The 72,089-nt window shown below is 31.2% G+C and overlaps 6 protein-coding genes and 1 pseudogene across 6 annotated transcripts; 5 read left to right on the top strand and 2 right to left on the bottom strand.

The window, feature by feature from the left end:
- Positions 1 to 16,136: 16,136 nt before the first annotated feature.
- NAC036 (NAC domain containing protein 36) lies at positions 16,137 to 18,554 on the bottom strand. The gene is made up of 3 exons (XM_088510150.1): positions 18,149 to 18,554; positions 17,778 to 18,046; positions 16,137 to 17,035 (listed from the first exon to the last, which is right to left on the bottom strand). Exons 1-3 carry the CDS (start codon positions 18,330 to 18,332, stop codon positions 16,547 to 16,549), a joined length of 942 nt encoding a protein of 313 aa, XP_088366276.1. The 5' UTR covers positions 18,333 to 18,554; the 3' UTR covers positions 16,137 to 16,546.
- A 14,885-nt stretch (positions 18,555 to 33,439) lies between these two features.
- Positions 33,440 to 35,425, bottom strand: LOC107629583 (expansin-like A2). The gene is made up of 4 exons (XM_016332398.3): positions 35,000 to 35,425; positions 34,620 to 34,908; positions 33,975 to 34,107; positions 33,440 to 33,886 (listed from the first exon to the last, which is right to left on the bottom strand). Exons 1-4 carry the CDS (start codon positions 35,118 to 35,120, stop codon positions 33,638 to 33,640), a joined length of 792 nt encoding a protein of 263 aa, XP_016187884.1. The 5' UTR covers positions 35,121 to 35,425; the 3' UTR covers positions 33,440 to 33,637.
- A 4,984-nt stretch (positions 35,426 to 40,409) lies between these two features.
- On the top strand, positions 40,410 to 41,236 carry LOC148569842 (uncharacterized). The gene is made up of 2 exons (XM_088506669.1): positions 40,410 to 40,655; positions 40,751 to 41,236. The coding sequence occupies exons 1-2, from the start codon at positions 40,410 to 40,412 to the stop codon at positions 41,234 to 41,236; spliced, it is 732 nt and encodes a 243-aa protein (XP_088362795.1).
- Positions 41,237 to 49,734: 8,498 nt separating this feature from the next.
- Positions 49,735 to 51,087, top strand: LOC148569841 (uncharacterized). The gene has a single exon (XM_088507990.1). It carries the CDS (start codon positions 49,735 to 49,737, stop codon positions 51,085 to 51,087), a length of 1,353 nt encoding a protein of 450 aa, XP_088364116.1.
- A 9,338-nt stretch (positions 51,088 to 60,425) lies between these two features.
- On the top strand, positions 60,426 to 61,236 carry LOC107632479 (auxin-responsive protein SAUR68-like). Its single transcript, XM_016336155.2, has one exon. It carries the CDS (start codon positions 60,694 to 60,696, stop codon positions 61,180 to 61,182), a length of 489 nt encoding a protein of 162 aa, XP_016191641.1. The 5' UTR covers positions 60,426 to 60,693; the 3' UTR covers positions 61,183 to 61,236.
- A 3,037-nt stretch (positions 61,237 to 64,273) lies between these two features.
- On the top strand, positions 64,274 to 64,741 carry LOC107634171 (auxin-responsive protein SAUR64 pseudogene; annotated as a pseudogene).
- Positions 64,742 to 65,777: 1,036 nt separating this feature from the next.
- Positions 65,778 to 66,281, top strand: LOC148569840 (uncharacterized). Its single transcript, XM_088506667.1, has one exon. The coding sequence runs from the start codon at positions 65,778 to 65,780 to the stop codon at positions 66,279 to 66,281; it is 504 nt and encodes a 167-aa protein (XP_088362793.1).
- The last annotated feature ends 5,808 nt before the right edge of the window (positions 66,282 to 72,089 follow it).

Below are 72,089 nucleotides of genomic sequence, written 5' to 3'. Positions count from 1 at the left end.
AAGAGTTTATTGTATCATCAAATTTAGCAAAAGAAGGAAGAAAGACATTAGAAGAAAAGGACTACTCTAAACTTGCAGCACTCATGAATCGGAATTTTGATCTGCGAAGGTAATTCAATTTATCTGTGTCATCTAAGATAGACGAATTTATCTGTGACTGATAACAAAATTCTATACTTAAATTTGTATTTGCCCAGTTGCATAAATCCTTTATGGATTGATTGAATCAAAGTTTGAAGATATAATTACTCTAATGAATGGTGAAAGCAGCAAAAATGTTGGACAGTTTATACAGTTGTTTTGGGATCAAGCATGACTTCATAGGATATGTTGCTGTTGTGGTTGTTGGAATTGCTATATTTTTTGCATTTATCTTTGCCCCACTCCACTATATATGATTCAATTTTAATATAACCTCTAAAACTTATGTCCTGTCTTTTGTTGATACTTGAGAAAATATGTATTGCTTGTTCTAGCCTGAACATAGAAAAAATTCATGCCTTTAATATATTTGCTTTTGAGTTTTTGTCCGTCAAATTGATTCTCTTGTTTGAGAAACTATATAAAAATCAATTTTTATAAATAATTTTAGTTATTACTCTATCGATGGTTCTTGTTACCATATGCTATATGCAAATTCTTTCATTATGTTGATATGATTATATATGGTTGCATATATTTGTTTTTATATGCAATAAATTACTCTTGCAATTGTGTGATGATTAATCCTTTTTTTTTCTTTTTTCAATCAAAACTTTGGTTCGGTACCAGTTACTAGACATTATTCTTTCAAAATCCTTCTCAGCTAGAAAATCGATCGTTATCAATGTTGATGAGTTTGGAAAACTCTAATTTAATTTTGATGATGAACAAACATTATTAAAATAATTAATTACAAAATTATTAATTTAATTTTCATTTAACATATGTTAATTAATAATTTTATGATGCAGGTTTCTAATTGGGCCGAAAATAAAATTCTGATACAAGCCCAATTAAATAAAAAAAAATTCAGCTTTGGTTTGATGCTAGAATATATGATGAGTATGGCTGAATTGTTTCTTGTGCTAATCGGGCCAGATTGAGTTATTATTACTACAAGCCCAAATAAATGCTTTCCTATTTGCTCAATGCATGATCCAAAAATTCATCAGGAAAGCAAATGTTATTATTGGGCCAGAATTAATTATTGTTGCAACTAAGCCCAAATTTACATTTGATGAAAGTTCCTCATGCATGATCCGGAACCAATGGAAAAAGGAAAGCAAAATTGCTTCCAACGGATCCAAGCATTTCACCATGTGATAGATTCCAAAATTCATTACATTGTCATTTATTGCATGGGAACTATGAGAGAGAAAACAAGACACTTGATTTGATTGTAGCACTTATGGCTACACGTTACTCAGCAAGGAAAGAATCATTTCATTTAATCTCATTCTCTTTCCTAATTCAATACTTTTCAAATTTCTCTCTTCTCTCTCTATTTGCTTCTCTTCTTCGGTTATTACATAGGAAACAATGGATGCCATGGAAGCTACATGGAGCTACCGAAGTGAAGGAAGAGCAAGTCTAAAGACCATCACAATGATGGCAAGAAAACATAACAAAACAAAAGTGTGTTGTGGCTGAGATTTTCACCAAATATGGTTAGATTTGGTGAGGTAGTCTCGAGCTCTTCATGCTCAAAAAGGAAGAAGAAGATTCGGCCAGCAAGGAGGAGACTCTTGGAAGCGTGACTTGTCTTTGATTCTGCTCAACCACCACAGGAAGTAGCTAGAGTGGCGAAGTGATGGTAGAGGCAGAGATTGAAGCAGATGAAGTCATCATCATCATGAAGCATCAAGGGCCAGAAATCCATCTTGGAGAGCAAGCCAAGGATGGAGAGCTCGGATTGATGAAGAATGGTGACCAAGAAAGGACTAGAGGTAATTGCATGTTGGGTTTTGCATGGTTATCTCTTCTCTCTCTATGTGGCCGAACCGTTTCTGTTTCTTGAAGAAGAAGAAGTTGGCTTGGGTTTTGGCTTCAAGTGTGGAGGCTTCTCTCTTCTATAAAAAGGGAGAACAGCCACTGTTTGGAGCAAGGAGTTAGAAGTAAGCAGTGAGAGTGCAAGGCACAGGATTCTCAGAGCTACCTAAGCTTACAGATTTTCTTCTCCTTCAATGTATTATGTTTTGTATTTTTCTGTTTAATTTTGTCATGTCTTGAGTCTCATGGAAAATTCAAACAGTGAGGTTTGTATGAAAAAGCTATAGAGCGGAAAAAGGCAGAGAGTGCAAAATTAAAAGAAAAAGCCATAGATATCCTTAGAGTTCCTTTGTACGTCTATGTTGTGTTTCATGATTCTGTGGGAATCCCCTTGTAAGTTGGGTTAGCACTTTACAGTTTGTAATCAAGAAGATTATAGTGAAATTCCATCATGGTTGTGATGGAGACTGGATGTAGACTGCACTGCACTTAGCAGCTGAACCAGGATATATCTGGGTGTAACTTTCTCTCTTCTCTACCCCAATTCTGTTTCTATTGCACAGGAGGTCAAACTGAAAAATATCTCGTGTCAAGTGATGAGACAAAAAGAAAAGTCTCGTGCCAAGTGACGAGATAAAAATAAAAGTCTCGTGGCTAAAAACGAGACAAAAATAAAAAAGTCTCCTGAGATTATCTCAAAGATCAGCAAGTGTTACTAAGCAAAAAGGGGGCTAAGATTCAACCCCCTCTTCTCTTAGCCACTGAAACCATCAATTGGTATCAGAGCTTGGTCTCAAAGAGATCAAGCTTTGCAGCTTGGAGCAAAGATCCTCATGGCAGAAAACAGTGGCTCAAATGTGGTGTCCTATAATCTGACCGAAGGACAATCAAGCAACAGACCTCCTCTGTTCAATGGGAAAAATTATACCTATTGGAAGGAGATGATGAAGATATTCGTACAAGCAGTGGATTACAGACTTTGGAAGATCATCCTGGAAGGGCCTCAATATCCAACTGTTACAAGTGCCGAAGGAGTTGTTTCTCTTAAACCTGAAGCAAGTTGGACGGATGAAGATAGAAAAAAGGTGGAGCTCAACGCCAAGGCCATCAATCTGCTCAACTGTGCTATCAGCTTTGAGGAGTACCGACGGGTATCACGTTGCACAACAGCAAAAAAATCTGGGATAAACTCCTAGTCACTCATGAAGGAACAACCATTGTGAAAAAGACCAGGATTGATATGTTAAACAGAGAATACGAAATGTTTGCAATGAAGGAAGGAGAATCCATTGATGATATGTTTGAACGCTTCAACACCATTATTGTTGGCTTGGATGCTATGGAAATCAAGTATCCTGAATCTGTGCTAGTGAGAAGAGTGTTGAGATGTCTCACAAAAGAGTGGGAAACAAAAGCTTTAATTATCTCTTAGAGTAGTGGTCTTGACTCTATGACCTATGATGATTTGAGAGGAAATTTACTTGCTTTTAAAAACACCTACTTGAAAAAATATTCAAAAAAGAAAGGAATAGCTTTTTCTTCTGTCACTAACCCTCTGGATGATGAATCCAGTGATAACTCATCTGAAAATGAATTTGTGTTGTTTGCAAAAAAATTCAGGAAAATGATGAAGCTCAAAGGCAAAGGTAGCAGCTCAAGAAAAATGAAGAAAGACCTTAGCAAAGTAACTTGTTACAACTGCAAGGAAATGGGGCATTTCAAATCTGATTGTCCCAAGTTAAAGAAGGAAGAGAAGCCAAAAAGAGGAAAGAAGAAGGGACTGATGGCTTCATGGGAAGATTTGGAAAATGACTCGGATGATGATGATGAGGAATCCGAGACCAAGTCACAACCTTGTCTCATGGCAGATCACATAGATCAGGTAGTCTTTCATAACCCTAACACTGAAGATCTTCATCTTATGATAGACCACCTTTCTGAAAAAATAAGATGTTTTCTGCTGGAAAATCAAGAACTTGAACAACAAATCACCATTCTTAAAGCTGAAAATAGTTTTCTTAAAGAGAAAGTGAGAGAGGCCGAAACTGCTTGTGATCTTGTTGAGGAAAATAAGCAGTTAAGAGCCCAAAGTAAGAGCTGTGAAAGTAATCATTCCGTTCTTGCATATGTAGATTGTTTTAAGCAAAATGAAGAGTTGCTTAAAGAGGAAGAAGACTTAGCCAAGTTCATCCAAAGTTCTGAAAATCTGAATCAAATCTTGGCTAGTCAAAAACCTCTTTATGACAAGGCTGGGTTGGGGTTTTATAAATCTGAAAAATCTCATTTTGAAAATATTGCTTCATCTTCAAATGATACAAGGTATCAAGACCCCACCTACTTTAACAAAACAGCAACTCCAAGATTTTGTAGGCTATGCAATCGAAATGGACACTTTCCTATTCAATATTTCTTTGGTGAAAGAATGATTGGTGATAAAGTTTGTAAAGTTGTTTTTTATTACAATGGCTTAGGACATAAGAGATGGTTTAACGTGAAAGGATCCAAGAAAATTTGGATACCTAAGGTCACTTAAGCTTGTTTTGTAGGTGTGCCTAGCATCCAAATGGAAAGAAAATATGTGGTATATGGACAGCGGATGCTCTAGGCATATGACCGGAAAGACAACCTTCTTCATAAAGCTTGATGAATATGATGGAGGACTTGTCACTTTTGGTGATGATGCGAAAGGAAAAATAGTGGTTGTTGGGAAAGTTGGTAAAAACTTTTCTTCTTGTATAAATGATGTTCTTCTTGTGAATGGCTTGAAACATAATTTACTTAGTGTTAGTCAACTGTGTGATTTAGGCTTTGAGGTTATTTTTAGGAAGTTTGTTCGTTTAGTTGTTTGTGAGAAAACAGGGGATATTTTATTTGAAGCTAAAAGATGCAATAATGTGTATGGATTGACTCTTGAGGACCTAAAAGAACAAAATGTAACATGATTTATATCTCTTTAATCTGAAAAGTGGCTATGGCATAGAAAGTTGGGTCATGCAAGCATGTACCAAATTTCTAAGCTAGTTAAGAAAAATCTAGTTAGAGGAATTTCAAACATCAAATTTGATAAGGATCTTACTTGTGATGCTTGCCAATTGGGCAAACAAGTAAAATCCTCTTTTAAACCTAAAGATGGAATCTCAACCAAAAGGCCATTAGAGATGTTACATATTGATCTTTTTGGACCAACAAGAACTCAAAGTTTAGGAGGTAAACACTATGGTCTTGTAGTGGTAGATGATTACTCTAGATTTGGCTGGGTACTTTTCCTTACTCATAAAAATGATGCTTTCCATGCCTTCTCCACTCTTTGCAAGAAAATTCAAAATGAAAAGGATTTAAAAATTGCCCATTTAAGAAGTGATCACGGAAGAGAATTTGAAAACCAAGATTTTGAAAAATTCTGTGATGACTTAGGAATTTCTCATAACTTTTCATGCCCTAGAACCCCCCAACAAAATGGGGTGGTTGAGAGAATGAATAGAAGCCTTCAAGAGATGACTAGGGCTATGCTTTGTGAGAATAAGATTCCTAAATTTTTATGGGCTGAAGTTGTAAATACAGCTTGTTACATTTTAAATAGGACACTCATTAGAAAAGGGTTGAAGAAAACACCTTATGAGTTATGGAAAGAAACCCCTCCAAATCTTAAGTACTTTCATATTTTTGGATGCAAATGCTTTGTACTTAACAATAAGGAAAACCTCGGAAAGTTTGAGCCAAAATCCTATGAAGAAATGTTTGTTGGATATTCCACCACAAGCAAGGCCTATAGAGTTTATCTCAAAGAGCATAGAACTATAGAGGAATCCATACATATTACTTTTTATGGTTCTAACTTAATTTCCAGTACTGTGATAGATAATGATTCAGATGGTGAAGAAGCTGGAACAAGTAAAGAAAATCCCAAATCTATTCAACATGAGGAATCTGTCAGCCCAGTTTTGTCTCGTCAGATTGGAGGAGACATTTCCATTTTGTCTCCTGAGCAGGCACGAGAAACTGAAACAGTGAGACAACCAGAAGTTCATCAAAGCTCAACACCTGTCCGAAAGCCTAGAGAATGGAAGTCTATGAGGGGTTATCCTCATGACTTCATCATTGGTGACCCCTCTCAAGGTGTAACAACAAGATCCTCCACCAAAAGGCAAACCGAACCTAGCAACTTTGCTCTCTTGTCACAAATGGAGCCCAACAATGTCAAACAAGCTCTTGAAGATCCATCTTGGGTCAAGGCCATGCAAGAGGAGCTTGCTCAATTTCACAAGAATGAGGTTTGGACACTAGTACCTCATCCGGATGGTAAGAAGGTAATGGGTACTAAGTGTGTTTTTAAAAATAAACTTGGTGAGGATGGACAAGTTGTTCGTAACAAGGCTAGATTAGTGGCCCAAGGTTACGATCAAGAAGAGGGTATAGATTTTGATGAGTCTTTTGCTCCGGTAGCTAGAATGGAAGCAATTAGGCTGCTTCCTGCCTATGCTGCCCATAAGGGATTCAAAATGTTTCAAATGGATGTTAAATGTGCTTTCCTTAATGGCTTTATTGATAGAGAAGTGTATGTGGCTCAACCCCCGGGTTTTGAGGATAAAGAGTTTCCAAATCATGTTTTCAAACTAACTAAGGCTCTTTATGGTTTAAGACAAGCTCCAAGGGCTTGGTATGAAAGGCTTAGCGCCTTCTTGTTGGAAAATCAATTTCAAAAGGGTACCACCGACACTACTTTATTTATTAAAGCATCTAATGATGATATACTCCTTGTTCAAGTTTATGTTGATGACATTGTATTTGGATCGGCCAATGTATCCTTGTGTGAAGAGTTTGGAAAACTTATGACTAGTGAGTTTGAAATGAGTTTAATGGGAGAGCTAACCTTCTTTCTTGGCCTCCAAATCAAACAAACTCCTAGTGGTACTTTTATTCACCAAGGAAAGTATGCAAAAGAACTTATCAAAAAGTTTGGCCTAGAAAATTCTAAACCAATGGGTACACCAATGCATCCTAATACAAAACTTGAAAAGGATGATGATGGCAAAGATGTGGATGAAACAAGGTATAGAGGAATGATAGGTTCACTCATGTACCTTACCTCCTCTAGACCGGATATTGTTCAAAGTGTGGGTGTATGCTCAAGGTTTTAATCTCACCCAAAAGAATCCCATCTTACGGCTGTTAAACGCATCATTAGATACATTAAGGGAACTTGTGATTATGGCTTGTGGTATCCTAAATCTGATGAATTTTGTGCAGTAGGGTTTTGTGATGCAAATTATGCGGGAGATAGAGTGGATAGACGGAGCACATCGGGCATGTGTTGCTTCCTTGGAAGCTCACTCAACATGTGGTCAAGCAAGAAGCAAGCCACAATGGCTTTATCCACAGCTGAAGCTGAATACATTTCCGCATCTGTATGTTGCTCTCAATTAATTTAGTTAAAAACACAATTGGAATATTACAAATTAAAAATCAATAGTATTCCCTTATTTTGTGATAACATGAGTGCTACAAACATTTCAAAAAATTCTGTTCTACAGTCAAGAACCAAGCACATTGAGATAAAATATCATTTTATTAGAGAGCACGTGCAAAAGGGTACTTTTGATATTCAATTTTTAAAATCTGAAGACCAAATTGCTGATATTTTTACAAAACCCCTCTGTGAAGACAGATTCTGTACCTTGAGAAAATATTTGGGAATGTTTGATTTAAGTTCTATTGATAACTTGTGAATATTTGATTCTGTTCAGTTTTGTCTCGTAGGTTTGGACGAGATAAAAATGAAGACATGATGGATGAGCTATAATTAAGGGGGAGGCAATGCAGAATTCAATTTTTATGGGCCCCACCTAATAGTTTTTGACCCTACCATGACAGTTTAGTTAGTTCCTCATTTTTTTTGAAAAATAAAATCACAATTCCTTAGTTGTCTTATCAAATCTTGTTGGAAGAAGCATGTTGTCAAATCAAATCTTTCCTTCCAACTAATCTCTTGATTCAAGAAAACTCCTTTTCAGTTTTTGAAACCCCCTTGGTTAATAACCGCGCCATTAAAGGTTAATAACTCCCTCCATTATCTCTCTCCACTCCACATTTATTGCACCACTAACCTCCCTCCTCTCTCACTCCGTTTCGGCCTTCCTCACCCTTTCATATTCAACTTCTCTTCTCTCCTAACTATGAAAAAGAAAACTGCTCCTAGGAAAAGTGAAAGGCTCTTATTCTCTCAAAAACAGTCCACTCCACAATCACACACTCACATTCACATTCACTCTACATCATCTTCGTCACCCTCACCTCCCTCAAAACATACAGACACAATGAGAAGAAAGGTCATTGCCACAAAAACCTCCTCAGAAGGAAGAAAGGAACGGCTCCCGTGGAAGAAGAAGAAGAGTCTCATACATCACCTATTCCTTCTCCCCCACCATCACCACCGAAGAGATCAACTCCTCATGCATCCGGAAAGAGCTCTCAAAAGGCCAAGGGTTTCGTGCTTCATGAGACCAGAGAACCCACGAACCTTGGTTCAATGGATTTCAAGAACAAGTTTCACAAACCTCACTCACATTTTGATCCTTCAAGGTTCTCTACATGCACTTTCTATGAATTTCACAAAGAAGTTTTGGAAAAACGGTATCTGTGCCCCTCTTACTTAGTGAATCTCGAGTCTCTGGCCTCTAAAGGAATCAATCTCCAGCCCCTGTTTGATAGTCTCAAATGGTCACCATTGCTCCTTATTCATAAAATGGTGTACCCAGGGTTGGTGAGATAGTTTTATGCGAATCTGAGGTTTATTGATGGTAGCCTTCATTCTTACGTGAAACGGGTTCATATCACCCTGAATTCTAAAACCATTTCTTCTGCCCTTGGATACATTGATGAAGGGCCAAAGGCTTACATGAGTGATAAATGAGATTCACATGTAGGGGTTACATACAAGCAGGTTCTTCATCAAATTTGTGAAAATTTGTCTGGCCTGGATGGAACTGTTCCTACTCACAAGGCTTTGGGTCTAACTAACTCCCTGCTGCACCGCATCACAACTCACATTCTCACTCCTCAAAGTGGTTCTCACAACAGGATAACCGTATCTGACTGTCTCATAATATTTGCTCTTGTTACTTCATCTTCCATTTCATTTAGTTATATTATGATTAGACACATGTGGGAGTCTGTGAAGAGTACAAAAAAAACTAATCTACCTTATGGAATATTTTTCACGTGCATTTTTGAGTACTTTAAGGTAGATTTAACCAATGAGGATGTAGAGAACAAGGTCTCTATGATCAAAGGAGGCGGGGCTGTTAAAAAGGGAAAGAAATCAATGGCTTCTGATGACGACTTTAAGAGCCGCCCAGAATCCTCAAAGACGACCGGTTCCCTCAGAGAAATCCTCACAGAATTCTCCAACATGTCCGAACTCATGGTTCAATTTCACAAGTCTGCTCGCAAACTTGCATATGAAAATGAGTCGGCTTGGAAGAAATGCCAAGAAAGGGTCGGTCTAATGCTTGAAAGCCTTGATGATGAAGTTGGTAGTGATGCAGGAGCTGAGGGATCTGACTTTAATCTTTTTGATGATTAACTTTCTGGTTACTATTTGATATTGGCACACTTTGGCTCAATTTATTATTTTGTTATGTTAGGTTGCAAACTGATAGTCGTATAACTGTGTGACACTTTGTTAAACACTTTTGGATTATGTTCTGGGTTATATTTTGCATATTATGTTTCCATGTTCAATATTTCTTGCAGGTGCCCCTTGATGCCAAAAGGGGGAGGAAAACAATCACAAAAATTGAAACTAGAACAGGGGATGAAATTCTTTGAGAAAAGAATTCATGATCACCTCTGTTAATGATTGATTGATAATGCATCTTTTTTTTGGTGCGTGATGATTGATAATGCATTCAGTTTATGCATTTGGTTTATGTTGGTTGATAATGCATTTGGTATACTATTTTTGATAAATGATAATGCATTTGATTCATATTGATTACTGCCATTGTTTGATGTTTATCTTGGTAAAATGTGTTTATTGTGATAAAATGATTTATGTTGGATTTATTTTTGGCAGTTTCTTTAGTTTTTTAATGATGAAAATTGCTGTGTTTGAAAAGATTAAATCATGATTGAAAAATATTTTTCCTACAAAGACTGTTCTGATTTATTGAAAAATATTTTTGAACAGCAAGTCTTCTGCCAAAAATAGATTTTGGTTGATTATGGTGTTGCTTGAGCAGAAAATCGATGTATGATATCAAATGAGTTTTGAATATCATCCAAATCTGCTCATAAATCAAGCATTCAACATTTCAAAATAAATATGTTGAATAACATTACTGTTTAAAGCTTGATTAAAATATCACAGGCTAGTACTTCCCTTGATAACATTAGCATATATTAAGGGGGAGCCATGTGATAACTTGAAAGGGGGAGAAATTCAAATTCAAAGGGAGTACTCTTTACTCAATCTTTAAATTTCTTTCCATTTCAATTTTAATAATGTTTGTCATCAAGGGGGAGATTGATGAGTTTGGAAAACTCTAATTTAATTTTGATGATGAACAAACATTATTAAAATAATTAATTACAAAATTATTAATTTGATTTTCATTTAACATATGTTAATTAATAATTTTGTGATGCAGGTTTCTAATTGGGCCGAAAATAAAATTCTGATACAAGCCCAATTAAATAAAAAAATTCAGCTTTGGTTTGATGCTAGAATATATGATGAGTATGGCTGAATTGTTTCTTGTGCTAATCGGGCCAGATTGAGTTATTATTACTACAAGTCCAAATAAATGTTTTCCTATTTGCTCAATGCATGATCCAAAAATTCATCAGGAAAGCAAATGTTATTATTGGGCCAGAATTAATTGTTGTTGCAACTAAGCCCAAATTTACATTTGATGAAAGTTCCTCATGCATGATCCGGAACCAATGGAAAAAGGAAAGCAAAATTGCTTCCAACGGATCCAAGCATTTCACCATGTGATAGATTCCAAAATTCATTACATTGTCATTTATTGCATGGGAACTATGAGAGAGAAAACAAGACACTTGATTTGATTGTAGCACTTATGGCTACACGCTACTCAGCAAGGAAAGAATCATTTCATTTAATCTCATTCTCTTTCCTAATTCAATACTTTTCAAATTTCTCTCTTCTCTCTCTATTTGCTTCTCTTCTTCGGTTATTACATAGGAAATAATGGATGCCATGGAAGCTACATGGAGCTACCGAAGTGAAGGAAGAGCAAGTCTAAAGACCATCACAATGATGGCAAGAAAACATAACAAAAGTGTGCTGTGGCTGAGATTTTTACCAAATATGGTTAGATTTGGTGAGGTAGTCTCGAGCTCTTCATGCTCAAAAAGGAAGAAGAAGATTCGGCCAGCAAGGAGGAGACTCTTGGAAGCGTGACTTGTCTTTGATTCTGCTCAACCACCACAGGAAGTAGCTAGAGTGGCGAAGTGATGGTAGAGGCAGAGATTGAAGCAGATGAAGTCATCATCATCATGAAGCATCAAGGGCCAGAAATTCATCTTGGAGAGCAAGCCAAGGATGGAGAGCTCGGATTGATGAAGAATGGTGACCAAGAAAGGACTAGAGGTAATTGCATGTTGGGTTTTGCATGGTTATCTCTTCTCTCTCAATGTGGCCGAATCGGTTCTGTTTCTTGAAGAAGAAGAAGTTGGCTTGGGTTTTGGCTTCAAGTGTGGAGGCTTCTCTCTTCTATAAAAAGGAAGAACAGCCACTATTTGGAGCAAGGAGTTAAAAGTAAGCAGTGAGAGTGCAAGGCACAGGATTCTCAGAGCTACCTAAGCTTACAGATTTTCTTCTCCTTCAATGTATTCTGTTTTGTATTTTTCTGTTTAATTTTGTCATGTCTTGAGTCTCATGGAAAAAGGCAAACAGTGAGGTTTGTATGAAAAAGCCATAGAGCGGAAAAAGGCAGAGAGTGCAAAATTAAAAGAAAAAGCCATAGATGTCCTTAGAGTTCCTTTGTACGTCTATGTTGTGTTTCATGATTCTGTGGGAATCTCCTTGTAAGTTGGGTTAGCACTTTACAGTTTGTAATCAAGAAGATTATAGTGAAATTTCATCATGGTTGTGATGGAGACTGGATGTAACTTTCTCTCTTCTCTACCCCAATTCTGTTTCTATTGCACAGGAGGTCAAACTGAAAAATATCTCGTGTCAAGTGACGAGACAAAAAGAAAAGTCTCGTGCCAAGTGACGAGATAAAAATAAAAATTTCGTGGCTAGGGACGAGACAAAAATAAAAAAGTCTCCTGAGGTTATCTCAAAGATCAGCAAGTGTTACTAAGCAAAAAGGGGGCTAAGATTCAATCCTCTTCTCTTAGCCACTGAAACCATCAAATGTTATTGTCGATCCCTATCTTTAGGGGTGGCAAAGCGGGCCGCCCAACCCCAACCCACCCCACTTAGACCCCACTATAAATGGGGCAGGCCAGCCGGCCCAGCCAACTAAGGTGAGTTCAAAATGCTAGCCCACCCTGTTTTATGGCGGGCCGGCCGGCTAATCCACTTGACTCTTTTTTTTTTTAAATAAAATTTATTAAAAGTAATCAAAAAATAATAGTTAAAAAATTAAATACAAATACAAAATAGTTAAATTATAATATAATTTTTTCACTATCTTTTTTTATTATTTTTAACTTCAATAAAATTGTTCAAAATAATATTTGTCAATAGAATCATCTTTATTTTAAAAAATAAGTCACAAAATTTGAGTATATATACAAAATTGTAAAATAAAATAAATAAAGTTAATAACTAAAAGAAGAATAAAAATAAAAAATAAAAAAAAATGTTTAAAATTATATAATTATTAATTTTGTAGTAGTAATCACTCTTTTATTTAATAAAAAAGAAAAATAAAAATCTTTGCCCCGGCGGGCCGGCCCGCCCCGCCCCGTCAAAACCCACAAATTTGGCGTTATGGGTTTGACAGATTTTTTTTTTAATTTGGCGGATTCCAAATTCCAACCCAACCCGCCATTTTTAGCGGATTTAGCAGGTCGGCCCGACGGATTCAACCTATTTTATACCTATGATGGTTTAGAGAGTGAGAGGCTGTAACACAAGAACTGATTTTCAAATTATCTGTATTGCATTGAAACTATGTTTTCTATGATTTTCGTTTTTAGATTTCAAATTTCAATAACACAAATTACATAACCTTGTGGTTTTTTATGGTGTACCATGATATGATAAAGACACAAATTATATTCCATGAATTTACACAAATGTAAAATGTTATATGATCATAATGAATACTTGAACGATGGAAATTGAATTTTATATATACTTATTACTACTTTTTATTTCATTTTATCTATTCTTTTTTTTGTATGTTCTTAAAATAAGGTATTTTAAATGTAAAAAAAAAGAGAGAATATATTTTTGATACAATTTATATATAAATAAGCAAAAAAATGATAATGATAAAATAAAAAAGAATTATAGAAATATCTTTCATATCGTAGAATCATTGAATAGGGATTATAAGAATATCTTTCATTGAATATTTATAGTTTTACCAAATTTTTAATTAGATTTCTATACTTTTTTTTTCTTTTTAATTGGGTCTCTAAGAGTATATAAGTAATTTTATAATTCACTAATATTTTTTTGACGTTTAATATTGATAGGGACTAAATTGAAAAAAATATGTATATAAGAACCCAATTAAAATAATATATATAAAAATTTAATTAAAAATTTGGTAAAACTATAAGATTTGCAGAATAATAAAACCTTAATTAAATATATACCAACAATTTCAACTGCTGGCATAACAGACTGTTGTCTACAACTCCATGATACATTATAGTAGGAGAATTTAGGGTTTGTAGGCGATACTTTAGTTTTATCTTAAATGATTTGATGTAATTAATTTTAATTTGTCTCAATATTTTTTATAAAATTTTAAGGAATAAAAACATCACGCAACAAAGATAAAACATAAATAAAAAACATCATATTTAACTTGAAGTTTGGATTAGCCAAGTCCAATACTATTTTGAACTCACAAAAACACTCTCATCAATATTAATAATCAGTTTTCCAACCTAAATTCTTCTATAATTTTTATAGATATGATAATCTCTTTTCACATACATTTACTACACACATACGTCGTCCTATATATATTATAACAACCACGGCTGTTATTCACACAATAATCCATAAAAGGTGGTTGTTATTAACACAATAATCCATAAAATTGTAGAGGATAATATATGTCATAGAAGATAGTTATATATTTAAGAAGAAGGATAAAAAGTCATTAGAATTTATTATTTTTTATTATTAGTTAATATTAATATTTAAAATATAGAATAAAATATATTGTTAGATTATTAAATTAATAATATTAAACTAAAAAAATTAAATTGATAGTTAAGTGATAACCAAAAATAATAAATTCTGAAATTCTAGCATTTCTCATAATTATCGTTATCGACAGAGTATATATATGTTTGTGATTAACCTCAATATTCCGATGCTTGTTCGATTTCTATAATGTTATTAGGTATTGTTTATTAGTTTGAGAGAAAATGAGAGAAAAAAATAAAAATAAATAAATAATAATTTTTTGTTTGAATATTTTAGAAAATAAAAAAGAAAGAATTATTTGGTTATTTTTTGTGTGTTTTACCAATTTTTTTTATTACAAGTAAAAAAAATATTATCTTTTATGTATTTTTCTATTCATAGTTATATTGTTATTAATAATTATTAATAATATATACTTAGTTTTAATATATTATTATAATAGAGATTCATATTTAAATACTATATGTATTAAATAAATAATTTAAATTAAATATATAAAATTATAATATTTTATAGTATTTATAAAATATAATAATTAATAAATAAATAAAAATATACTTTATTTTATAATAAAGATAAATTTATTATTCCATATATAATGTATATTTGAATTTACATATAATGTAAATAAGAGTATTAACATAATTTTGTTCTATTATAATTTTTTTTTCATTTTTTTTTCTATTCAGACAAAAAAAATTCTCTTTATTTTGTTTTTATCTATTTAATTTTTTCTTCGTCCAAGTAACACATAAAAAAATCACTTCTCTTTTTTAGTCAATATTTGGTAAATATTTTAAACTTTAAATAAAAATTTTAAATTTTAAATTTTAAATTTTAATAGTATAAAAATAAAATTTTAGCTAATATTAATAAAAAATATTGACTCACTAATATTTTTCATCCTTTATTAGGTCCAATTTAAAAGTTTATACTTAAGTGTATATATAAGAGCTTTTAAATAAGTTTTTACTAATTATCTTTTTGTTAAAATAATATAAAATATTTTTGAAATAATTATTGTTGTATTTGTGATAAAATTAATTAAGGATAAAGTATATTTTTTGTCCCTAAAGTTTGGCAAAAGTTTTAAAAATACTCATAAGTTTTATTTTGTTTCAATTTTGTCCCAAAAGTTTTCGATTTGCATCAAATATACTCTCGACAGCTAAATTTTCAAAAAATTTAAGACCAATCTAACAATAATACATGAAAATTATGCTTGATTTGCTTGTGTTGAGGGTTGTTCTTATGAAATTGTTGTTGAATTGATCTTAAATTTTTTTGAAAAATTAACCATCAGGGGTATATTTGATGCAAATCGAAAATTTTTGAGATAAAATTGAAACAAAATAAAACTTAGAAGTATTTTTAAAACTTTTGTCAAACTTCAAGAACAAAAAGTATACTTTACTCTTAATTATATTATATTTTTTCTAACGAAATACTAATAAAAATTTAAGTGAAAATTTTTATATATATAAAAGTCCTGTTTTCTCTTATACATCTCAACTCATCAAACCCACATTAGGCTAGACATATAATATAAAAGTTTAACTATAAAATTTTAAAAGACCTAATTAAAAATTTGTTAAAATTATAATAATTAATAGAATAATTATTAAACCTTAATTATATGTAAACAATTTCATTTTGAACGAGTCTAAGACCCAAAAGTTTCACACGATAATCTTTGAAAGCTTTATCTCATTTAAGTAAAAGAAGTAAAGAAATTCAACATGAACTGCGACAGATACATACAAAGATTTCATTTGAAGGAGTCAAGAGTGAAGAGTTTCAGAACAACCTTTGCGAAGCTTGAATTCAAGTAAAAGAACTAAAGAAATTTCATAGTAACTTACATAATAAATAAATCACAAAATTATTGTGCTGAGACAATAACAATAAACTTTACAACCCGAATTTCCCTCCCTATACAGTGATGAAACTGGCCAAATAAATAAGCCAATAAATCCCACTAAAAATAGGGTATAGGATCGACTATAAGTTACAGTTTGGCACAATTTTTGTTAAACTTGAATAAACACCTGCCCTAAATTAAATAACTGAGGTAGATAACTTATGTTATTAATTAATTAATTCACTGCATATACATATTCCAAAATAAATAAAATAGGTAATAAATAATAACTAATTAAGTTGCAGTTGAAGTGAATGGTTTGGAACTTTGGATTGATAATATTACTAGAAGTTTAATATGTTGGAGTAGGTATAGTTTTGGAGCCATGGACTATTCAATTGAGCCCAAAATGTGTCTTGGGTCCAATCAGTGATCATCATAGGCATTTGAAGCTCTGGGATTTTGTCCTTCCCAAATGGCAATTGAAGACTACTTGTGTTAGTGTTAGTGTTTGTGTTACCACAACAACTACTTTTATTGTTCTTTGTTGTGTCCTTGTTTTCTTGCTTTGTTGTTGTCAATGTAACATGTACCATTTTTTCCTCTTCAACTTCAGCTTCAACCTCTTTCTTAGTAACAACATGTTGTGTTGGTAACAATTGCAGATTCTGATTCTGATTCTGTTGTTGTTCTTCATAGGACATGGTGTCTGTGGAGGAAGGTGTAGATTCAGGGGAACCTACCATTTGCTTCATCTCTTCCTCTATTGCTGCTCTTTGCTCCAACACTTTCAACGAAGTCGCCTTCCTATATATCTTGCATAGTACTATGTCCTACAATAATGTATGTACTGTCAGTGTAAAATATATTTTATACACGTATTTAATTATGTGTTATTATACAATTCAAACAATTTAATTAATATAATAGTACTTTAACAACTACTAGTGATAATCCTACTAGTATTATTACTTTCTAATTTAATGGCATAAAAGTTAAAAATGGAAGTTGAGGTTTATATATGAGGGACCCGGAACCATAAACTAGAATATAAATATAGAAAGTACCATGACTTACTCCTATCACTATCCATCTTTTGCCATGGAAGTTTCCTTCCCTATATAGGACAGTTTTATTTATTTTAACATAGGATAACTCATAGGTGAACCAATTAATGCTACTAAAAACATCATAGGAAGCTTCCTCTGTAATTTAACAGAGCATGGTCTAGCACAAGACATTTAGAAGTAAAAACTGAAAAGTAACTAAATGTTATTAATTAAAGTTAAATATGTGCTAACTCCATGTATAATTTGAAAAATTAATTAATTAATGGACAAAGAAAGCTTAATTCATAGCTAATACATGTGGATAAAGTAGTGATTTACAATCATATAGATTGTGTTTGATTTTAAAAATTAGAACGAGGCAAGATATTAAAAATATGGTATAAAAAATAAATACATAAAAATAAATAATTTTATATTTTATTTATTGATAAATTGAATATAAAATAAAATAATAAAATATATAATTATAAAAAATTGTTTTAAAAGTAAAAGAAAAGTAAGATACCTTAGGCAAGGGGCTATTGTCAGGTAAACGGTACTCATTCATGACCCAATCGGTCTTGGATCCACGTGGAGCTCTTCCCTCGTAGAAAACCAGTGTCTTCCTCAATCCAATGATGCGCTTCGGATCAGACAAGGTAACGATCTTACGGTCCGAACCGGTTGCTTTCCAAAACCCTTTCTCGGTGGTCCGGTTTGGCCTTCCCCCGGTTCCATGCTTTCTGTCCCGAGGCACAAAGAAATACCATTCCCTCTCTCCTACCTTCGCCAACCCTTTAAACAAAAATATTTAATTTTAATACACTGACAGTACGATACAGTGACAGTGATAATAACAAAAACAAAGAACACCGAGTTTAATTAATCTATTAGTACCTGGCAAGTCCCAGGGATCATGGTGATAGATGTTGAGGAAGCCTATGACATCGAAACGGAGCTTCTTTCCAACGACCATGTTCTTGAGATAGAAATCAAGGAGCTCTTCTTCAGTAGGGTGAAACCTGAATCCTGGAAGTGTAACTTCACCGTCTATTACTGATGAAGAACCCATATCAATCATCAATTATGTCGCTTGCTTAATTATGGTTCTCTTTTTGTGTTGTTATGTTTAAATGAATATGATATTGAGAGGGGTGTGTATATTTATAAGGAGGTGGAGTTGGTTGTGTTAATGGAGCTCATAACTATTTAATTTGTGGCTTTATTTATTTAATAATTGTGATTAATGATGGTGATTTGGGTTATGACTTGGTCATGAGGTAGACTATACATAGAAGAGGACAGAAAAGAAAAGACTTGAATGTTGATACATACTATTTGATGGGGAAAAAAAAGAGATTACCCATTTTTTTTGGAAATTTCCAATTCAATTTGTTAATGAGTAATTCATCACAAATTTAAATTTTATTTAAGGTGATAATACATAGAAACAAAAAAATTAATAGAATATATTTTATTTAGTATTTATTAATAAATAATAAATTAAACAAATTTTAACTATTTTTTATTATTAAATATTTTTGTATTTAAAAGTTTGTCATCCATAATTTATTATATACAATAAAATTTAATTTTATAATATTTATTTAAGTTAACAAATAAACTAATGAGTAAATTAAGTAGATATTATTTATTATTGTTGTGAGTGCAAACTATGAAAGTAGTGAGATTTATTTGGTGGGGAGCATAGAGTTAGTGGACCCACGCGGCTTGAAGCAAAAAGTCTGGTGACTAAACTGAGGTGTAGGATTGAGAAAGAAAAAAATTGTGCGGTGTTAGAGAGAGACATGTTAATGTTAATGTTAATGTTAATGCTATTGCTAGTGTTGGTAAGTTTATTTTATGCCTTGACCTCATTTTCTCTCAGTTTTGGACTTTTACCCGGAAATTCCTCTTTCACTCTTGCCATTCTTTCTCTACACTTTCCCTCCCTTTTCACATTATTATGCTACTTAGTCATTACTTTGCTAAATTCTTCTATTATTTTTGTGGTACATCCGTACTATTTTTATAAAAAATATCAATGAATTAAAATAGCAAATGTATATTTTTTTTAAAAATTTTATATAATAAAAAAGAGAATCACTTATATAAAGATGTCTAAAACGTCTTTTTTTAAATATGTTTTTCAGTAATTAAAAATTAACATATATAATCGATTAAATCATGTTATTTTTGTCAAAATTAAGCTAGACAAATTGATTTAATCGAAAAAATAGTGAATCAAATTTTGAACTGGTCTAAATTAATATTATTCTTTTTATAAAAAATGACTACAATACCTTTATTAGAAAATGATTAAAATACTCTTATTATATATATATTAATTTTAAAAATTCTAAATCCTAATCCTACGATAGAAAAATAAAGGACTAAAATTTAGAATTCTCAAAATTAATATATATAATAGAAGTATTTTAGTCATTTTCTATAAAAAAAAATATTAATTTAGATCAATTTAAGATTTGATTCACCATTTTTTGGTCAAATCAATTTGTCTAGTCTAATTTTGACAAAAAATAACACGATTTAATCGATTTTATATGTTAAATTTTAATTATTAAAAAATCTTTATAAAAAGACGTTTTCAGCATCTTTATTTGAATGGCTCCCAATAAAAAATACTTCAAACAAAAATTGTGCACTAAATTTCTTTCAATTTTTTTTACATATGTAATAAATAGAGATAATGGATAATAAATACGAGCAAAGTTGCCAATTTTTTAATTGTCCTACATTGTCTATTTACATTATTCTACGTTCTACTTCTTCCTATGAAAAAAACTTTAATTTATCATGTAGTCGCATTATCTATTTTTATTACGGATGTTAAACTCTCTAGTTAATTTAAATTGGTCTCTACTTAGTTTAGGCATAAGATTCAAGCGTGTTACTTATTATAAGAATTAGTTTAATTTTCATTTATAACCTATCGTTTTTAGGTAAATAATTAGAGCTAGTGACTAATAACCTTTGATTTAGGTGCCAAGAGGAGGAACCTAAAAAGTAGAACTCCAATTTAGAGTATTTAGCAGGTTCATGTTTGGAAAGGAAATATTTCTGTGCTATTGTGTGTTTTGGTTTTCTCGGTTGAGTCTAGATATCAAATAAACTAATTAACTAGTCAGATAAAAATTCAAATGAAACTATCATGTTTTGCAAAGTATAAAATAAAAAAAATAAAAAATAAACCTACTAAATTCTAATGTAATATTAAGGCATATTTTGTATTTGTTGTAATGGAGTCGAACCGGTCGACTGAATCAAGTTAATAAAAAATCGACTATCTGATTAGTTCGATTCGGATAAAAAATTGATTGACAATAAATTAATTTAAATTTTAGCAGTTAATCAATTTAAAATTATAAAATATACAAAAATTATATATTTTATATAATAATATATTATTTTATTATATTCGGTTGAATACCAATTAAAGTTTTAAATTTCTAAATTTATTGGTTCAATGACCAGGTGGATTTTTGAAATGTTGGTGTAAGTCTTGGGATTCCATGCTCTAACTATTCGGTTCTAATGCATTTACGGGATATTCATAAGTTCTAGATAGTCATAAGTGCTCAATTAAACCTTTCAGTCTTTAATTTGAGTATTTTTTTTAAGATTAATTTAAACACAGACACATTACGTATATATATAATGAAAAGGAATAACTATTAAGGTACATGGTTCCATATTTGCATATGCTTGAGTGAGTAACAGAAGTGTTTGTAAATATTTTTTTTAAAAAAAAAAAAAGAAAGAAAGAAGAAGAATCTATGTAATGTCTACTAAAAATGTGTGTATATGATGATTTTTTTTTTTCTGTGTTTTTGATCAAGTGTGCCAATTTAATTTGAACCTATTAATAAAATAATTTTTTTACTACGAATTCAACTTTTGTCTTTCTTTAAGGGGAAAAAGAAAAAGTTGAACTCGTTTTGGTTTGTTGGTTACTCAATCTCATGTACATTCCTTTTCCTTCAACATTATTATCAAAATAGAAATGATAAGGTGGTCAATCTTATAACCATGTTCCATTTTCATCTTTCTAATCATATCGTGATAGTAAATATTATGACTTTTGATAATAATTAATCAACTTGACTATATACTAATAAAAGGGCAAACTGTAGCAAAATAAGATTCCTCTTGTAGTTAATTAGCCAGGTTAGCAATAATAGACATTAATTGTCTAAATTCTAAGTTAAGAGAATTGATCGTCAAGTATATATTCTATAATACATAGAAAAAATATGTAAGAAAATTCGTTGTATATAATATTAATGACATCAATTGAGAGAATACATTTCCGTAAATTAGTGTTAGTGAAAAAGAAAGTTGAATTTGTTGGAAAATAATGTGGAATTTAATTTCCATTCCGTTGGTCGGGAAATTGATTTCCAAGTTGTGGCCCCCTAGCATGGGTTAGAACAAAGATCTTGAGGTCTCCTTTCCTGTTATAGAATGAAGAAGAATAATAACTAACTTTCTTTTATTTTTGACAAAACAAATACATATATTTTTAGAGTTAATAATAACAAACTTTTTTATTATTATCCTTAAAATTATACTCGACTTTTATAGTAGTCCTTAAAATTAATAATTATTTATATTTATGTCTGAAGTTGCACTTTAAAATTTATAGTCATCCTTCAAGTAATTTCTATCAATTGGGGTGTGCATAGGTTGGGTGAAATCGGGTTTGATGTGACTCAGACCCGATCCAAAATATATACCGAGCCTATTTATTAGACCCGAACCCGACTTTAAATCCGATGAAACATATATACTTTTGGACCACGATTATACCGGGTAAAAATCGGGTGAAAACCGGGCAGTTAATATTACATTACCTTGATACTTTCTTATAAACTAGCATGTGAAAATATCCAAATTTCTAAGACTCCAACCATTATTTGACATGGTAAAATTCACTTAGAAAAATATAACAAGAATCAACTCTTCTTTGAAATTAAAACATAACCATAATCAATACTAATATTGTCTAATAACACCAAATATTTAAATCAATACAAATAACACAATATTATGCATTAGTCTAAAATCTTATGCATTTTAAACATAAAACATTAACTTATAGTCTTATAATAATTAACTAATAACATAAAATATTAAGATTTACAATACTTAAATTCCACATAAGAATAGTCATCATCCATCATTAATAACACAAAATATTAATTGTGTATGATGACCGGGTCATCGGGCCGAGTTCGGATGACCCAAGCTATGGCCCGGACCCGACCCGAAATAATGATCGGGTCTATTTTTGAGATCCTTACCCGGCTCTAGACCAAGTGAAATTACACCAAATTATCCCCTAAAATGTTCGAGACCGGGTCAGATCTTTGGGCCGGACCGGACATGCACACCCATACTATTAACTAGGCGCCATTGAAAAACTGATACGAATTCTCTTTTGAGACGCTGGTGATGAGTTTGGAAAACTCTAAATTAATATTTGTGATGACTAAACATTATTAAAATTAATTAATTGCAAAATTATTAATCTGAATTTTTCATTCAACATATATTGATTAAATAATTTTGCTGCAGGTCTTATTGGACCGAAATAAAAAGAAAATGATGCTAGCCCAATTTACACTCAGCCTTGGTTTTTATAAAATGAATAATGTTACTTGGGCCCAAATGATTTTGATTGCTCTAAGCCCAAGAGTGTTACATGCTTTCCATTTGCTTTAGACATACTCCAAATTTTATCAGGAAAGCAAATGTTATTAATGGGCCAAGATCAAATATTGTTGCAATCAAGCCCATATCTTATAAGAGTTCCTCATGCATGATCCGAAACCAAAGAAGGAAGAAAGCAAAATTGCTTTCAACGGATCCAAAGATTCAAACATTAGATGGATTCCAAAATTCATTTAATTGCAATGTGTTGCATGGGAACTATGAGAGAGAACATGAGTGACTTTGATTTGATGGACATTATTGAAGCTACACGTTACTCAGTAAAGGGAAGTAAACATTTACTTTGCTTTATCAAACCACTTTAGTTAATGTCCATATTCTCTTTCTTCTCTCTCACAACTCTTTCTCTCTTCGGTCATTACTCAGAAAATATTGGCAGCCATGGAAGCAAAAGTAAGCTACCGAGATGAAGAGAAAGCAAGCCTAAAGACCATCACAATGATGGCAAGAAAACATACTAAAATAAAAATGAGCTGTGGCTAAGATATTCACCAAATGTGGTTAGATTTGGTGAGGTTATCTTGAGTCTTTCATGCTCAAAAATGGAAGAAGAAGATTCGGCCAGCTGGAGGAGATTCTTGAAGCATGGCTTGTCTTCGATTCTGCTCAACCACCACAGGAAGTAGCTAGAGTGGCGAAGTGATGGTTGAAGGCAGAGATTGAAGCAGATGAAGTCATCATCATCATGAAGCATCAAGGGCCAGAATTTCATCTTGGAGAGCAAGCCAAGGATGGAGAGCTCGGATTGATGAAGGGTGATGATCAAGAAAGGACTAGAGGTAATTGCATGTTGGTTAATGCATGGTTATCTCTTCTCTCTCTATGTGGCCGAACCGGTTTTGTTGAAGGAAGAAGAAGTTGGTTCAGTTTTGGCTTCAATAAGTGGAGGCTCCCCTCTTCTATATTAAGGGTGGACAGCCACTGTTTGAAGCAAGGAGAAAAATTGAGAGTGCAAGGCACAGAGTTCTCAGAGCTACCTGAGCTAACAGTTTTCTCTTCTCCTTCAATGTATTCAGTTTTGTATTTTTCTGTTTAATTTTGTCATGTCTTGAGTCTCATGGTAAAAAGGAAAACAGTGAGGTTTGTAATGAAAAAGCCATAGAGCGGAAAAAGGCAGAGAGTGCAAAATTAAAAGAAAAAGCCATAGATGTCTTAGAGTTCCTTTGTTCATCTATGTTGTGTTTCATGATTCTGTGGGAATCCCCTTGTAAGTTGGGTTAGCACTTTACAAGTTGTAATCTGTTTGATTATAGTGAAATTCCATCATTGTTGTGATGGAGACTGGATGTAGGCTGCACTGCACTTAGCAGCCGAACCAGGATATATCTTGGTGTAATTTTCTTCCTCTCCTACTCCATTTCTGTTTTCTACTGCACAGGAGCAAAAACCAAAAATGTCTCGTGCCAAGTGACGAGACAAAATGAAAATGTCTCGTGGCTAGGGACGAGCTAAAAACAGAAAAGTCTCCTCTGAATCCAGCAAGTATTAGCAAGCAAAAAAGGGGGCTAAGATTCAACCCCCCTTCTCTTAGCCACTGAAACCATCAGCTGGCAAGATAACAGATAGTTGATATGAAAAAGAAAAAATTTATGACAATTTGATTCCTGAATCAATTTTAAAAACTTTAATCCTTAAATTTAAATATCACTATCTGCATTCATTCTCTTCTTTTTTCTAATTTCGTAGCTATTTTGCAGACGTTCTTCTATCCATCTTTAAAGTTAAATGATTATAGTTGTGTCTTTTATATTATGAAAATGAATGATAACTTTATTGATATTTAAATTTTTTTTTTTGTTTCCAAAATATGTAAGTAAGAATAATGTGAAACACTATCACTTTTTAATTTTTTTAAAGATAGAAGCATGTATATAAACAAGATATGTATATGTACATCTCTTTTATTTTTTGTAAGATACAATTGGATAAATTGTCTATCCAACTTTAAAAAGAAAATAAATATAATAATTAGTAACATACATACAAACACCAAGGCCCACCTAATTTTAGAATTCTAACTTTAATTTAGACTCTAGACTTCTAAATTTTTAAGTAGTTTTGATCTTTTATTTTTTATTGTCAATTAAAGGACTTATTCTATGATTACTTGTTATTACATCTTCTTCCTTCAATTTTATCTACTCACAATGCAAAAACAGCTCACACCATCTCTTATTTATAGTCTATGTCCAAATTCAACAAAAATTGGAAGTGAATGAGTCAAGTTTATATTCAGAAACACAACAAATAAAAACTACTATTTATATTGTAGTTTAGACAACCGAAAAACGACCACTCTAAATTAATAAAATTATAATTCAACTTCGTAACATTTGACTTTGAAAATGATGAAGAGAAAATGTCTGCAGAACAATTATAAAATTAGAAAAAAAAAGAAAAAAATAATTATAAAATTAGAGAAGAAAAGAAAAAAACTGCAAATAATAATCTTTAAATATAGAGATAAGAGTTTTTAAAATTAATTCAGGAATTAAATTACAATAAAAAAGTTTTCTCTTTTATATATATCCATCAGTTATCCTTACCTTATCAATATATCAAAAGAGAGTCCACATTAATTTTTTAATGGCACTACCTAATTGACAGAAATTACTTAAAAAATGACTATAAATTCTAAAATACAACTTTTAAAAATGAATTATATGAATAATTATTAATTTCAAAAATTAGTACGAAACTCGAATATAAATTCAAGAATTACTTTAAAGCTTACCTCTATATCTTTGCCAACAAATTAAATAGGAAACATATATATAGAATGAGTTTCAAACTTTCAGTTATCATAAATTCATCATAACAAAATTGCTAGTCATGAATGTAGAAATACAAAAAATACTTAACGTCCGAATTTGTTTATAAGAAAAACTCAAATTGATAGGTCTCACAATGGACTTGAGGCATATTATTAATTAAGCAATGCTGTATAATTAATAATAATTTATATTTATATTTATAAAAATTTTGTTATATAAATATATAATTTATATTTATATTTATTATAATTTTATACATATAAATTAATATAATTTACATTAATAAATTTTTTTAAAATTTAAATATATAAATTAATAAAATTTATTTATTAAAAATAATTTAATATTTATACTGATTAAATAATAATTAAAAATTACTACTCTAAAAAATTTTTCTTATTAATCCCCGATACATGTGCATAAAACATGTATGGCTTAAATTAGTCAAAATATCAAATCACATTAATCAACACCATATTATTTCAACTTATAACAACAAAAATACCCTAAATTGAAAGACAAGAGTGATAGATAATTTTAATGCAAACACGGTATATCTACAAAGTATTTGACATGATACAAATATAATAAAAAAAAAGTTTAGGAGCAGTAATTTTTGTGTTTTGTGGTTAATACTTAATCATAAAAAAAAATGAGTGATTTTTTATTATTGGATATAATATCACACCATTAAAAATACTATTGATGACCAATTAATAGTTACAAAATATAAAAGTTGCTGACCCTCTAACACTCCTACACAATAATCTGCAGTGTCGTCAACATATGCGCAGGTAAAGAAAGCAGCATATGGCAACCAAGAAAGCCGAGAGACAAAAGGAAGTAAGACGGAAATAAGGTGGCCACCACAGTCCACGGAGGGAGAAGGAGAGAACAAAGGAGAAAGGAAGCGGCCGAAGACATAAAATTAAATCAAATTAAATGTCGAAAGTATTTTTAATTTTTTTTAAAAAAATTAAAAATAAAAAGTATATTCTTTCCTTTTATAAATAGAAAATAAAATTTTTGATTATCAAGTGTTAGTCATTTAAAATTTTTAAAAAATCTACTAATATTAAAAAATTAATTTTAATATATTATTAGCATAAAATAGTTTTATACATATATTTAATTATATAATATTAAATTAGTAAAAAGAATTAATTTTATATTAATTATATAAATAATGAAAAAATATAATTAAATAATATATAAAATATTTTATATTATAAGTGTATTAAAATTAAATATACTAATAATAATGATAATAATAATAAATATAAATAAATAAATGAATGAATAAGCAAAGAAAGAGTTGAACTCAGAATTTAATGGTCATGTGTGCTACCTTCATCCGGCTCTCTTTAATATCACGAGCAATACAATAAATAAAATAAAATTTGGAAGAGACGCATGCATCAAAGCATTTGGTTTATATAATCATGGTAGACATGGAATAGAATTATTGTCTCTCCTTTAAACCAAGCAAGAGACAGATGGGTTCAATCATAATATACTGACTGTTGCGATTAGCTAGTGGATATCAATTTTTTTTTTCCTTCACAGTATGTTCAAACACGTCAACAATTAATTCGTAATGAATTAAAAATTCATTAAAAAATTTATTAGTAATCATAAAATAAATAACTTTATTAAATTTGAGTTTTATATATAAATAATAATGAACTTTGAATTTAACTAGGAAATCAATTTTTTCTGATAATATCAGCTAATTATTTAAATTATAAATTTTAAATATAAAATTTTAAATTCTAAAATCTAACTTTAAATTTTTTTTAAAATAAAGGTTAAAAAATAATTTTATAAAAAAAATTGGTTAATATTAACTACTTAAAAATTAATCTTTTATATTTTTTGTAAATAATTTTATTTTTGAAACCGTCATTGTTCGTATTTTTGTTTATTTTAAGAAAAAATTATATTATATTTTTGTATTGTAAAATAAAAATACTATTCATGCATTTAAATTAGTCACTAAAATTAATCATTATATATTTATATATAATAAATATACATTATTTAATTTATTTTTAATATATATTTTATATTTTAATATATATTTTATATTAATAATTTATTTAATGACTAATTTTAACGTACATTTAATATAATTATTACGAAAATATAGGTAATCTTTAGAAAATTAATCTCCGAATGAGGTTAGTAATTATATTAATAAGAGAGAAAATTTATTCTATAAGCATTAAATTACAAAAATGGACATCATCATTTTAAGCAACCAAGGAGGGAGTAAAGAGGACAATTTTCGTCTTCTACTACTTTAAATTTTAATTATTCTTTCTTGGAAAAATAACGGGATATTGCTAATTATTTTGTGTTGGTTAAGTCAATTTGTTTATATTGCCCAAAGTCTACAAACTAGACCTAAAAGATATGATTATCGTGAATTCAAAAGCAACGACGCGTTTGGAACATTATTATTTTTATTTTCTTGTAACAAAAAATCTTTTTCCTTTCAAAGTCACTTTCTGCTGGCAAGATGACCCAAAAATGGAAAATAAAAAAAGGACAATTTCGTTAATGGACATGATGCAGGGTTTGACTTGGAAGTCTTGTGCAAAGACCTCATTGCAATCAAGTATATTAGTTGATTAAATTTATGGTGAGCCATAATAATAATAATAAAAAATGCATTCCAATTTCTTCTAGTATACCTTGAATCCAATATATAGTAAAGTAATAGCTATAGCTATTATCATTTACCAGATCAAAGTCTAACAAAATTGTCCTCCTCTATATATATATAATAGATTCATATAATTACATAAAGACACATCAAAAGCAACTTCCTATGTTCCTTCTTCGAATTTTCTTCATTCTTTGGATATCCAAGCTATTTTGCCAAAAAACAAGTTTTAATTAAATTTGTCACATATATAATAATGCAAAGCAAAGGGAAGCACATACATGATAAAGTTAAAGTATTAATAAAACAATATACTAAAAGATTTTGCCTTATGAAAGGAATCACAAACTGAAAGCCAATATTTAATTAATTTGTACTACTATAGCTAGATCCTTGCATGTAAGTACGAAAAGAAATAATATAAAATATAAGTACTATATGTATATAATATTATCTCACACTTAATGGCGAAAGAAATTTCGTGGGAATCAATTCCAAAATCCACCTCTTGAATTTTTATTTTCGAGTTCCTAACAATGTTGCTTCTCTAAATTGAACGTGTATATATATAGATTTGTTTTACTTAGGTCATAGTGCTCTTCAGATAGTGGTGTATTCATACATCATTGTTATTACATAGTTGTAAGTAGTGTGCAATATCATGACATATAAGTACTTTAGTAACTAAGACTGTTTCTATATAATATTCTTTATAGTTGCTCATTATAGTAGTCTTAAATTTTATGTGATATATATATAGTATAGACTTAACAGTTAACGCCCAAAATATTTCTCATCACCAGAATAATATGGTGACACTCTTAAAGCCAAACCCCACAAAATTTCCTTTATATCATTATCATTAAATTAGAGGTATCACCAAATTAAATTAAACAAAGCTAGCTCCGACATCAATCTGATTCTCCATTATTTTATTTACGCGGAGGGAGAGATCAATACCAAAATCACAAACTCATTCAGGTCCATTTGGATAGGTTTATAAGTAACTTTTTTTAACTTTTAACTTATGAAAATGTATAATTTTAATGTTTGGTACAATTTTTAAAGCAAAATTACAACTTTTTAAAAAGCTATTTTGGTGCTTAAGGAGAAGTTAAAAAAATGACTTCTCTCATAATAAAAAACTTTTTATCACTTTTTTCTTAAAATAAGTACTTTTAAAACTAAAAAATCAAATACAAAATCACTTATTTATAAGCTACTTTTAATATAAGCATTTATTATTTAAGCTATTTCTTTAAAAGTAACTTAATTAAGTTGTTTATCCAAACTTGACCTAAGTCACTCTTAATTTACAAAAATTAATACCAAAAATATTGTGAAGTAAATATTTAAATTAGTTTTTAAAAAATTTTAGATCGGACATTTTAGTTTTCTACAAATTTTTATTGTCTAGAATTCTTCGAAAATTATATTCTCGTTGGACAAATTAATTCTTTAATTATTTTTAATCTAATTTTTTAAAATGCGTATTAGATAAATAAATTTTTAATAAATTTTATTATAAAATAATTAAATCTTATAAAATATCACTCTAAGATAAATTATTCCCATTTAAATTAACGAAGTGATGGAATTAATTAATAAGAATTTCTAAAAATAAAAAATTTATTGAAGACTATATAGTATGCAATAATCTAAAATTTTTTGAAACCTAAGTTGAATGTTAACTCAATATTGTGTAACCTAAAGTTCACACAGAAGTTAATATGGTAAGTATATGTAACAACTAACAACATCCTTTATAGTTTATATGATGTGAACTTTAGTTTGTTTATTTAAATCCGAAAATTTTTCTTGCTTTTTTTTCATGTCGCTGTCGATATGACAACACTCAGCTTAATTTGTTGGCACAACAAAAGTCGCACTTGACTGACTTCCATTATCCAACAACAATAATACATTCGAGTTAAGAATGAGTCAAATTGTCTTTCTGTTTTTCCTTTATTATATAATTTTTTTTAATAATATGAGATCAGTTATAAATATCTATAACAATGTGTTGTTATCTATCATAAATATATGCCCATTTTTATCTTTTATTTTAAACAGTATTTGAGTGGTGTTGATATCGGTAAATGAAGATCTGTAATGAATCTACATATAAGATAAGCACGTGATGAGTGTGACCTTTTAGCTTATCATTTGGTCTTTTAATTAAGAAGTCGAAAAATCGAATTTCATTTTAAGCACTCGCAGCTAAGTATTTCACTATAAAAAATGTTGGTTAAAATGATGCTTATGTTATGACGATTTTATGTAACTCTCATATTTTTTGTTAATTCCGATGGAAGTGAGAGTCTGTCATATTATTCAGTTGATTGATGGCAGTTTTTAGAGAATGAGGTGGTTTAAAATTGTCATTATCTTTAGTCTTCCTTTTTTTAAAAAAAATAAAAATCTAAAACTTAGAGGTGATGTTGTTGTGCACACTGCACAGAGAAGATGAGGACGAGAGTAACGTGTGAACGTGACGAATCTAACCGTAGTTTTCCACTGTCGTTCATCTTTTCGCCACCGCTCAGCTCCAAGTTGCCGCAAGCAACATTATCATTGTTGTTGCCATTGGCGGAGGTTATAGATTTGCTTCTCTGGCTTCGATATCGCCACCGTTCATCTCCATTGCTGTTCATCTCCGCCGCCATTCATTTGCTCGCCACCGCTCAGTTCCAAGCTACCGTAAGCAATGTGTTATCGTTGTTGCTACCTTTGGCTGAGGTTCTAGGTCTGCTTCTCTGGCTTTGATTTCAAGTTTTATTGTCACTGTTCATCTCCTCGTTGCTGTTCATCTGCTCGTCGCCATTCATCTCCTCACCACCGTAAGCAACGTTATTGATGTTGCCTTCGGTGGAGCTTCTGCGATCAAATTTTTTTCTTCGATTTGAGGATTTGCTTTCTCTTCACAACCTTTCATCTCCTCGCTGCCGCAAGCAACGCCGTTGTTGCTCTCTCTGGCAGAGCTTCTAAGATCTGGTTCTTTGGCTTCAATTTGTGGATTCAATCTGGTTCTCTAGCTGCTGCGAAGCTATTGTTGCTGCCTTTGACTAAGCTTGTATGATTTGGTTTTGCCATCTATATCAATTCAATAATCAACATGGTAAAAACCGCGGTTTTAAACGCCATTTTAACCAATAAAAATGCCACTATCAGGGTAAAAATAGCGATTCAAAATGTCATTTTAACTAACTAAAAATGTCGTTTTAATCCGATAAAAACGGCGGTTTCAAACGCCATTTTAACCAACCAAAAATGCCACTCTGCCAAGGTAAAAATGGCGGTTCATAAACGCCGTTTTAACCAACAAAAAAATGCCATTTTATTTGAAAATAACGGTGGTTTGAACCTTCGTTTTAACCCAACTCAAAAACTACTGTTTTAACCAGATAATTGTGGCGGTTTTTCAAAAATCGCCGTAATAACCAAATGACGCTTTAAATTATGGCGGTTTTTCTTGAGTGTCATTCAAAATAATAATAACGGTTCAAACCGCCGTAATAATCCTAAAAAATCGCCGTAATTACCATTTTTTTTTTGTAGTGTTTGTCCATAAAATCTGCAACAAATGAATATCATTGTGTTCAAAGGTGAATCTCTTCAAGAAAAAAATAAAAATAAATGCACCTAATAAACAAAAGATATAAATAACCAATTATTATTATTATTATTATTATTATTATTATTATTATTATTATTATTATTATTATTATTATTATTATTATTAATAACAATAAAATATATACTATAAGTTGACATGCAGCGCCATACAATATACTGGAAATGATCACAGCTTTTCATGCACATTCATTATTTGGAATTTCTATTGTCCTATGTAATTATATAAGAGAAATAATAAGTGAACAAACTATTTTTTTTATTATGTTAAACTAAATATACCATTTTTAAAATGCGAATATTCTTGTTTTATTTTTTGGTTATCTACAGATTTTTTAATTCGATAGGTTAGGGATTAATTTGACATAAATTGAGTTTTATTTAAGAATTTACTGTTAGACACTAATAAGAATTCTTACATACACAAAACAAAATTTAAATTGCTGATATTTATTTTAGCGAATAAGTGAACTAATTACCGCACTAATCCAAATTGGGTGAACATTCTTGTTTTAGACCATTAACAACATAAAATTACCACACAAATGGCTAAATCTTCTGTTGCTGTTCACAATGGGTGAGAGAGTATAAGCCATTTTTTATATTTTGGTCCGAAAGGGCTTCTTAGTTTTAGTTTGTGGTCGTAAAATGGCTTCTGAACTAATATCAGTATTACAGAAAGTGGCCCAATCTTGTTGTTTTTCTTGATCATGAAAGCCCATATAATATATGGGCTGGGCTACTATGTATAGTACTTTGCTATTGTTAAACGTTGTGGCCGGAAAAGAGAAAGCCTGTCCATATAGGCATATACTAATTAACTCAGACCCAAAAATATTCTAATTAAGAAGTTTATTAGATTCTTTAATAGTGAAAGATCCCGAAAAAAAAATCTTTATTTAGTGTAATAATTAATTTGTAGAAACAGTTTCTCTTGGAGGAATAAATTTGAGAGTTTAATTTTAATAAATTGATGAGATAAAAAGCTTTATATATTGAAACATAGTTATACATTTAGATAAATTTAAAAAGTAGTATCAATTTTTTTCCTCAGTTTTGCTTATATTTAAACTAATAACTGCGATATTTTTACTAAAAAGTATTGGTCCCCTGATAACTCAAATTCTTTTATTGTAAGTTGGTAATTATTAAATTGATGTACGAAATACCATTTTGGTAAACGCACTAAGTGGTGTGAATGTCTTGTTAACTGTCAAATAATCCTTAAGGCTTAAGTTAAAATTTTAAATTTTAATATATTAGTTACTCAATGGCATAGAGATTGATGTTAGCACGTATATTTTTCTCAAGGTAATATTTTTCACATAAACAAGTATCTAAAAAATAGAGAGGATGAAGTTTTCCAAGGTAATCTACTTTTATTGTTAATTTAATTTCTCAAGGTAGAGGGTATATAATTATATATAGTCCTATATAATATACCACAATAATAATAACAATGAATGAAATTGAAACTTAGTGTAGTATATAACTAACTATATACTGACTAGTATTCTATAACTATGAATAGATGAGAAATATATATATTTGTTGATGTCATGGCCAAGAACCATCATCGCAAGTGGCACAACCTTCTTGAGCAATGTCAGTGATTTGAACACCAGAATCATAGATGACACCATTTTTCCAATCAGCCGGAAGAACCTCCTTCTGTGCCCAAATCCACTTCCCATCAAAACCTGCCGTTACAACCAACCTTAACTGCAATGCCCCTTCTGGAACCCTGCTTGTGTCCCACACCGCCCCATGATTTCTGCTTAAGAAACTCCAGTTTGACGACCCAACCTACGTTACAGACACATAAATAGTTATATCTCTAACCGAAGTAACATTGTGTGAGTTGATGTTTTAATGAACATGTAATGTAACGTACCTTAGCTACATCAACGGCTACAATGTCAGTTTGACCACCTTGATACAAAAATTTAATAGCCAAGTAATTTGGCTTCCTGCTTGATTCTTCAACGCGAACAGCCAGGTTCTTGTTTTTGTACTCACAAGGTACCCTGCTCCATTAAATTCATCCATAAATAAAACAAGTAAGTATTTTAATTAAGTCAAACTTAATTGAAATATTTCTAAATCTATACGATGCTTGAACGTCCATAGCAAATCTTATACTATACACAATACACCGCATTATATAATATTATGTAATACAACATAGAGACATAGACCGTTGCTGTTAAGTGTTACTAGAATAAAATAATTTTTGAAACTATGGTCCACCATGGATGTTCGCTTTTTGCGGTGGGCCGGTGCCAGCAGCCCCGGTAGGTGAGCACTGGGGACATTCACAATTTCACATACCAAAACAAAACGAAAAAAGTATAAAATATTATCTTATCCAAACTTATGCATAATAATTAAAAATTATTAAATAATTTAAAATTTTAATTTTAATATATCTAATTATATATCGTCACATCAACTGTCTTAATAGTTATAAAAAAATCAAATATAATTATACAATCCGTGAAGAATAACAACAATTAAATAATTAAAATTATTTTGATACCTTTTGTATTCAATGTCAAGAATGCCAAGGTTGAGAAGATGCTGAGCTTTTCCTTTGAGAGCCAAAGATTGAAAGGCTCTGGTGCTAAGAACAAAATCAGTTTTGTTATCTTTGTTAAGATCAGTAAGAACCACTCTGGTTCCTGATTTTGTGCAGAGCTTTGGGTCCTTGCATCTAATCTGGAAGCACGCACCACAAGCAGCACCATCTCTGAAGATGGAAGGAACAGCAGCTGCAAGGTTTCCAGCACTTAACGAGAGTGCCAATTCACTATAACCACACGCCCCAGCTGCAATAATAATAATATATTCAAAGGATTAATAACACAAATGGAAATGGAAATGGAATGAATGAAAGTGATAGATGGCTAGAAATCTCACATGACAGAGCGGAGGCTTTGGAGAAAAAAGAAGCCTTGGATTGGTGGACGCAACGATCACAAGCGGTGGCAGATGAAGAAAGAAGAAGCAACAACAGAGAGAAGCGAACAAAGAAAGCCATGTCGATTTCTTAATGTGTTCATTGATGATAACATACACTCTGTTTTATAGGGAATGAATGAATGAATAAGCCACGTCAGCATCAACATTCAACAACAACGCGGCTACACAAACCATCAAAGACAAATAGTTACACTTACTTTATGACTTTTTTTTTTTATTTCACTCGGTTCTTATCTCCCTAATTCACTATAAAAAGAAATGAAATACAAAACTTTGAATGTGTTTATTAATAAATATGACTAAAATGGTAACTGTGTCTGACTTAGTGGGGTGTACTATGTGCCAATCCTAAACAGCTGTGTTATCCAGTTTCTTTAACTGCTTAGAGCCATTAGAGTGGAGTAGAGTACCGCGTAATGTAGTAGCAGTAATAACGTTTTGACTTTTGACTTTCTAATATGTTTAGCTACATTCCTTGGTGGTTTCTTAATTCTTATCTACACCTATGTTACTCACCATTTACTAATTTATTTAAGGGGGTACTTTTAATAAAGATGTTTTTATGTAAAAATGATACTATAAACTATTAGAACGATTGATATGTTTAATTAATTTATCAAACAATCAAGGTTCTAAAAAACTAAATTGGTAGAATTAGATATTTTAAAAAGTGAATTTTTTTGTATTTTATTATTTTAAATAAGTTACCTGTTAAAATAATTGTTGAGCGAAAATCAAAATTTATAAATACTAACAAGTGCACCAAATCGTTTGAGTAATACTATAGTGAGTGGATATTATTTTTACGATGATTAATAAACTGCGCAAGTAATGTTTAATGGATTATTCTAATTAAATTAAAAATTTGATTGGAAAAAATTAAGCATGAAAACAGAGAACTAAAAGAGAGTGTGCTTCATGAGTAATTGAGATAAAAATAATATGAAAAAAGATATTAAGATTTTAGAGATATTCAATTTCAGGATAAACACTTCTTGTCATCTACTTTGATCATATAGAAATGTATTGATGGCAAACCGCAAATAATCAAACTTCAATCTCTTGGTGATTCAATTTCTCTTAATCTAATAAACCGTCAATTTTTTGATCAATTAACTATAACAAGAGATTAAGCACAATTTTTGGTTTAAAGCCACACAATTCTTAAGGACTAATTCTAATTTATTTTATGTCACTTAGCAAAACTAGTTTTAGAAACCTTAAGAACTATGAGAAGAGGTCTCAAGCTAATTTCAGTGATTAATTTTTCTAAGGTAATAGAAGAATTCATGTCAGATTAAAATTATTTTTCAATACATTTTAATCATTGAGATGAAGAACAAAACTTACTTCTTGAATTAAACATCAATGCATTAATCAATAGTAGAAAAACAAAAATATTAATCCATCAAAATAAACAGAGCTCATAATCTTAACAGCGAAAAATTAGTTGTTCATGATACGAAAAACCAAAAACAATAAAGTGTAAAGTGCTCAAAGAATAGCTCAGCTGTCTTCAAATAAATTCCTCCGACTCTTTATGTTCTAACCTAAACCTAAATTTTAAATTCAAAACAAATCTTTCCTAATCAATCTAAACTAAAAGTGATTTTCTCCTTTATTGAAATTCAAAGCTTGACAATTACTTGGAGTGTCTGATATTCATTGAAATCATGAGCCTTGCAATTGGTCTTGGGCTTGAAGAGTTGGCGTGACTGATGATTTGCATCATCTACCTCTTTCTCTTGTCTAAAAGGATTATAGAATTGGTGAATTCTCATTCAATTGATGCAATTACTTGAACTAAATGATGAATTTTATGGGACATTACTTTGAAAAGAGTCTTGTTTGAATTTCAGGTGAAAATAGCAACAAAAGAGGAAGAAAGCAAGAAAAGGGAGATGAGCGTGTGTACTGGGCGTGCCACTTGATGCAAACGCCATCATTTTTACTGGGCATGGCACGCCAGCTATCAGTTCCAGGAAGCAAAGCGGGAGAACTTCAATGGGCGTGGCACGCCAGAGTAGGGCGTGGCACGCCAGTTGTCATTTCCAGAAAGAGCCCAATGAGGAGTTTCTATGGGCATGGCACGCCATTGATGGGCGTGGCACGCTAGTTACATTTACCAGAGGAGTCTCCATGAAGAATTACAATGGGCATGGCACGCCAAGGTCAGGCGTGGCACGCCAACCACAATTTCCAGAAAGGAGGCCTTGATGAATTACAATGGGCGTGGCACGTCAGTTATCTTTTCCAAAAGAGGAACTCCAAGTTTTACTATGGACGTGGCACGCCAAGAATTCTATCCAGAGAGGGATCCTTGAAGGCTTGTAAAGGGCGTGGCACGCCAGCCTCATCCTCCACAATGGACGTGGCACGCCAGGTCGAAGGCGTGGCACGCCAGTGCAACTGAGCAGAGGAAAATGGAGGAAGCACCATTATAGGCGTGCCACTTGAGTCCTGGGCGTCGCACGCCAAGCTTAAGTGCTCACACCAACTTCAATGGGCGTGCCACTCGATACTAGAGGCGTGGCACGCCAAGCTTGTGAGCCCACAACATCATTATGGACGTACCACTTGGGTCTAAGCGTGGCACGCTAATTCATTTGATTAGAGAGGGGAAGTGAAGCTCCAACAAGGGCGTGGCACGCCAGTACAAGCCTCCAGAGAAGAAGAGACAATGCTTCCTCGAAGGCGTGCCACTTGGGACTTTAGGCATGGCACGCTAAAGTAAAATATCAATGGGCGTGCCACTTGATGTTTGGGGCGTGGCACGCCAACCTTGCTCGCATCATAGGCGTGCCACTTGAATCATGGGCGTGGCACGCCAGTTCAACCTTCCAGAGGGGAGCATTCATGCCTTATAAAGGGTATGGCACGCCAGACCTAGACGGGCACGCCAGTTCAACCTTCCAGAAAAGAGATTGAAGGCTTTAGCGAAGGTGTGGCACGCCAGCACAAGTGAGCAGAGGACAAGGAGGAAGAGCATAACAAGGGCGTGACACGCCACTGCTGGGCGTGGCACGCCAGTTCTGGGCGTGCCACGCTAGTTCAATTCACCAGAGAAGAAGAAGGAAGATAACAAAGGGGGTGGGCCACTTCGAAGCTAGGCGTGGCACGCCAGGCCAGTTTCACAAAAGGAGCGTGCCACTTGGGAGTTTGGCGTGGCACGCCAAGCCAAGCCATTGAGCTGGGCGTGGCACGCCACGCACACGCCGCTCACATGCCAGGCACATGTCTCATTTTAATGATTTTTCTCTTTAGTTTTTCAATTGTATTTTCTTTTCTTTTTGTAATTTTCATTTCTAGTAATAGGAGTAGTATAAATATCCTTTGAGAGTACTGAAAGAGGGGTTGATTAGTTGGTTGGAGAGTAGGTTGTTAGCTGGGAACTTTTACTTTACACTTCACTTCATCTTCTTCCATCTCTTGTACTTTTCTATAAACTGTGAGTAGCTAAACTCCCTCTTATTGGGGGAGGGAGCTCTATTGTACTTGATGGATTAATTGATAGTGAATTTCTTCTTCTCTTCATCTTCTCTTTGATTTGCTAGAAGGAATTTCGGTCTTCATCTTAGTGTTCAATCATCTTGAAAAAGAGATTGAATGCAATTTGGGTTTCATGAGAGCCTTGGAAAAGGAAACATGAAACCATACTTGAAATCCCTTCTCACATTGAGTAGATCTGGATTTTGGGATTGGATATGGTGACATGAAATCTACCCAATTATTCGGATCTATGAGCAATTAGACCAAGGAATTGGCTGATTATCAAGATTTGAGAGATTGAATCACCAAGGAATTGGGGTTCAATCAATCATAATTGCCAAAAGGTCAATGAGTTGCATGATTGAAGATGAGATGATCTGAATTTAATCCAAAGAGAGCAATATCTTCCAATTTCAATGAATCTTCCCTATTCTTATCTTCCATATTCTTTATAGCTTTCTTTAATTTCTATTATCAACTCATTTCCCTTTACAATTCAGTCATTTATGTTTTTGCAATTTACTTTTATGCTCTTTACATTTCTGTACTTTATTGCTTTCCTTTATCTTCTAGTCATTTACAATTTGGTCATTTAGAATTCTGCACACAACAATTACTCTTGATTAGCTTGATTAAGTCATGCAGTAACTAAATTTGTTCAATCAATCAATCTCTGTGGGATTCGACCTCACTCATTGTGAGTTATTACTTGACGACAATTCGGCATACTTGCCAAAGGCTGGTTCATTATAGTGATATAGTGAATTTCCACAGATCACCAGTGACACTTGAAAACTGATGTTGCACGCTAATGTCTCTTTCTTTTTGGAGGCTTATTGGACTTTGGCCCAACGTGACACTTGATGGAATGGTGTGGCACGCCAATGTCTTGTTGGTATCGAAGGCATGTAACGCCAAGGCATAGGCTTTGGTGGTGGCATTATACGCCATAGTTTCCTTGATCCCTGGAGGTGCTCTCAGTCTTGGCATGGTCGAAGGTGTAGCACGCCATAGTGGCATTGTACGCCACCCTTCTTGCCTTGCTTCTAGCCCTTGGGAATTGGCCCAGCGTGCTACACCCAAGAGTGGCATTGCATGTCTTCTCTCCTTCCTTAATTGAAGGCATAGCACTCCAGTGTGGCATTGTACACCACTTTCCTCTACTTAATGCTAGCTTCTTAAAGATTGACCCAACGTGGAACGTGGGGGATTGAACGTTGCACGCCACACTAAAGTGGATGTTTTCATGGCTTCATTTTGTTTGTCTTTTTTTTTCTTTGTTCTTGCTAAAATTCTTTTAACAATCTCTTACAAAATACAAAGTACTCAAAGTAGCAAGAATACTGTTACTTGATAAGAAGACTCCCACTCACCTTAACTTACTATGCAGCTTATGTAGATAAGTATAACTCTCATACCTGCACAATTGGTGTGACTAAATTATGCATATTAGTTAGTTAGAATAGTCTAATTAGTAACTCCTCACTAGTATATAAGAGACTGTATCCCCATTTGTATAGTTTTGAGATCTTTCACTGTAGTTGAGTAATTTTCAATTCCATTTCTTCTCCCAAATCTCTTTCTCTGTTTTGTGCTCAGTGCTTCACCGACCACACTTCAACATGGTGCGGTGAGCGTGGAGCTTGCTGAGGGCACCTGAGATTGGGATCGAAGGAGGAACTCAACGTTTCATGCTTGAACATCACAAACGCAAGTTCTGAAAACGCAAAGCGTGCAGTGAATGGATCCAGTTTGCGACACTGCAGGAACGAATCCGCAAGCACGATAGCCATTGGAGAACCTTGATCCGTATGAAATTTCTGCATTTTTTAGTCAGCTTTCTGCTATTCACGCTCACATGAGTCGGAATGGTGGAGGATTCAATCAGGATCCTTCGAATCACTTCTTCTTGCATCCGTCTGAAAATCCAAGTCTCGCTATTACAAATGTCATTTTTAATGGAAAGAATTATGGAGATTGGAGTAGATCTATGGTTAGGGCTCTGAAATCTAAGAATAAGATCAAATTCATTGATGGTAGTTTACCTAGACCTGAGATACACGATCCTACCTATGAAGCTTGGGAGCGTTGCAATACCTATGCAGTTGCATAGTTAAACCTTAGCCTGAATTCTGATATTGCTCAAAGTGTAAGTTGGAAAAATGTGGCATTAGACCTCTGGGATGAATTGAAGCATAGGTACTATCAGGGGATAAATTTCGAGTAGCCGAATTACAGGAAGAGTTGTATGCTCTCAAACAGGGAGATATGAATGTGACTGCATATTTCACTGAATTGAAGAAAATGTGGGAGGAATTAGACAGTTTCAGAACAATTTCCTCATGTAGTTATGGAAGAGATTGCAGTTGTGGATTAGGTGTTGTAAGAAATTTTAGAACGGAAGATCAAGTAACACGATTTCTTAGAGGACTGAATGAACAATATGCTGGAGTAAGGTCTCAGGTCATGCTTATGGATCCGCTTCCAAGTTTGAATACTGTTTTCTCACTTCTCACACAACAAGAAAGGCAATTCCAGAGCTTTGATTTTACCTCAGATAATAAACTCATTGCAGCAGCTCGATCCGCCACTCTCTTGAATACTGCAGAAGATTCACACAGCAGAGGAAGAGGAAGGGGCAGAGGAGGCAGGAATCAAGGCTTTGGAAGAGGCCAAGGAGGATGAGGCAAGATGCAGTGCTCTCATTGTGGTAAGTCTGGACACACCATTGACACATGCTATAAAAAGCATGGATATCCATCACATATGCAGCAGAGGCACAACACTGCGATCATGAACATTAGTGCATCAGATTCTGAGGGAAGAAATGAAAATCTCAGATTTTCTTACAATGGAGAGAACAGTGGGTCACAGATTTTTGATTTCACACTAGAACAAAAATCATCTTTGCTAGCACTTCTCAACAAAGAAGATCAGAAATCAAATCATAGTGCTGAACCACACACTCTAGAGCCCTTACCAACACCTCATCCAGGTAGTATGGTACATGTCATGCATTTTAGATCAAGCATACTTGCATTAAACGTTTCAGATAAAAAATATGCACCTTGGGTGGTGGACACAGGGGCTACAGACCATGTGTTATACTCACTCAATGATTTTCAGTCATATCATGAAATAGCTCAAATTCTTGTCAAATTGCCTAATGGTGCACTAGCCATTAGCAAAATTGCTGGAACTATTTTCTTTTCAAAGAACTTATACCTTGTTGGTGCATTGTATATACCTTCCTTCAATTTCAAGCTAATTTCTGTTTCCAAGGCCACATCTCATTTGCATTGTCACATGAACTTTGATGACAAATTGTGTAAGATTCAGGATATCAGCTCGGAGAAGGTGATTGGCACAGCTAGGGCATGTGAAGGACTTTATGCACTGAATGCTGAGACAGTGAGACCTGAATTTACACAGGCAGCAAGCTTCATGAGTTTTTCCAAACCTGAAATAAAGGGAATAAATCTCTGGCACTTTCGGTTAGGTCACTTGTCTTTAGATAGATTGAATGTTATGAAATCTGATTTTCCTTTCATTGACTGTAGTAATAAAATTGCACCTTGTGACACATGCCATTTTGTGAAACAAAGAAAACTGAGTTTTTCAAACATCACTACTATTTTAGAAAATGTATTTGATATTCTTCACATTGATATATGAGGCCCTCTTTCAATTCCATCCATTAACGGGCATAAGTATTTTTTTAACCATTGTTGATGATAAATCACGATTTACATGGACTCATTTAATGAAAACAAAAGCAGAAGCAAGCAAACTAGTTCAGAATTTTATTCAATTTGCAAAGGTGCAGTTTGGCAGCCAAGTAAGAGTCATTAGAACAGACAATGGACCAGAATTTTTAATGCCTCAGTTTTATACAGAAAATGGAATTCTTCACCAAACATCATGTGTTGAAACTCCTCAACAAAATGGCATTGTTGAGCGGAAACATCAACACTTGTTGGCTGTCACTCGTAGCTTGATTTTTCAGTCTGATATACCCAAATGTTTTTGAAACTTTGCTCTTTTGCATGCAGTTTACATCATCAATCGAATTCCAAGCACCTTCTTGCAAAACAAGTCTCCATTTCAGCTTCTTTACCAAACATTCCCTGATCTTTCAGATTTAAAAATATTTGGATGTCTAGCATATGCTTGCACTATAACAACTGGAAGACATAAGCTAAACCCAAGGGCTCGCAAATCTGTATTTCTGGGATTTAAGGAGGGTGTTAAAGGATTCGTATTGATGGATTTAAAAACAAGACAGATTTTCATTTCCAGAAATGTATATTTTTATGAAGATCACTTTTCCTTTCACACACAAGCAACCTCAAGCACCTTTTCACAAAATTCTGCATCAGTGGGTTACAACCCACATTATGACCCTTTCTCTTATGACGTATTTCCACATACTGTACCTCATACACAGTTAACACCTTCACACACTGCACAAAATAAAAATTTAAATTCACAAATTAATTCTTCGCATACTAATGAAAGTGCTGAGGCAGCCTCTACTTTCCTTCATCATGGTCCTGAACCTGTTGTGCAAAGGAGGTCCACAAGAATCAGGAGTCGCCCTTCATATCTTCAAGATTATCAGTGCCTAAATGTCACTTCCAACCTTGGCCATTCCACACAGTCTCAGTGTAAGTATCCCCTATCAAATTTTCTGTCATATGATAAACTTTCATCATCACATAGAGCATTTTCAATTGCATTGTCCACAAACACTGAACCCAATCACTATGAAGAGGCAATCTCTCAACTTTGTTGGAAAAAGGCTATCCAATCTTAACTTGATTCTCTAAATGAAAGCAAAACCTGGAAGCTCACTACTTTACCAGTTGGTAAGAAGGCCATAGGGTGCAGGTGGGTTTTTAAGGTCAAATACAACCCTGATGGTAGTATTGAGAGACATAAAGCACGCCTAGTGGCAAAGGGATATACCCAAGTCCCTGGCATTGACTATCGAGACACCTTCAGTCCGGTTCTCAAGCTAACAAGCCTTTGCATTGTTCTCGCTTTGGCAGCAGCTAATAACTGGTTTTTGAAACAAATAGATGTGAACACCGCATTTCTTTATGGAGACTTAGATGAAGAAGTCTACATGACACCTCCACCAGGGCTCTGTGTTGATAAGGGTCAAGTTTGCAAACTGAAAAAGTCATTGTACAGCCTGAAGCAAGCTAGCAGGCAGTGGAACAATAAACTCAAGTCTGTCCTAATTGAGTTTGGATACAGACAATGCCGATCCAACTACAGCCTATTCACCAAGCATTCTGATCATGGTTTCACAGCAATATTAGTCTATGTGGATGATTTAGTGTTGGCTGGGAATGATATGGTTGAAATTGACAACATCAAAAGAGTGTTGGATGATCGATTTCGCATAAAGGACATTGGGGACCTAAAATTTTTTCTTGGATTTGAGGTGGCCCGATCAAACAAGGGAATTGCATTATATCTAAGGAAATATGTAGTTGATATGCTCAAAGATTTTGGGATTATTGATTGTAAACCAGTCTCCACCCCCATGGATTATAGTGCCAAGTTGGGACAGGATAGTGGCACATTACTTGCAGATGTTACAGGATATCGAAAATTGGTTGGGAAGCTGCTATACTTGACAAATACTCGTCCAGACATTAGTTTTGCAATCAGTAGACTTAGTCAGTTTCTTGACAAACCCACCAACGCTCATCTTCATGCAGCTCATAGGATTTTAAGATACCTAAAGTCTGCTCCTACATAGGGGCTCTTCTTCTCTACCTCCTCTGACCTGTGCATCACTGGCTTCTCAGATTCGGACTGGGCTGCTTGTCCGGATACCAGGCGTTCTACTTCAGTCTACTGTTTCTATCTTGGATCATCTTTGATTTCTTGGAAGAGCAAAAAGCAATGTACTGTTTCATGTAGTTCATCAGAAGCCGAGTATCGTGCATTGGCTGCAGCAACCAAGGAAGCTATTTGGCTGGGGTATCTCCTGAAGGATCTGGGCATGCCACTGACAAAGCCGATTAATATTTTCTGTGATAGTCAATCGGCTATTCATATCGCTTCGAATCCTGTGTTCTATGAAAGGACCAAGCATATAGAAGTCGATTGCCATGTGGTTAGAGACAAGTTCAAGGAGGGATACATCCATTTGCTGCCAATTTCTACCACTGATCAAGTTGTTGACCTCCTCACTAAGCCTCTGCCTCCAGCAACATTCTCCACCCTTCATCGCAAGTTAGGATTGTTAGACATCTACACTCCCAACTTGAGGGAGGGTGTTACTTGATAAGAAGACTCCCACTCACCTTAACTTACTATGCAGCTTATGTAGATAAGTATAACTCTCATACCTGCACAATTGGTGTGACTAAATTATGCATATTAGTTAGTTAGAATAGTCTAATTAGTAACTCCTCACTAGTATATAAGAGACTGTATCCCCATTTGTATAGTTTTGAGATCTTTCACTGTAGTTGAGTAATTTTCAATTCCATTTCTTCCCCCAAATCTCTTTCTCTGTTTTGTGCTCAGTGCTTCACCGACCACACTTCAACAAATACAAAAAATTTAAAAAAAGATCACTGACTTTGTGAAGAAAATAACAAGAAAAACTCTTAAAAGATGTTCATGCATCAATAATATATTGGTTCCACTGATTAACCAATTTTTTAATTAGTTTATTGTTAATTGTAGGCTGAACTAAATCGGTCTAATCAATTCTCAGTTAACCCGATTGAACTTGTTGATTTAGTAATTTAGTCTAATTTTTTAAAATCATACTAAATGTTCATAACATCCAGACGTCTTTATAAAAATAATTATATTTATTTAAAATTAAAATAATATTAAAAAGATAATAATTTAAAATTATTTTATTTAATTTAACATGTATTATTTTATATATGTAGTATCTATAATTAGTCTAATATTATTTAATTAGTTTAATAGTAATTAAACAATACAAAATAAAATAAATAACAATTAAAAATATAAAATAACATAACCTTAAACTAGTTTATACTTTATACTAATGTCAAACATTGTTAAAATTAATACTCATATTAGGTTTAATAGTGTCAGTTAATTTATTGTCAAGAGATGTTAATATTCGTGTGCTTAAATATACATTTACGAAGATTAATTATAGTCAAGAGATGTTAATATGCCTATGTTTAATAGACATTTATGATGATTAATTATGCTCAAGCGTTAATATTGCTATGCTTGTATACATTTATGAAGATTATATTTATTGCAAGAAAAAAATATATTTTAATTTATATGCTCTTATAGATTACTAAAGAGTTTCTTCACTTTATTCCGTGCATAATTTGTCAAAAGGAAATTATATGGTACAGATCTAAATCTGTACAGATTTAAAGATTTGCTTCCTTAAACCACACTTTTTAAAGCCACACTTTTCACTTAAAACCGTAGCTCTTCACAAAGAAAAAACGTCACCTAATGGAAAAAAGTAAATTAGAAGATTTAAGAGAAGAAATAATTAAGTTATCGAAATTAATAGATCAAAAATTAATGATTTTAACTAATGTTAACTGTAATGACACCGAATTCTTAAAATCAATACAAAATGATTTTTCTCAAAATCTTTATTTTACTATAAGTTTTATTGAAGGACTTCAAAAACCTGAAAAAACTTATTTTTCACACGGAATTTCTAAGAAATGTTACCATGGAAATGATTCCCCACATCTTTATCATACTTTTAACCCTCAATTAAATTCTATAGTAGATATGCTTGAAGAAATATTAGTATCTATAAAATTTCAAAGAAATAAGGAAAAAGAAAATCCCAAAGAAGAAAAATTTCAAAATATAATCAACATAACAGATTTAAAAGTAAAACCACCACTAAAATTATGAATATTGAAGAAAAATTAGAAGAAGTTACAATGCTTTTTAAACAATTAAAAATGGCTCAAGAAAATAATATTATGGAACAGGGATTTCAGATAGAAGAAGAATTAGTAAATTCTGAAAATATAGAAAATGAAGAACACATCCTAGATTATTCAAGTGACGAAGAACCAGCAATTCCAATACAAGTAAAAAATGAAGCTGGAACATCTAGGGATAATCAATCTCAATTTAAATGGGAAACAGGTTTTGATAATTATGCTTTTAAAAAAGGATTTATAAATAAAGATTCAAAATATACAAAAATACCATCAAAATACGTTCCTAAAATTCAGGAAATGGAAGGAGAAAGAATGCTCGATTTAGACTGTAAAAAGAATAAAAAAGAAATTTTCGAAAACTGGTTGAATTCCTTCTTATTAGAAGCCTTTACTAATCCAAAACTTAACGAATTATCTGGAAGAGATATTTGGAATTACATAGGGTTTCATACTAAAGGAGCTATAAGAGATTATATGACATCAATAGAAAACCAAATAATAGAAGAATTAGCAACAAAAACAACAGCTTATGATAAGATATTATATATAATGATGATTCTATATAAAGAATTTTTTGGAAAAAATATTATAGATCATAAACAAGAAGTCTATAATAAAGAATATCAAGAAGCAAAAAATCATTTAGCTAACATTCAGATATATGATCTATGTAATGTGGAGTCTTATATATGTGAATATAGAATACATTATTACAAATTAAAAGAAGAAGATAAAAATCATTATCTTAGTATGTATATAACAAAACTTCCATATCCTGTTAATGAATTTATTATGGGAAGATTTATAAGAGAAATAAATAGAGGAACAATTGAAAATAATTTTGGCGGAGCAACCTCTGCAATAAGAGAGGAAATAAAAGAACGTTGTATGCAAGAAGCAACTCAAAAAAGATTTGCAAATATAATTAGAATTTGCTGTCAGGATAATGAAGAGATACCTCAAAAATATGGTCTTAATAAAAATTTTCAAAGAAAAAGAAAATATCAATTTAGAAAAAGAAAATATTATCCAAACTGGAGAAAAAAGAGGTATTTTAGAAAAAGAAATAACAATAAAAACAAAAGACAAAAAAGTGATTATTGCCCAAATAAAAAAGAAAATTGTAAGTGTTGGTATTGCCAAGAAGAAGGTCACTATGCAAATGAATGTCCGAAAAAGAAGGATAAAAAGGATCTTACTAAACAAATAGAAATTGCTAAGTCCTGTTTTATGGAACCATTAGAAGAATCTGATGATAACTTAGACTATATTTTTGAATATGTCTCGGAAACAGACTCAGAGACTGAGTAATAATGCTACATTTATTACTATAAAAATAACAGAAAAGTTTATAAATGCTTTCATAGATTCTGGAGCAACGCAATGCTTTGCTAGTTCAAACATAAAACTTGATTGGAAAAAATTAAAGAAACCATTAAGAGTTAGAATAGCTGACAAATCAATACATAAAATTAACCAAAAAGCAGAGATGGTTGAAATTTTTATTCAAAATTATAGGTTCATTGTTCCATCTATATATATGTTAGACTCTGGAATGGATTTTATCATAGGAAATAATTTTTTAAAGCTATATCATCCATTCATTCAAGAATTAACATATATAGTTTTAAAAGCATCACACGATTCTTCAATAAATCAAAAATCAAAACGTATAAAAATACCAACTACCACTATAGATAAGATCTTAAAATTTAAAATATTTTCTATATTAGAGACATGTTATTTAAATCTATACTTTTAGATAAATATCCCAAAAAATAGTCTTGAAATAAAGATAGAAGAACTTTTGGATAAAATTTGTGCTGAAAATCCTTTAGATGTTAAAAATACAAATAACGAATTAGTAAGTATTAAATTAAAAGATCCTACAAAAGAGATAAATGTTCCAAATAAAATTCCTTATTCCGCAAGAGATAGAGAAGAGTTTTCATTAGAATGTAGAGATCTTTTGGAAAAAGGAATTATAAGATTAAGTAAAAGTCCTCATGCGGCTCCAGCCTTTTATGTCGAAAATAATAATGAAATTAAAAGGGGAAAACGAAGAATGGTTATTAACTATAAGAAGATGAATGAAGCAACTATTGGTGATGCTCATAAACTTCCAAGAAAAGATTCTATTTTAGAAAAAATCAAAGGAGCAACTTGATTTTCATCTCTTGATGCAAAATCAGGATATTGGCAGCTTCGTTTAGACGAAGAAACAAAGAAATTAACTGCTTTTACTTGCCCAACAAAAGAATCAACAAGTGTGTTACTCTATGAATGGAATGTATTACCATTCGGATTAAAACAAGCCCCAGGTATTTACCAAAGATTTATGGAAGAAAATCTAAAAGAGTTAAATGAATTTGTTTTAGTGTATATTGATGATATACTAATTTTTACAAAACAGGATAGAGAAGATCATCTTCAAAAATTATTAATAGTTTTAGAAAGATGTAAAGAAAAAGGATTAGTTCTTAGCAAAAAGAAAGCAAGAATAGCAAAACAAGAAATAGAGTTTCTTGGATTAATTCTATCTACTCAAGGAAAGCTAAAACTTCAGCCAAATGTCCTAGAAAAGGTAAATTTATTTCCTAATAAAATAGAAGATAGAAAACAATTACAAAGATTTTTAGGATGTATAAATTATATTTCTGATCAAGGATTCTTAAAGAATATAACAGAATACACTAAAAGCTTATTTCCAAAAATAAGTACTAAAAAAGAATGGAAATGGGATGAAAAAGATAGTATGCAAATTCAAAAGATTAAAGAATTATGTGAAAAACTTCCAGAACTTTATATTCCAGAAGAAAATGACTACTTAATAGTCGAAACAGATGCTTCAGACATAACCTGGTCAGGATGTCTAAAAGCTAAGAAAGCTATAAAAAGTTTGGAGCAAGGAAAAGAATCACTAGATTCTAAAAATTCCCCAAAGGAACTACTTTGCAGGTATATTTCAGGAACTTTTACTCCAACAGAACAGAGATATACCACTCATGAAAAAGAAACTCTAGCAGCAATTAAATCTCTTAAGAAATGGAAAATTGATTTACTACCCAGAGAATTTACATTAAGGACAGATTCAAGCTACCTAACAGGTTTCATACGATATAATTTAAAAGTTGATTATAATCATGGACGATTGTTAAGATGGCAATTATTTTTGTTACAATATCCAATAAAAATTGAATATATTAAGGGTGACAAAAATGTTATTGCAGATACATTAACAAGAGAATGGAGTTCGTCTTCAACGCATTAGATCAAGAAATTCAGAAATACGAACAAGAACTCGAAAAATGCAAGCATTGTCAGCAAATAAGGACACAGATCCAATCCCTCAAGAAGGCCATCGAGGCAATGAGATCAACACAACAACCAAAACCATCAGAGCTCAGCCAGCTAAGCGTGGTGGACAAATCAGGTGAAGAAAAATTTCCAGAAAATAAAACAATTGCTGAAATTATCAAAAAATCCACCCAAGATAAAAAATATTATGTAATTTATAATGGCCCCATGAAAGGAGTATATGATGCCTGGGAAAAAGCAGCACCATTTACACATCAATCAAGGATAATTCATAAAGGAGGGTTTTTAACACTGGAAGAAGCAAAGGAATCTTTCAGGGAATATGAAGCTCTTCATCCAGAGCAAACCCTAAAAAGAGCAGATAAAGCTCCAATTCAAACCCAGAGAACAGGGATAATAAGAAACATTCCTACAAGGGCTGAAATCAAAGAAAAGAAAAGGGTCTGTAGATCAAATCTCAGAGAAACCCTTAACATAGTTCTGAACTGGACTGAAGAAAGAAGAGCAATTTTGGGATATTATCCTATTGCCAAAGAACAGCTAACAAAGCTGGTTATATTTCCAGATGCATCCCCATCGGACACCTATCAGTTTTTCCAGTATGGATTAATTGATACAATTTTAATTTTTAATGATCTAAAAATTATTAGTGAGTTTCCTGCAGGATTCGTTGATGCAGTGAAGAGATTTAAAAATATGATTGATAACGTAAATCCAAGGGATATATCCCTAAAATTTACGAACAGTCAACCTATTTTTAATGAAGAAGAAGAATGCTTGGTTTCAGCACACCAAGTAATATTCATGTCCGTCTTCCCAGGAAATTTTCAACCAATTGATCAAGTTCAAGATTTAACAATCTACAGTCATGAAGGAAGGCTAGCCAGCACACTAGCAAGGGTCTTCGAAAGAACTCAAAAGATAACAAGGGAATCTCATACAAGAATTAATTATAAAAGCAGAAATACTTTGCTTGTGTCTAGCAAAAGGAATGAAATTGAAGAAAGAGAGATGAGACTCTTAGTGGAATTTGAATCAGCATTCTACAACTTATCTGGACTCTTAGAAAAGCTCCCTGAAGGGATAAAAAGGAATCTCTGCTATTTGATAAAAGACAGAGAAGACCACAAGTGCCAGCTATGCGTCTCAGAGTTATCTGAAGAAAGCAATAATAAAACGGAATCAACCCACATGATAAAGGAAGAAGACAACGCATCTGAAGGTCACATAATGAAAGAGGAAGACAGCACATCTGAAGCATCTCTCAACATTATTGCATAATGACGTAAGCGCTTAGGTCATAGAGCACCAACAATGCAGCTGGTGCAAGATAATAAACAATGACGTAAGCAATGACGTCATAAGAAGGGTAAGGATGGGAATTGTCCATCAGACCCAACCATTATAAATAGGTTGCTTAGGCAATTGTAGAAGCATCAGAAAATAGAAAGCAAGAGGCAAAGAGTACTCAAATGCTAGGAGAGCAAGGAGGAAGCTGCCGAGGCGATTCTATGATCTGAAGAAGAATTCCCATTAGGGAAAAATAGTTCTAAACTCCCCTCTGGAGTTAGTATTTACAATCTCCCCTCTGGAGATAAAAACACCTTATGTAAAATATATTAAATAAAGGAAGTTTTTCTCCAGAAAGGTATGTATTCATTCTAAGTCTTTCAATTATGAATTATTTAGAAAGTTTAGAATTAACAGAAGAATCTGATTATTATAGATTAACTGCTTTATTAGATAATGAAAAACAGGCTGTTTTAAAAACAGAATTAAATCTCAAATCAAACGAAAATTTTAATAAACAAAACCTTTTAAAAGAAGTTTTTAATAGAAAAAATATAATATACTATGGAAAAATTCAACTTGAAGCCCCTATAAAGATAAAATCCGCCAATGGAGAACTTGAAATAGCTTTGATAAATGATGAAGAAATAAGTAAACAGATTGAGAAAATTAAGGATCAACAAAAAAGATCTAAAATTGGATGGATTCATATTAGTACTATACAAGTCTTAATCAAATCTACATATATGAAAGGAATTAATTCACCAATAAGCCTAGCAATCTGTGACAAAAGAATTACTGATGACCCAATAGATCAAATAATTGGAATTGTTCATGGAAACTTGGCAAACGTAAATGTTAAATTTAATGCCCATTTGGGATATGCTATACCTTTATCAACTGAAAATCTTGGAAGATCTATAAGTCTGGCTTATAAATTTCACAGAAAGAATTTAATGGAACAAGATGATGAACCATTTTCAATTACATATGCAATAAATTATGCTTTAACAAATAGCCATCATAGTATAATATTTAAAAACAGAGAAAGAATTTATGTCGATGAATTATTTCAGAAAATTGTAAAAACAGAAATACCAAAATATAAAGCTATTGAAAACTCAGTTCTATTATTAAAAGAACCGTCAGGAAAATTAGTTTCATCGAATTTTCAAATAAGAGAATCTAAAATTAATAGCCCTTTAAGTCTATCTAAGTTGAAGATTAAAGAAGAAAATTCTGAAATAAAAGAATTAACAAAAAAGGTCGAAAAATTAAATGAAACCCTAAACACTAAATTATGACAATAAATAAAGAAGAAATATATGTAACTTATCAAGACAAGAAACAAGAGCTCTTTGAAAGAGAAAATCGTTTGAATTATTTACAGTTTTTTGAAATAAATCAAAGAGCATTTGAAACTCTAAAAATAATCTATGACAAGTTAAAAAGAGAAGTTGAAGAGCTAGAAAAATTAATAGAATCTCTAGAAAATAGTAATGAATCAATGATAGAGTTTGCAGAAATTTTAAAATAAATAATGAAGCATAAGAAGATTGAAAAACCAGAAAATAAAATAAAAAGAAAAAGAGCAGAAAAATTAAAAAGTAAAATAAAAGAGTATAAAAGGGAATTAAATGACCTTCAGATCGAAATTGATGACCTTATAATAAAAAGGATAGAAATAAGAATAAATATAAACAAGTTGGAATTAAACTTAAAAAATTTATAAATGCCTGGAAAATCATATTATGACTTAAAAGAATTAAAACTGTTGAAAGAAAAAATGGAAAATGAAGTTGAAAAATTAAGAAGGTATTTAGAAACAACAGAAAGTGTAGAAATAAAAGAAGTTTTTGAGGATTTAAGAAATTATATTGAAGAAAAAGACAAACAGATAAAAAATTTTATATACAATAATCCATGCAAAAAAGAATATTATAAACTAAAACAAGATTAAAAACTATAAAAATGAAATTACATTATACAAGGACTAGTAAAAAAATGGTATCATATTTTAAAAATGATTACAAAATTGGTATCAGAGCCAAGTTAACGATTAAGGGTAACACTTTCTCCTTAAGCAACACTTTTAGTGATACACTTTTAAACCAAATAAAAACAAAAATCTGTAAATCTGTACCAAAGTGCATCTGTACACTAGATGGACCCTTTGTCAAATTAGCTTTGTCGAGGATCCATATTTTCTACACAACAATTTTGTTTGTCCGCTTTTATAACTAGACTTTTCCATAAAATATAAAATGATTTGGCGAATATTGAATATGGACCACCAATATAAGATGGGAGAAATTCTTATGTAAGTCAATAAATAATAGTTTAAATAACATAATATTTTTATACCCATTTAAGAGGTTGTGAGTTCGAATTTTCTATCTTTATAGAAAAAAAAATGCAGAGCCTTCATTAATCATTGTTTTTTATTTACTTTGATAAAGACCTATTATTCTACGCACTAAGCTATTTTGAGTTGATAACTCGATATATCAAATTACATAAAAGTTAACACAGTAACACATAAAATCTTTTTTTTAATATATTTAAGATAACACCTATGAGTTATAGATAATGATGGAGGTGGGTACTGATTACGTGGTGATGATGAGTTTTTAGTACAAGAACTCTTTAGTGCTTTCGGAAAATTATGTCCCACTTTTCTTATGCATTGGTGATTTAGCATATATTAACGAAAAAAAATTTAAATGTTTTTAAAATATCGATATTTTAATAGTTTTAATTATTAATATTAATTATAAAAAATATATAATATATTAAAAAATTAACAGTTAAAATTATCAGAACATAATCATTTAAAAAAATTTTATAGTATATACTAAAAATAAAGTAAACACTTTTTCTTTTAAGATAAAGAAAAGTGAATATTTGATCTTTTTTAAGGAAAAAAAAAAAAGATGAAGGGATTGATGGGGTGAAGGACAAAAATGGCAATTAGGTGTTGTCACAGTAATGCGAATTTTCAAGGACTAATTATTCCACTTTTTAGTATGAGGAAAACAATATCTCGGATTCTCGGTCTCAAATCTCAATACTACAGCTGTATGATCTCAATTTGGAATTATGAGGGGAGAATAATTATCATAAGATATGGAGATAGGAAAAAAACACAATTTGGTGAATAACAATATTATAGGTGAATTGGCATGAATGTTGGTTGATATTTTGAGGTGGCTTCCGCGTATGGCTCCACAAGACAGACAAAAAGGAAATTAGGTTTCAGATTGTGGTTTCGTTGGATCAATTAGGCCAAATTAATCAGTTTGGTTGATCGAGTGATCAGTTCATTCGTCCGCTTAAATAATTAAAAATTTAAATCTCACCTTATGTATGTAATAATCTATCAACCGCTAACCTTAAATAAAGTTTAAATTTATAAAAAATTAATTCTTAGTCTATTGAAATAGAAAATACCGTATATAATAAAAAAAAATTAGGCCAAATTAAATAATGATTGTATTCTTGCTTATAAATGTCTCTCAAGTTAAGCACAAAATCTTACAACTCATATTCCATTTGGTGTATGTATCTCTCTGATTTTGTATGCCATGATGTGCTTCAAATTAGTCTTATATTATCCTCTTAATTTCATTATATTATCGATGTCCCGCTATTTTCTTTCTTAAATCATGTCGTAATCTTCAATTTTTTTTTTTATATAGTTATAATAATAATAATCCCTTATTAGATATACATCTTGATGCATACCTTTAACCTTTAATAGAAATGATAAGTTGTTATTCGATGCATGATGAGGACTTATAAAAGTGACTCGCCACAATATATTTATAGAATCAGAACCATATTATATATATATGAATATTTGGAGATAATTTTTTTAAAAAATATTACATAATATTGGAGAAAAAAAAATTCTTTTTCCCCGCTTAAAAGTAAAGGGTAAACTGATGACTATTATATATTTGTGGAAATAAAATTGTTATTGCTTTTTTTTTCCAATATTTGGTAGAAGTTTTCGGCTATAAATGGAAAAAAAAGGTTTTTAGCACAAAGTCATTAAAGAATAGCTAATGGACAAAATAAAAAACAGGATAAGAAAAATTCGTCCTTTCAAAATTGTCGTCAAGATAAAATTAGAAAAAAAGATTGTAACGAGTGTAGAGGCTAATTTTTTTTGATATTGGAAGAGTGTGTGAGTTGTGCTTGGTTATGGTGTATACAAGTGTTAGACACAAATGTGGGACAGGGAGAAATCGGACCGTCCGAATTCTTTGTAAAAAAATTCGTTAATCACAAATCGGACCGTCCGATTAGTTTTTGTTTTTGTTTTTGTTTTTATTTATTTAACATGAAATCGGACTCTCCGTTTACAGTTTTTTTTTTTTTTAAAAAAAAAAACTGAAAACGGACCCTCAGTTTTCCATTTGTGTTTTTTTTAATTTTTCCTTTAAAACAAAACGGACCCTCCGTTTTTAGTTTTTTTTTTTTTTTTTTTTAAAAAAATCAAAACGGACCGTCCGAATTTTATAAAAAAATTATTTTTTTGTAGATCTCCTCTAATCGGACCGTCCGAGTTCCTTATTCCAAATCGCTCGGTCCGATTTCAGCCTCCTGACACCACATGCATGAAAAGCACCCCTATTTTCCATAATGCTGTTACACCCCAACCCTTCCCCCATATTAAAAATAAAAAGCACGAGTGTAGACATGATATATATAGGTTTAATAATATTGTTTAATTTATACCGTAAATCTCATCTAATGAGATATGATTTTATTATTATTGTAACTATCTCTAAACTTTGTCCAAAATTATTGGTTAATTACATCATTTCCTATCACTATCTCGTTATTTAAAGTCTCTGCAATAATTCTTCATTCTAATGCATAACTGAATTTTTTTTTTAGTTTATCTATCTTGTATCTTAAAGATACATGTTAAAATTTATAAATTAAATTTTTTTTATTTAAAATATAAAAAATTTTAAGTTATTAATGTATGTATTTGTTTTACATTCATCAAATAAAAATATTTAAAATTTTTTACTAATAATAAATTTATCAAAAACACAATTAAACTTTTTTTTTTTTTTTTATGTTATCTGGAAACGAAATGGAAAAGATTGACGTATATTAGAATCTGAAATGAAATGATTGGGGGGTGGGGTGACTTTGGTGAATTGGTGCAACAATTTAGACTTGAAAAACAAGGCATAGCAGTTGGCATCTGGAATGAATGAATGATACTCCTTTTTCTTTTATACATCAAATGAATAGGCTAAGCTAGCTAGAGACCACTATGCCGACCACACACAAATAGAAATATGCATATATAAGGCGTTGCATCCCAGCTGTCTTCTAACGTTCTACATTTCCCCTATCCTCAAATCAAACGAGGGGGAAAAAAAGAAGAAAAAACTACTATCAAAATGGTGTAGCAATCAATTCTCATATCAAAATTAGAAACATCAATGTGTAAGACAATAGTGTTTCTCATCATAGCTCTCTTTTATCCACATTCTTACCTAAACCATTTTATTCACAACATACTAAAGGTTTTTTTTTGGTGACTACAACATACTAAAGGTTGAATTCTTTTGCAATCATTACAATTATATCACCAGAAAAAAAAAAGGAAATATGTGGCATATATTTTAGATGTGCACCAAAATTAGCTATTAATATAAACTATATATTAAAATATAAAATATATATTAAAAATAAATTAAATTATATATTTATATAAATATATACTTATTTTAGCCTTCTAATAACATTTTGATTTTTTAAATATTCCAAGAGAAAATGCCAAAAATATGGGATGGGCCTAAAGCAAGACCCTCTATGAAAATTTTCTCTAGGCCCATATTTTTAATTGGATTTGGGCTATTGATTTCGGACTTATTGTACAAACTAACATTTATTAAACAAAGCCCAACTCATAAAATACTGCACTTAAGCAAGTTTCAGCGGTTTAAATTCTGTCTTGTGTATGCAGCAATTCATTGACCATTAACAAACTCTTAAATAAAGCTCTGATCTGCGACAGATACTATGGTCAACGACGAAAAAAACAAAGCCCAAATTTGTTATTCAAAAACCACAAAGTTCAACTCATAAAAAATACATGAAGCCCATATTAATTAAACCAAAATAATAAGAAGGAACTTATATCAACCAATTTAGATTGGTTTAGTGATTAACTCACTAATTCATTTATATAAGTATGAGGAATTTGAATCTCAGTTTGTATATGCAACAATTCATTGGTCAGTGACAAACTTTTAAATAAAGATCTGATCTGCGATAGATTAAATTTTAGCCTATCAAATTGTGAGATACCATGAGAAACAAAAAAAAAGAAGAACTGTATCTAGATATTTGCATTTGAAATTTGAACAAATTATATAAAAATTAAATATTTAGTTCAAAATTCAGACTTCTATGATTAATTAATAATCATGTGTTATGAAATAAAACGTAATGTTATCGAACAAGTTAAACGAAGTGTACCTAAAATTCAACCTCTTTTTAAGGGTAATTAGAAGAAATACCAGGCAACCAGGTTGGATTTGACTGGCCATTATAGCCATAGATGACGATGACAACCAATTAAGGGCTTGTTAGTAATTAATTATTAATTAACAATAGTAGTTAGAATAAGGAATAACGAAAAAGATAATCATAATATCATACGAGAGTGTAACCCCAATTTTGGAAAATCATTGAACATGGGTAGGCCTATATACATATATCATGCATGTTCAATGCATGAAGCAAAAAAACACTACGCTTAATTACTTTCTAAATTATGTTAATCTGAAAAGACCCTCATCCAATCATCCGTTTATGCATTGTATCCATGTAGTGGTTCCATTATCATGCATTGTCTTTCGCTGACATAATCCGCTTTTTTATCTAAAAAGAAAATATATTACTAGATATCTATGGAAAAATTTTAAATCAGTATAAATAATTAATTTTTTATTATAAAATGATTTTTTTAATCCTATTTTTAGGAAGATTTAGAATTTAAAGTAAACAATTTTTTTTTTTTAAAATTGACTGAAAAAATTAAGTCTTTTATTGAACTTAAAAGTTAACTTCTTAAATGACTTAAAATAAGCTTTTAATTTGTCCTCATAAAATACTTGTCTTTTAATTTTAGTTCATATCATTTTTTCTTTTTTATTTATAGAAATCTAAAATGGTATTTATTTTAATTTTTCCCTTAAGTACTGATATATCAAGTTAAATATTAAAATAGCAAGACATGCCATATGAATATTTAATTTGCCATGTCAATATTATTTAACAGGACAAATTAAGAATAAAAATATAAAAAAATATTTTATAAAAAGTTAAAATTTATTTAAGTGTTTGTTTGGGCGCCATTAAATTGATAAAAAAAATATTTTTTCATGAAAAAAGATCTTTTTTTTAGCATATTTGGTAAATTTCTAATAGTAAAAATAAAAACACTAAAAAAATAAAAAAAAACATCTTTTTTGAGAAGTTATAATTTACATAATTTTTTAAAAGATTTTTTTTAAAAAAAAGAAATTTTTCACGTAACAAATAAACAAAAAAAGTACTTTTATATATATGGTTATACCAAAACATAATTGATAAATAAAAAAAAAATTTTGCATGAGACCTCCAAACATAAAATTATTTTTATTTTTTTATAAAATATTTTTAAAAAAATAACTTAAATATATATTTTTTTTAAATTCACCCAATAAGTCTTTTAAATATTGCTTCTCTAGTTATATATATGCCTCTTTAATTTATGCAAAAATCACACACACCAAGTCAAAAAAAAAAAAAAAAACACTCGCACACAGTTGAAACTTGAAAGTAAAAAAAAAAAAATTAATATCATAAAGAGTGTATAGCTAGTAATAAATATTTTGGCATAATTTGGATTTTTTGGCTGTACCAGTCTCATATAAAATCAAATTATTGTACTTATATTATAGACAATGTGCGGAAACAGTACTGATTATGATTTATGAACATACATGAATAATAATACAACCCTCTCTGTATGCCACTTAGCAATTTTGTTCTACTGCCAATACAACATATTAATTCAATTCCTCATCTTTTTGTTCCATTCGTACATGAATCTTATACGAAATTGTATCATGTGTATGATTTGAACCTTTCATGCATCATCACTCAATTATATTTAGGCATATGCCTACTATCACGGTTCCATATACCTGCTTCAATGGCACCCTTAGCTAGCTAATAGCTACCTGGGCCCTAAACAATACTTTTATTTTTTTTTTGGTGACTTTACTTTTATTTTAATACACCAAATAATTAAACGAATTTAGGTTAATTAAAGTAAAAAAAAAAAAAAATCACTTGAAATTATCTAGAGATGAATATGGTTCTAAATGGCGATATGCTTGGCCCGAGGTTGTCTTGTCTTAGACTCTTGTCTGTCTTAATCCGTTCCGTTATTTGGACCACCAAACTTCATAAATAATAATACAAAAACTGTTTTTTTTTTTTTTTTTTCCTTCTATCTCCATAACGTAAAATTTTGAGAGAAAATTGAACAATTATTAGTGAGTAATATCACACCTTCTCACACAAAAATACTTTATTTTCATGATTTTTTTTTTTTTTACATTTGCACTGGCTCTTTTTTTTCTTATGCTGGAAAATTTTTTTTGGAGGCAATAAAAATTAAATTTTAAATTTTTAAATTATAAAAATTTTAATATCATGTTATGATATTACTTTTTTCAAAAAATTAAACAGATAAAAAAATTCATAAATAATGATATTTTTATTTAATTAACATATGCGAATCATACTAAAACATATAAAAAATAAAAAAAATTTACGAATCTATTTAATAATTCTTTTAGAATCATATAATTATTCTAATCCACTCAAACTTGATTCCTGTTCAACCGTTAATATTCTAACATAACACTATGAAATTGTATCATTACCTGTTAGACATTAAACAAATATATTAAGTACGTACAAAAATTCTGTCTATCAATTATTATATATTTGTGTATAAATAAATATATTATTTTATTTATTTTTAATATATATTTTATATAAATAATATATATGTGAATGATTTGATAATTAATTTTTGACGTACACGCATGCATCTAGTATAGTTATTAATTTAATAAGGGTACTATTTATAAGTCAAACTTACGTTTTTCATGTAATTAATACACATGGTGAATTTTTAATTACCTCCAAAATAAAAGATTGATAGACGAATGGTTTATTTTATTTTATTTTATTTTTTTTGCTGTTAGGAAGAAAACGATGAGACATCTTAAAGTTTTAATGGCAGAGAAGAAATCCATGGGAGAAGAAATGGCCTACAACAAAGACTTGTCTTATATAATGTCCATATATTATATTGTTACCCACAAAACTCACCCTCTTCAAATCTGTGGTTCGTTAACGATTTCACATGTCCATGCACCCATATCACCATAACACACTCCAAACAACATCACATGCCATTGTCCAATTCCACTTCCTATATATATATATACACACAATTCAATCATACATCATCATCATAACAAAATAATAAAAAATACAAGTATGGTTGTTGTTATTAGTGCAAAGAGGCTTATACAAATGGCTAGGAAGTGGCAGAAAATGGCAACATCTAAGCGCAAGACAATTTCATACCAAAGAAGAAACCCAGATGATTGTTATTATTCATCGGCGGCGGCGGCGGCGACGACGACGACAAACAAGGGTCACTTTGTAGTTTATAGTTTGGATGATAAGAGATTTGTGGTTCCATTGAAGTACCTTAGCACGAATGTGTTTAGGGAACTTCTTAAGTTGTCGGAAGAAGAGTTTGGGTTACCTTCGAACGGTCCAATTAGGTTACCATTTGATGGGGTTTTCTTGGACTATGTCATGTCTTTGTTGTTGCTTCAACAACGTAATGTTCCTCAAGATGTTGAGAAGGCATTGATTACTTCAATGGCTGCTTGTCACAGCCAAGCTTCTTCTTCTCATCATGATTGTTATTATGGTCTTAGGCAAAGCCATGAACAAACTATTATCTATGGCTTTTAATTTGATGTATCACCTATATATATGTATCTTATAAGATAACATTATTACAAATAATTCTTTGGTTCTCAAGAAATTAAACCACTTTTTTATGTAATTAAACTTTTATATGCAAGTCTATAACATGTTAATTAACATACTGTTTTGAGGTGTTTTTGTGTATTCTTGATGGCAATGAGAAGAGATTAATCATGAATCAAAAACTTATTTTCTATTGTGGGTCGAGACTAGTTTGAATGATCTAAAAAAATGTTAACATTGACTGTGCTTATTATACATTTAATTTGTAAATATCATAGTAATCCTGGTACCATGGTGATAATGGCGATTCTTTTGAGGTTGGAAATATATATGGTTGGAGTAGACATGAAAGAAGTATCAGTTTTTTGTCTGTTTCATTTGGATGCATGTTAGTCTTGTTTTGGTCTTTAACCTTTTTGAAGGTCTTTGTATTTTGTTTTGTATCTCTGATTGTTGATCTGACCTTGAGAACATGGATAAATAGTTATAATGCATATCTGTTTTCCTCTTGTTTTATGGGTCAAGTACGTAAGGAACTATCTAAAAAAAATTAATTACGCTAAATATATATTAAAATCAGTAATTAAAACTAACTATTTCAATATTTGTATATAAATATATAATAATAAATTTTGATGATTAATTTTAATATATAAATAATATTTTTTAAAAAATATATATTCATTTATACATAAACTCATATATCTTCATGAAGATTAATTAAACATCATGACAATGAAGATTGATGAGGCTTTTTAAGTAAATTTTCATGTCAATACAATTGAAGTTAGATACATGTAGGATGTGAAATGCTTAAATAGGTCTCTAGAAAATTTTAACTCAGATATTTTTGTTTTCAAAAAAATTTTTATTACATTAAAATTTTTAAATTTTATAAAGATAGGATATATAATTTTTTATTTTAATTAAATTTATTATTTTTATTTGAACAAATAAATCTTTAAAAGTGTGTCGAAAGAACCTATATATTTTACTTTTGTAAAATTTAAGGATACAAAATTTTTTAAAAATCTATTTGAATATATACCTTTTTTTTTAAGAAAAGAGAAAACAAACATTAAAACCTTTACCACTTAACTAATTACTATTAAATAATACTCACAAAAAGATAAGATTGGATAATGATGGGCTTGTATGGTTGTATGTAGTATAGTGAGCTGTTCAACAATGCAAAAAAATCCAGATAACTTTATATATATTATTATATTTAAATTTAAAATTAATTATTAAATTAATTATTATATATTTATACATAAATTATACATATTAATTTATATATTTAAAATTTAATAATTAATTATCAAAATAACTAAATTTATCATAGTAAAATAATTAAATTTATAATAAATAATTAAACTTATTTAATAGTATAATAATTTTTTATAAAATATTAAATATATTTTTATACATAATAATTAATTTCTAATACGCACGTAAGGTAATTAATTTTATATGTGATGGATTTGTCACATTCAAATTGAAAATGCAAAGCATTAAAAAAGGGAAAATAATAATGAATTTATGTACATTCCTTTGACTAGTGATGTTGGCATAAGATTAATTATTGCAATACGTAATTGGGGTTTGAGTGCCAGCAATGCAAGGATTTGGATTTATTAGCATTACAAAGAGACACTGGAACAAGTGGCCACAAAATTGTATTCCATATGTACCATGACTTCAGGAAGGTAAACTAAATCCCTTTAATTGAACCATTTTGTGTGATTTTAATTGATGCACTGAGTGCTTCACGGTTCATGCCTTCAGCCACTAAAATATTGTTGTGTCTTCAACTTCGCTAACAGTTAGGCCCCAACATGTACCCTTTAATTTCTTCCCTTACCTTATTTATTATCCCATCACCATAACCACCTTTCATTTTGGTCTTTTAATAATTTCCCCTCGCTTGCTCCATATAAATATAATATCCTTCATGCTTATTATACACGTTCTCAAAAATAGTTTAATTGTATTTTGTCATTTTTAAAACATTGTAAATGAAAATAATGACTATGAATATTTTTGGAGACTACTTTTATTTTTTTTAATTGGTAATGAAATTAAAGAAGAATTTAATTAAATTTCTGGAATTCAAATTGCATTTAAATACTGTCTTTAATATAGAAATATATTTTTTTCATGATTATAAAGTTCTTGTAATTTTTTTCTTAAGAATAGGAATAAAAAAAATATTTATCTCAATCTTAGGAAATCAAAATTTTACATAAAATCAAAAGAGTAAATTACATACGTAAAATATAAAATTATAATAAGATTTAAATCGTAAAAAAATTGATTTAGCAAAAATTTTGCAATTTTATTCAAATTTTATAAAATTTTATCTTACCGCAACTATTTATTTTGCGGTGGTTGAAAATCGTCACTATCCAGCTTAAAAACCGCTGCTATCTGTTGAAATCCTTATAATAATTTTAGTTATTATGTTTATTTGGTGCTTTTGAAGTTATATCTAAAAAATAGAATTCAAAAGACATTCTTATTTACACAAACCTCAACCTAATCAACTTTTAATAAATTAATTAATCGCCATTAAGCCAACATTATATTTTTTAAAAATGTTGTAAGACAATTGAAGTATTTGTCCACAAAATCCACAATTAAAAGCAAGAGCACATGGTTGTGATATTGATCACTTTGTTACACAATTCTCCCCCATTCAATGTATGATATTTTTTCCTATGAATTTTGGCCACTTTCCTATTCCAAAATCTTGGACCCATTTAGAGCCTTGTAAAACAAGTGGCCAATCACGGATACATAATATAAGCATCACACAGGAGCAAGAACCCTAATTCCATGCAATTTGATTGTGGACAAACTCAATGTACACATCACATGCATGCTTTTGCTTAATTGCTTCCACTTAAAAGCAGGCACAGTTTCAGTACCATAATTCAACAAATTGTCTCTCCCTATGTTGGAAATTTCATTCCACTATATAAAGGAGTACAAATTAAATCCCTTACCATATCCCATATCACTTATTAGTCTCTCATCATATTCTTCTCTATATAGTTCTTCACCATCAAAGATGATTAGTACCAAGAAAATGATCCAAATTGCAAGTAAGTGGCAGAGACAAGCTGCAAAGCAGAGGAAGAGGATCCAATGGCGAAAGGGTCAAGAAAATTATGTGTCGAAAGAGGAAGGGTTCGGCGGCGCGTGGGCGACGAAGGCAGAGAAGGGTCACTTTGTTGTGTATAGCACAGATAAGAGGCGATTCGTGCTTCCATTGGTGTATTTGAGCAACAAAATCTTCATAGAGCTATTCAAGTTGGCTGAAGAAGAATTTGGTCTATGTAGCAATGTGCCTCTAATGTTGCCATTTGATGCAACACTAATTGAATACGTAATTACCTTGGTAGAAGGGAGTGTAGCTAAGGATCTTGAGGAAGCTCTCTTGATTTCAATTGCAAATCGTCGATGCTACTCATATTTTGATGTTAATCATCATGAATTATATAATAACAACAGCCAGCAATGGTTATGCAGTTTTTGAAGTTTATATTTGTGACTACATAATAATTGTCTTTGTGTCTTTTTTTTTCCCCATTTGTGCTAAGCTATTCATTTTTTTATATGCTATCAAAATACCGGTTGAGAAATTTTTATATGGGACCATACTTTGGAATATCGACACACTCGAATGGTGTTACAAAAGGAAACAACTTTAGAGATTTAATTTTGTTTTAGAGAAGGTGCGAATCAAAACAAGAGTTATATTTAACCCTAATACGATATCGGTCATAGTTATTAAAATCGAACTAGAACTCATGAAATAATTAAGAAAAATCAATCAAATTATTATTGAATTTAAGAGTGTTTATGGATCGGGTGAAATTGGGTTTGTTTTGACCCAGATCCGACTTTTAAATATACACCGGGTTTATTTTTTAGATCATAATCTGGCTCTAAATCTGATGAAACTTAAGCATTTTCGAACCACAATTATACTGGTCTAAACCGGGTAAAAATCAGATCTTTAAAGTTTTAACAATAATTTATAAAAAAACTTATTTATGATACACTTATTTATAAAGAAAAAACTTATTACCGAAAAGTTGATATCTATATTTGAACTTGAATTTGTCCATAAATTCTAATTTGATGCTTTTTTGATCTATTTTCTAATTCAACAAATGTGATTAAAAAAAAAACAATAAGCTTATAATTAATATAATATAATATTAAAATTAATTTAAAACATATATATCTTTTTTAGTTTTCTTAAGATGCACATGGATTAGGTGAAGCTGGGTTCGCATTGACCTGGATCCGTCTCGAAATAATGACCGAATTTATTTTTGAGACCCTTACTCTATTCTAAACTCGATAAAATTACACCAAATTAATCCTTAAAATATTTGGAACCAAGCCGGAATTTCGGGTCGGACCGGACCATGTGCCCTCTAATTGAATTGGATAAATCATTTATCTGATAAAATATTTAGTCAAAATATTAAATTTGTGTCACTCAGACTGATTATTAAACAACGACCTTAATAAATAATAATTCATTTGAACCGCGCATAATGATGTCAACAAATACCAACCTAGCCCATACGGCCATACCTTTTTTAGATAATATTGAAGTTGACCTGAGCAATGAACTGGAACAGATTCTGGATAGAGAACAAATGTTGTGGTTGCAGAAATCCAGAGAAAACTGGATAGTGGAGAGAGATCGGAACACAAAATACTTCCACATTAAGACAATTATCAGAAGGCGGCGTAATAAAATCCTCAAACTCAGACAAAAAAATGGGGATTGGATTGAGGAACAGGGGTACCTAAGAGACCACATTTGTAACTATTACAAGAGTCTTTTTAAGGAAAACATTACTAACCGGGACTACCGTATCAATACTAATACTTGGTATCCTGAGTTGAATGGAGCAGTGATTCAACAGTTAAGGAACTTTGTGTCAAGTGAAGAAGTTGAGACTGCTATTTTTGCTATGGGATCCCTTAAGGCTCCAGGGGAGGATGGGCTCCCTGCGGGATTCTATAAGGATAACTGGTCTATTGTGGGGGCATAAACTAAAGGAGTTTGTTGCAAAATGTTGGGCGAAGCCGGATGAGATTAAAACTGTTAACAACACATTTCTAGCTTTAGTGCCGAAAATAGAACACCCGGAGTTCATCAACCAATTCCGCCCCATTGCTTTATGCAATGTCACATACAAAGTTATTACCAAGATTATTGCGAACAGAGTTAAGCCTATTCTTAATGAGCGCATCTCTCCTGCCCAAACCAGTTTCATCCCAGGGAGTCGAATACAGGAAAATATCATAGTGGCTAATGAGAATATTCATTCAATGAGAAGGATCAGATCAGGGAAGGGATACATGGGCATTAAGATCGATTTAGAAAAAGCTTATGACCATCTGAGCTAGAATTTTATTGAGCGGTCTTTTAGGGATTTCTCCCTCCCACCGGAATTGATAGATATCATCATGATGTGTGTTCGTTCGGTCAGTTTCCAAGTTTTATGGAATGGAGAAGCAACTGATAAATTCATTCCTTCATGTGGCATTCGACAAGGTGACCCCCTTTCACCTTATATTTTTGTTATCTGTATGGACCAACTTTCGCATCTTATTGAGGATATGGTTGAGGCGGGAGACTGGAGACCTTTCTCATTTCGAAGACGACGTCCTATCATATCCCATCTTATGTTCGCAGACGACCTTATATTGTTTGCGGAAGCATCATCAACTCAAATGATGAAGATCATAGGCTATCTTCAGAGGTTTTGTGAGGCTTCAGGTCAGATTGTCAACACGAGGAAGACCCATATCTACTTCTCCAAGAATGTAGACACTGCAACTCGTAGAGACATCGCAGCCTGCTCTGGGTTTATGGAGACGACAGAGATTGGTAGGTACTTGGGTGCCTATATCCTTGAAGGAAGAAACAAAAGGCGAGCTTATGCGCAAAGCCTTGATAAAATAAAAAATAAGCTAAAGGGCTGGAAACAGAAATGTCTCTCAATGGTTGGAAGAGTAGTTCTAGCTCAATCAGCCATCACCCCGATGTCATACTACCAAATGCAACATGGTCGAATTCCAAAAGCGATTTGTCATCAAATAGAACAAGCACAAAGAACCTTTGTATGGGGATCGGATGAGCAGCACAAAAGAGCTCACTTAATTAATTGGAGAACTTTATGTTTACCCAAGGAGATAGGAGGACTTGGATTCAAGAGTCTTGAACGTATGAATACTGCTTTTCTCCTGAAAGTTTGTTGGGAGCTGATCAATCATTCTAATGCGCTGTGGGTAAGAGCTCTCAATAGCAAGTATGGTATCTCTAACTCAACCCCTTCGGTGAGGGAGACATTCGGATGTAGTGCCCTTTGGAAAAGTTTATCACAATTGTGGCCTATCATCCAAGAAAGTTTGGTGCATAGGGTAGGCAATGGTTGTTTAACCAAGTTTTGGAAGGATGACTGGTTAAATATAAGGGATCATCTCTTAAAACATAAACTCCCAAGCGCTACTAGTGGAGATAAGAATAACTATGTGTGCGATTTCGTGAATAATGAAGGGGAATGGAAGATAGAACATCTTAAACAGCTCTTGCCGGATGAATGCATTCAACGCATTTGTGCTAATCCCCCTCCGAGAGCTTCTGACCCACCTGATAAATTAGCCTGGAAGCACTCCAAAGATGAAAGATTCTCTGTTAAATCTGCTTACTGTTATAGCAATAGAATCCAATCTCAAGGAAGGGAAGTTTGGAAACGCATTTGGACCTGGAAAGGACCGCAGCGAATGAAATTATTTATTTGGCAAGCTACTCATGACAGGATCCTCACTAACAAGAAAAGAAGTCAATGGTATGGTAGCTCGCCTATGTGCCATCATTGTGGAAACACAATAGAAGACACTTTGCATGTTCTGAGGGACTGTGATGTTAAACCCGTCTGGAAGAAATTCGTTAAATAAAATGGTATTGCAACTTTCTTTCGGATGGAACTGATGGATTGGGTGGAAAACAGTCTTGGTAATAATTGGGGCTTCTCCAGCCAAGAAAAATGGATAAACATATTTTTCATAGCGTGCTGGAAGTTTTAGAATTGGAGGAATCAAGAGATCTTTCAATACCCCTTTAAGAGACCTATTGCTGGACACATTAGTATACAAGAATATGCTTGTGAGGTTGGAAAAGCCATCAACAAGCAGATTCCTAGGCATGATTCTAGAGTTCGTCGAAAAACCATTATTAAATGGTATCCACCTCCTAAAGGGTGGATTAAGGTGAACACTGATGGTGCAGTTAAGAACAACCCAGGTAAAGCAGGATGTGGTGGCCTCATTAGGAATAGTGACGGAAGTTGGGTGATGGGTTTTACTAGAAATTTGGGAGTTTGCTCAGCATATATGGCAGAGCTATGGGGTCTTTATTTGGGGCTTGAGATGGCTTGGACATTGGGGTTCAGAAAGGTGAAAATAGAAATTGACTCTCAAGCAGTTATTAGCAGTGTCACTCAAAATAGGAAATTTTTAGATGATGGATCAGTGCTATACTGCAAATTCAAGAGCTTATGGAAAGAAATTGGACAGTTAACATGGTTCATACTTACAGAGAAGCAAATGCTTGTGCAGATTGGCTAGCTAATTTTAGTCTTGAGCAAAATTGTTCCACTCAATACTGGAACTCTCCTCCAACTAGGATAGAATTTTTGTTATTAGGTGATGTTTTTGGGGTGGCTCATCCCATAATGTAGTTTCAGTGTAGCTTGGGCCTTTGGCTCCTTTGTTCACCAAAAAAAAAACGATAATATTAATTTTCCACATGTGAAATACACTGAATTATGGTTGCCACAATGGGCTGGCCCAACCACAAAAGCTTGCTACTAAATGAAATGGGTTTCAAGACAAAAAATGAAATGGGTTTTGGCCCACTGCACTTTTGTAACACGAGTTTAAAATAGTAGTCTATTCTCTGACAAAAAGAAAATTAAAGGTTGTCTATCAAGTTTTTGGTGAGTTGACGAACTAACAGAGCTATTTTCTAAATAAATAAACTTTAGTGCACCGGTTGCGTAATGTCATATATATTATAAAAAATAAAGACTATTTTTAATTTTTTATTGACTACGTGAATAGTTATCGAAAAAAGAGAACGTGATTAAAGGATTGTCTAAAAAATATTTCATGCTATTATTGTATCAAAATTAAACTAAAAAAAAAAATATCTTATAAAAATATTCACTAAAAAAAATCTTATAAAAATATGGGTTGGACTAATAGTTCTGTTATGTAATATGAAGTTTAATGACTAACACCGAAATATTCTCGTGTTTTCAAATTTTTTTCAATTTGAGCTTTAAAAGAACATTTTTTTTCTTTCAAAAGAATAACGAAAACCAGAAAGAAGAACTGTTTTTGCAGTAATGAGATTTTTGGGGTTTGGGCCATAAATAATTTGTTTTGTATTATACCTGCGAAGGACAGGTTATTGGACTTGCATTCGCTCAAACTTTCTTTAAGACAAAAAATCAATCATCTATCCAAAAACGAAAGAGACAAAAAAAAAAAAAAAGAAACACTATTTTTTCTTCTTTCTTGATGCTATTCTGTTTTGGATCGTCGAATTTCTTGTATTTCTCAAATGTAATAATGAAGATTTTGAGAAAGAAATCTTTATTTCTTCCAGTAGCTTCTCTCTTTCCTCCTCTTGTTTCTTTTTTTCCTAATTTTTTTCCTTCTAATTTTGCTGCGAGTGTTAAATTTATTATAATAATATAATTTTGATGCACGTAAACATTTTTAAAGTTATGTGTTTAGATGCGATGATTTTTTGAAAATAAATTATTTTTATTTATATTACGATTGGTTGTAAAATTTTATACTTATTGTTGTATTTGCTAGTGAATGAGCTTTTTTAATTATTTGTTGAGGTATAAATTTCTGTTGAAAATTATCTTCGTAAAATATTGGTTACCCACTATAAAACTAATAAAATAATTTTTCATTATCATCATTATCCAATTTTATAATGTTGGATATCCATTTTGAAATACGTCAAGGTGTCAATACCACGTGCTAGTTTTATATTAAAATCAGCATGTGTTAGATATGTTAACTTTTTTTTCCTTTTAATATTACATGATAAATAAATTAATCATAAATTCTGAACATTCTAATTAAAATATAATATTTTAAAAAATTACTTAAATGAGACTAGTACGAAAACGAGATAGGGAAAAATAAACTGAAAATAGCAGGACCAGACGAACAATTATGGTAGACATTTTTTTGGGTTAAAATAGAACTTACCCTAACCATTTCCCTCACAAACCATGGAAAGTTAGAGGGAAAAAAAATGTCACCACTGGAAGGCTGGAGACATAGAAATTTAATTTTTTTCAAAAGTTTTATTACTATATTTGCTATCGAAAAAAAAATTAATTTTAATATATTATTAATATAAATAATTTTATATGTACATTTAATTATTATTCAACGTCATATCATCTAAAATAACAAATGTGATTAAATAATTATATAAAAATATATTTTACACTGTTAATATATTAAAATTAAATTCATACAAAAAATAAATGTTGAAAAAAAAACAAGAGAGTTTGAACACACAAGTCCAATAGCCAGTAAAAAGATGCAAAATATATTCTTTTAATTTTGAAGTTAAAAATTGTGGCTATAAACAGTAACAACTGCAAGAAGTTAAGATTACCAAAACATGCAATTTGATAAGGTTAGAAGAAACCAGTTGATAAGGTGGTGGCTAAACTAGCTAAGTTGCAAGTTTCGATTTGGTTAAAATTGGATAAATTAGCTTAGTTGAAATTTTTGACTTAATAAAAAAATAAGTTACTAACTAATTATGAGTTGAAAACAAATTGTACATAATGATAAAATTAAATTAATATTTATTAATTTGTCATAAACTTGATAAAATTATATAAAATGACAATTTAAATAAATAATGATTTTTTTGTTTCTTATATTGTTTCTTTCAGCAAACTATATATAAGTGATTAAGGTATTTGTTAATATATATATAAAATTTTGCATAGAATTAATAAATTAAAAAGTGAAAAAAAATTAATAGTCTCCCTCACATAAATAATCTTTTTTCTTTTATGAATTTCTATAACATACAAGAAAATATTATAGACTTCTTTGTATATTTTAAAAAATTATAATATTTATTATTCATTTATGATATTTCTATTATTATCTAAACTATTTGGTTCAATTCTATCTGTTTTTATCAACAAATTTAAATCTCGATATTCTGCTTTATTAATTCTGATACCCAATATAGTAAGGGGTTGTCATTTACTTGCTGCCAAATTAAAAAGAAGAAGTGACAATACATGCTAATGGATATATACGTCCTTAATCTTTAAAAAATCTTTTAACAAATTGGAAAAAAATCAATTAATAAAGTAATAAAATGATATATTAATTATCATTAAATTTATATTTTTTATAATATATAATTTTTTTTATCTTAATTTAAGAATAATTAAATTTTTATTTTAATTTTTACCAACTTTTTCCATTTTAAAATAGTTAAAATCCAACAAGGCTATTGGGCAAACCTACTCTCCTGTTCAGCTATATATAGAAACTATCCCTTTATAATTGAATACGCGTGCTGCATGTATATATCAAGAGGGGGTGAAAATTCAGGTGAGTCGACTTCACGTGAAGTTGATATTTGAGAGTCGTTAGATGAAAATTTAGTTAGATCAGTCAAATTGTTTAACGACTCTCAGATATCAACTTCACATGAAGTCGACTGTACTTAAATTTCCATGGAACACAAATATAACCATAAATTAAGAGTGGATGCACATCTAGCTATG

This window comes from Arachis ipaensis, chromosome B3, assembly GCF_059453495.1.
Source record: "Arachis ipaensis isolate K30076 ecotype BB chromosome B3, ASM5945349v1, whole genome shotgun sequence".
NCBI lineage: Eukaryota > Viridiplantae > Streptophyta > Magnoliopsida > Fabales > Fabaceae > Arachis > Arachis ipaensis.
This window is presented reverse-complemented; position numbering and strand designations above follow the sequence as displayed.

Bases quoted from the DNA above. Each gene is read 5' to 3' on its own strand.
- LOC107629583 (XM_016332398.3), bottom strand. From the start codon at position 35,120: ATGGCTTTCTTTGTTCGCTTCTCTCTGTTGTTGCTTCTTCTTTCTTCA. The intron at 34,909-34,999 runs GTGAGATTTCTA...TTATTATTGCAG, and splicing joins CAAAGCCTCCGCTCTGTCAT to CTGGGGCGTGTGGTTATAGT. The intron at 33,887-33,974 runs GTACGTTACATT...TCTGTAACGTAG, and splicing joins TAGCCGTTGATGTAGCTAAG to GTTGGGTCGTCAAACTGGAG.
- LOC148569841 (XM_088507990.1), top strand. From the start codon at position 49,735: ATGGAGTTCGTCTTCAACGCATTAGATCAAGAAATTCAGAAATACGAA.
- LOC148569842 (XM_088506669.1), top strand. From the start codon at position 40,410: ATGAGTCGGAATGGTGGAGGATTCAATCAGGATCCTTCGAATCACTTC. The intron at 40,656-40,750 runs GTTGCATAGTTA...ATTGAAGCATAG, and splicing joins AGCGTTGCAATACCTATGCA to GTACTATCAGGGGATAAATT.
- NAC036 (XM_088510150.1), bottom strand. From the start codon at position 18,332: ATGATTGATATGGGTTCTTCATCAGTAATAGACGGTGAAGTTACACTT. The intron at 18,047-18,148 runs GTACTAATAGAT...TTTTGTTTAAAG, and splicing joins TGATCCCTGGGACTTGCCAG to GGTTGGCGAAGGTAGGAGAG. The intron at 17,036-17,777 runs GTATCTTACTTT...ACATTATTGTAG, and splicing joins ACAATAGCCCCTTGCCTAAG to GACATAGTACTATGCAAGAT.
- LOC107632479 (XM_016336155.2), top strand. From the start codon at position 60,694: ATGGTTGTTGTTATTAGTGCAAAGAGGCTTATACAAATGGCTAGGAAG.
- LOC148569840 (XM_088506667.1), top strand. From the start codon at position 65,778: ATGTCAACAAATACCAACCTAGCCCATACGGCCATACCTTTTTTAGAT.